The following is a 61,591-nucleotide window of genomic DNA, read 5'->3' as shown; positions in this document are numbered from 1 at the left end:
CAACACCCTCCAGACCAGGTAACTTCCTGGTGAACCTTTTTTGCACTCTCTCCAAAGCTTCCACATCCTTCTGATAATGTGGTGACCAGGGGCGAAATTCTCCGGAAACGGCACAATGTCCGCCGACTAGCACCCAAAACGGCACAAATCAGACGGGCATCGCGCCGCCCCAAAGGTGCGGAATGCTCCGCATCTTTGGGGGCCGAACCCCAACATTGAGGGGCTAGGTTGGCGCCGGACGAATTTCCGCCCCGCCAGCTGGCGGAAAAGGCCTTTGGTGCTCCGCCAGCTGGCGCGGAAATGCCATCTCCGGGCGGCGCATGCGCGGGAGCGTCAGCGGCCGCTGACAGCATTCCCACGCATGCGCAGTGGAGGGAGTCTCTTCCACCTCCGCCATGGTGGAGACCGTGGCGGAGGCGGAAGGGAAAGAGTGCCCCCACGGCAGAGGCTCGCCCGCGGATCGGTGGGCCCCGATCGCGGGCCAGGCCACCGTGGGGGCACCCCCCCGGGGCCAGATCGCCCCGCGCCCCCCCCCCCCCCAGGACCCCGGAGCCCGCCCGCGCCGCCTTGTCCCGCCGGTAAGGTAGGTGGTTTAATCCACGCCGGCGGGACAGGCATTTTAGCGGCGGGACTTCGGCCCATCCGGGCCGGAGAATCGCCGGGGGGGGCCCGCCAACCGGCGCGGCTCGATTCCCGCCCCCCGCCCAATCTCGGGTGCCGGAGACTTCGGCAACCGGCGGGGGCGGGATTCACGCCAGCCCCCAGCGATTCTCCAACCCGGCGGGGGGGTCGGAGAATTTTGCCCCAGAACTGCACGCGATACTCCAAATGCGGCCTAACCAAGGTTTTGTACAGCTGAAGCATGATTTCCCAACTCCTGCACTCAATGCCCCGGCTGATGAAGGCAAGCATACCACATGACTTCTTAATCACCTTGGCCACTTTTAGGGAATAGTGCCCTTGCATGTGCAGATCCCTCTGTAGTTAATGTTCTTCAGGGTTCTATCATTTCCAGTATAATTCATACCTCGATTTGATTCTCCAAAGTGCCCTCGCCTCCCTCAACCGTACAAGTGTTGGGGGAGGGGATGAGGGCTTCATGCTGGCCTCTCTCATGCTCCGCTACGAGGGGAAGCCACCTCAGGGCCCATCACGGAGACCTGGACATGCTCTGCGACGTCACCCCTCAAGGGGATGGGCCCCCCGCCTCGATGGAGGGACGCTGTTGTGTTATGTAATTTGGAACAACACAAGCTGCCACTTGATGCAGTTTTGAGTAAAAGATGCTCCAGACTTTGAAGCGAGTTCAATGTGTTTTATTGAACTATTAGCACAGTTCTCAATCAGTTCGACTCTCTGCTAATCTAAATGTAGTAACTCAGTCTGACTGACCCAGCCTTGCTCTGAGCCGCGTGCTGGGGTGTGATGCTGAGGACACACCCTGTCTCACTCTGTAGATGTTGGTCTGTGGAAAGTGGTGGGGTGTGGGTGCCTCATCCCTTTTATAGTCAGATACCACCCCTCAGTGTCCTGACTGCTCATTGGTCGTGTCCTATTCTATGTGTTCATTAGCTGCATGTTTGCATATCACGACAGCCGCTTCCCGGGTCTCACTCCTCCTGTCTTTCTCTCCCACCACAGGGATAGGCCCGTCGCCGGGGAAGGCCGGGGGGAGCAAGTGCGGGGCCCAGGCCTGTGCCAAGCCGTGGCCTACCCGCCCCACAAGCCCTCACAGCAGGTCCGAGGCCCTCCTGCCGACCAACCACTGGCCCTGATAAAGAAACGGCCGTGTTTGAGCAGAGCAAACCTCAACCCCGCGTGCGCACTGCCTCCCAGCATGCTCCAACAGGTAAGAGGCCAGGCGGATTTACCCCAGGGAGTGTCTCGGGGGTGGGGCGGGGGCGGTATTTTGGGAATATGTCTCTCTCTCTCTCGCTCTCTCGGTCTCTCTCTCTGTCGCTTTCTCTCTCTCTCTCTGATCCTCTCTCGCTCTGTCTGTCTCTCTAGAAGTCTCGTTCTGTCTCCCCCTCTCTTTCTCTCCCTCCCTCTCCCTCTCCGCCTCCGCCTCCGCCTCCCTCTCCCTCTGCCTCCCTCTCCCCCTCTCCCTCTCCCTCTCCCTCCCTCCGTCCGTCTCTCCCTCTCCCCCTCTCCGTCTCTCCCTCTCCGTCTCTCCCTCTCCGTCTCTCCCTCTCCGTCTCTCCCTCTCCGTCTCTCCCTCTCCGTCTCTCCCTCTCCGTCTCTCCCTCTCTGTCTCTCCCTCTCTGTGCCTCGCTCATTCTGTCTCTCTCTGTCTCTCTCTCTCTCTGTCTCTTTCTGTCTCTTTCTCTGTCTCTCTCTGCCTCTCTCGCTCTCTCTCTGTCTCTCCCTCTGTCTGTTTCTCTCTCTCTCTCAGTCTCTCTCTATGTCTGTTTCTCTGTCTCTTTCTCTGTCTCTCTCTGCCTCTCTCGCTCTGTCTCTCTCTCTCTCTGTTTCTCTGTCTCTCTGTCTGTGTTTCTCTCTCTCTCTCCCTGGCTCTCCCTCTCTCTCCCTGGCTCTCCCTGTCTCCCTCTCTGTCTGTCTCTCTCTGTCTCCCTCTGTCTCACTCCCTCTCTCTCTCGGTCTGTTTTTCTCTCTTCTCTGTCTGTGTCTCTCTGTCTGTGTCTGTGTGTGTGTGTCTCTCTGTCTGTGTCTCTCTCTCTCTGTCTCACTCTCTCTGTCTCACTCTCTCACTCTCACTCTCTCTCTCCTTTAGGTCACTCCTTATAATCCGACCTCTCTGATGAGCTTTTGATTGCCTCTGGCCCGTGGTCTAATTCTGTCCGATTTACGTTGCAGTGCAGTGCCTCGAGGACGTTGTCATTCCGTCCTGGCTGTCCTCGCCCTGGGGGCGCTGGCCCTTCCCACAATCCTGTTCTTGCTGTCATGTCCTCCCTGAGTCTGCTCATTCGGTACCTTCCTGCCTTCTGTACTCGACGCCTCGTTCAATGTGGGCAAGCATACAACGTGCATTTTCTTTAACAGTTTGAAACAGTTCTGAATGCTCACCCACACATTTCTCCGTTTCTGCGGCCCAGCCGTATAAATACTGTGGCTACCGGAGCAGGTCAGAGGCTGGGAATCCTGCGGGGAGTAACTCACCTCCTGACCCCCCCCAAAGCCTGTCCACCATCTACAAGGACACAAGTCAGGAGTGTGATGGACTCTCCCACTCGCCTGGATGAGCGCGGCTCCGACAACACTCGAGAAGCTCGACACCATCCAGGACAAAGCAGCCCCTCTCCCCCGCTCGATCGACACGCTAACCCCCACCTTCAACACCCACTCCCCCCACCCCCCGACGCACAGCGGCAGCCGTGTGCACCGTCGACAAGATGCACTGCAGCCACTCGCCAAGGCTCCTTCGACAAGCCCCGCCCAAACCCGCCACCTCTACCCCCGAGAAGGACGAGGGCAGCAGACGCCACGGGGAGCACCCACCGCCTGCACGTCCCCCCTCCGACCCCCCCCACCCCCCCCCCCCCCCCCCACCCCCACATCCCAACACACACGCACCATTCCGACTTGGAAATATATGGGCCGTTCCTTCACTGTCACCGGGTCAGAATCCTGGAACTCCCTCCCTAACAGCACTGTGGGTGTACCTACACCACACGGGGACTGCAGCGGGTTCAAGATGGCGGCTCACCCACCATCTTCGCAATTAGGGACGGGGAATAAATGCTAGGCTGATAGCTCACTGCGAGTGAATAAATAAAGACATCTTTTTTTTAAAAAAAGTACCCAAATCATTTTTTTTCCCGATTTAGGGGCAATTTAGCGTGGCCAATCCACCTCCCCTGCTTTTGGTTGTGGGGGGGGGTGAGACCCACGCAGACAGTGACCCGGGGCCGGGAGTGAACCCGGTCCTCAGTGCTAACCACTACGCCGCCCTGAATAAATAAAACATAAGTGAGATGCTGCCCGGGCCGTTGTGCCAATCAGAGTGTGACATCCGGCTCAATTATCTCAAAATCCTCCTCTCTCTCGAGCACTGGGGAAGAATTGCTTCTGCCTGTTGCCATGGCAACCCGTCACTGAAACTACAGCAGAGAGGAGGCCCTCGGCCCATCGGCATGAAAAACACCTGACCTGCCGACCTAATCCCATTGGCCAGCACTCGGCCCATGGCCTTGAATGTGGTGACGGCCACGTGCTCATCCAGGTCCTTTGTAAAGGATGTGAGGCAACCCGGCCCTCCCACCCTCCCAGGCCGTGCGTTCCAGACCCTCACCACCCTCTGGGTAAAGACGTTTTTCCTCAAATCCCCCCTGAACCTCCCGCCCCTCACCTTGAACTTGTGTCCCCCTCGCAACTGACCCTTCAACTAAGGGGAACAGCTGCTCCCTATCCACCCTGTCCATACCTCGTGATCTTGTTCCCCTCGATCAGGTCACCCCCTCAGTCGTCTCTGCTCCAGCGAAAACAACCCAAGCCTATCCAACCTCTCTTCATAAATGGAATGTTCCATCCCAGGCAACATCCTGGTGAATCTCCTCTGTACCCCCTCCAGCGCAATCACACCCTTCCTATAATGTGGCGACGAGAACTGCACACAGTGCTCCAGCTGTGGCCTCACAAAGTATACAACTCCAACATGGCCTCCCTGCTAATCTATGCCTCGATTGATAAAGACAAGTGTGCCAAATGCCACTTTCACCTCCCTATTAACCTGCCCTTCTGCCTTCAGAGATCTATGGACAACACACCACGGTCCCTCTGTTCCTCGGAACTTCCCAGTGTCAGGCCATTCATTGAATACTTCCTTGTCACATTACTCATTCCAGTGTATCACCTCACACTTTTCAGGGTTAAATTCCATCTGCCACTTTTCTGCTCATTTGACCATCCCGTCTATATCTTCCTGTAACCCAGGACACTCAACGTCACTGTTAACCACCCGGCTAATCTTTGTGTCATCCGCAAGCTTGCTGATCCTATCCCCCACATAGTCATCGATGTTGTTTATATAATTGACAAACGATAGGGGACCCACACAGATCCCTGTGGTACACCACTGGTCACTGACTTCCAGACACTAAAGCAGCCGTCTGTCATCCCCCTCTGCCTCCTACAGCTCAACCAATTTTGAATCCACCTCGTCAAGTTCCCCTGTATCCCATTTGCCTTCTTTATAAGTCTCCCATGTGGAACCTTGTCAAAGGCTTTGCTGGAGTCCACGTAAAGTACATCCACTGCACTACCCTCATCTACACACCTGGTCACATGCTCAAAATATTCCATCAAATTAGTTTGGCAAGACCTCCCTCTGACAAAGCCACGCTGACTTTCCCTGATCAAACCTTGCCTCTCCAAGTGGAGACTCTCTGTCAGGATTTTCTCCAGTAGTTTCCCTCCCATTGTCGTGAGACTGACTGGTCTGTAGTTCCCTGTCTTTCCTCTATAACCGTTGTAAAATAGTGGGACCATGTTAATAATAATAATCTTTATTAGTGTCACAAGTACGCTTATATTAACACTGCAATGATGCTCCTGTGAAAATCCCCTCGTCGCCACATTCCGGCGCCTGTTCGGGTACACTGAGGGAGAATTCAGAATGTCCAATTCACCTAACAGCACGTCTTTCGGGACTTGTGGGAGGAAACCGGAGGACCCGGAGGAAACCCACGCAGACACGGGGAGGCCGTGCAGACTCCGCACAGACAGTGACCCAAGCCGGAATCGAACCTGGGGCCATGGAGCTGTGAGGCAACAGTGCTAACCACTGTGCTACCGTGCAGCCTTAGAACATCAGCTGTTCCCCAGTCCTTTGGCACCTTCCCCATGGCCAAAGAGGAATTAAAAATTTGGGTCAGAGTTCCTGGAATCTCCTCCCTCGCCTCCAACAGCATCCTCGGACACAATTAATCTGGACCTGGATATTTGTCCACTTCTAAGCCAATCAACACCTCCAGTAGCTTGTCACTCCCTGTGACAATTTGCTCAGAAACCTCACAGTCTCTCTCCCCGAGATCCATACCTACCTCCTCGTTCTCTTGGGTGATGACAGATCTGAAGTATTCGTTCAGCAAACTCCGAAAACTCACCTTCTTCCCTTCCTCCAATCCCAAACAGAAGCTTTCAGCCAATGACAGTTCTTCCATGGGAATTCCCAGAGAGCCGGAACTCACTCCAGGTCGAGCCCAGCATTTTAGGCTGCCGCAAGTTCAGGAAGAGGGGCGGGAGCAGGCCATTCAGCCCCTCTAGCTTGTTCACCCATCATGGCTGATCTTCAACATTCAAGGCTAATGACCAAAGTTGCTGGGGTGAAGGAATTTCACCCCCCCCCCCAATCGCCCCCACCCCTCGCACCCCCCTACTCCTTCAACCACCCCACCCCCCTCCCAACCCACTCCCCCCCCACCCACACCTCCCCCACCCCCGGCCAAAGCTGGAGTAAGAATTGTTCATCTCTCCCCCACCAGCGGGACTGGCGCGCTGGGTCGAAACCGCGTCAGATACCATGGCATTTAGTTCAGGGGTCAAAGGGTAACCTAAGCAGGCCCAAGGCAGCCTGGGAATCCATGACACGTGCAGCTGAGCAGTGACATCACCTTGTCTCTCGCCCCTCCGCAGATGCGGCCCTCCGTCATTACCTGTGCTTCATCCAGTTACCGGGAGTGTGGGCACGAACGGGCGCTGGTACTGAACGGGCACAAGAGAGACGTATCGGTCAGTTACAGTGCGGAAACTGAGGGTAAGACCACAGTTTACGGTATATCAGAGTGTTACAGTGAGGGGTGTGGGATATATCAGTGTTACAGTGAGGGGTGTGGGATATATCAGTGTTACAGTGAGGGGTGTGGGGTATATCAGTGTTACAGTGAGGGGTGTGGGGTATATCAGAGTGTTACAGTGAGGGGTGTGGGGTATATCAGTGTTACAGTGAGGGGTGTGGGATATATCAGTGTTACAGTGAAGGGTGTGGAGTATATCAGTGTTACAGTGAGGGGTGTGGGATATATCAGTGTTACAGTGAGGGGTGTGGGGTATATCAGTGTTACAGTGAGGGGTGTGGTGTATATCAGAGCGTTACAGTGAGGGGTGTGGGGTATATCAGTGTTACAGTGAGGGGTGTGGTGTATATCAGAGTGTTACAGTGAGGGATGTGGGGTATATCAGTGTTACAGTGAGGGGTGTGGGGTATATCAGAGTGTTACAGTGAGGGATGTGGGGTATATCAGTGTTACAGTGAGGGGTGTGGGGTATATCAGTGTTACAGTGAGGGGTGTGGGGTATATCAGAGTGTTACAGTGAGGGGTGTGGGGTATATCAGTGTTACAGTGAGGGGTGTGGGGTATATCAGTGTTGCAGTGAGAGGTGTGGGGTATATCAGAGTGTTACAGTGAGGGGTGTGGGGTATATCAGTGTTACAGTGAGGGGTCTGGGGTATATCAGTGTTACAGTGAGGGGTGTGGCGTATATCAGTGTTACAGTGAGGGGTGTGGGGTATATCAGAGAGTTACAGTGAGGGGTGTGGGGTATATCAGTGTTACAGTGAGGGGTGTGGTGTATATCAGAGTGTTACAGTGAGGGATGTGGGGTATATCAGTGTTACAGTGAGGGGTGTGGGGTATATCAGTGTTACAGTGAGGGGTGTGGGGTATATCAGAGTGTTACAGTGAGGGGTCTGGGGTATATAAGTGTTACAGTGAGGGGTGTGGTGTATATCAGAGTGTTACAGTGAGGGGTGTGGGGTATATCAGAGTGTTACAGTGAGGGGTGTGGGTATATCAGTGTTACAGTGAGGGGTGTGGTGTATATCAGAGTGTTACAGTGAGAGGTGTGGGGTATATCAGTGTTACAGTGAGGGGTGTGGGATATATCAGTGTTACAGTGAGGAGTGTGGGGTATATCAGAGTGTTACAGTGAGGGGTGTGGGTATATCAGTGTTACAGTGAGGTGTGTGGTGTATATCAGAGTGTTACAGTGAGGGGTGTGGGGTATATCAGTGTTACAGTGAGGGGTGTGGGATATATCAGTGTTACAGTGAGGAGTGTGGGGTATATCAGAGTGTTACAGTGAGGGGTGTGGGTATATCAGTGTTACAGTGAGGTGTGTGGTGTATATCAGAGTGTTACAGTGAGGGGTGTGGGGTATATCAGTGTTACAGTGAGGGGTGTGGGGTATATCAGAGTGTTACAGTGAGGGGTGTGGGGTATATCAGAGTGTTACAGTGAGGGGTGTGGGATATATCAGAGTGTTACAGTGAGGGGTGTGGGGTATATCAGAGTGTTACAGTGAGGGGTGTGGGGTGTATCAGAGTGTTACAGTGAGGGGTGTGGGTATATCAGTGTTACAGTGTGGGGGTGTGGGGTATATCAGAGTGTTACAGTGAGGGGTGTGGGGTATATCAGAGTGTTACAGTGAGGGGTGTGGGGTGTATCAGAGTGTTACAGTGAGGGGTGTGGGTATATCAGTGTTACAGTGTGGGGGTGTGGGGTATATCAGAGTGTTACAGTGAGGGGTGTGGGGTATATCAGAGTGTTACAGTGAGGGGTGTGGGGTATATCAGAGTGTTACAGTGAGGGGTGTGGGATATATCAGAGTGTTACAGTGTGGGGGTGTGGGGTATATCAGTGTTACAGTGTGGGGGTGTGGGGTATATCAGTGTTACAGTGAGGGGTGTGGGATATATCAGTGTTACAGTGAGGGATGTGGGGAATATCAGAGTGTTACTGTGAGGGGTGTGGGATATATCAGAGTGTTACTGTGAGGGGTGTGGGGTATATCAGTGTTACAGTGAGGGGTGTGGGGTGTATCAGTGTTACAGTGAGGGGTGTGGGGTATATCAGTGTTACTGTGAGGGGTGTGTGGTATATCAGTGTTACAGTGAGGGGTGTGGGATATATCAGAGTGTTACTGTGAGGGGTGTGGGATATATCAGAGTGTTACTGTGAGGGGTGTGGGGTATATCAGTGTTACAGTGAGGGGTGTGGGATATATCAGAGTGTTACAGTGAGGGGTGTGGGGTATATCAATGTTACAGTGAGGGGTGTGGGGTATATCAGTGTTACAGTGAGGGGTGTGGGATATATCAGAGTGTTACTGTGAGGGGTGTGGGATATATCAGAGTGTTACTGTGAGGGGTGTGGGGTATATCAGTGTTACAGTGAGGGGTGTGGGGTATATCAGAGTGTTACAGTGAGGGGTGTGGGATATATCAGTGTTACAGTGAGGGGTGTGGGATATATCAGTGTTACAGTGAGGGGTGTGGGGTATATCAGTGTTACAGTGAGGGGTGTGGGGTATATCAGAGTGTTACAGTGAGGGGTGTGGGGTATATCAGTGTTACAGTGAGGGGTGTGGGATATATCAGTGTTACAGTGAAGGGTGTGGAGTATATCAGTGTTACAGTGAGGGGTGTGGGATATATCAGTGTTACAGTGAGGGGTGTGGGGTATATCAGTGTTACAGTGAGGGGTGTGGTGTATATCAGAGCGTTACAGTGAGGGGTGTGGGGTATATCAGTGTTACAGTGAGGGGTGTGGTGTATATCAGAGTGTTACAGTGAGGGATGTGGGGTATATCAGTGTTACAGTGAGGGGTGTGGGGTATATCAGAGTGTTACAGTGAGGGATGTGGGGTATATCAGTGTTACAGTGAGGGGTGTGGGGTATATCAGTGTTACAGTGAGGGGTGTGGGGTATATCAGAGTGTTACAGTGAGGGGTGTGGGGTATATCAGTGTTACAGTGAGGGGTGTGGGGTATATCAGTGTTGCAGTGAGGGGTGTGGGGTATATCAGAGTGTTACAGTGAGGGGTGTGGGGTATATCAGTGTTACAGTGAGGGGTCTGGGGTATATCAGTGTTACAGTGAGGGGTGTGGCGTATATCAGTGTTACAGTGAGGGGTGTGGGGTATATCAGAGAGTTACAGTGAGGGGTGTGGGGTATATCAGTGTTACAGTGAGGGGTGTGGTGTATATCAGAGTGTTACAGTGAGGGATGTGGGGTATATCAGTGTTACAGTGAGGGGTGTGGGGTACATCAGTGTTACAGTGAGGGGTGTGGGGTATATCAGAGTGTTACAGTGAGGGGTGTGGGGTATATCAGTGTTACAGTGAGGGGTGTGGGGTATATCAGTGTTGCAGTGAGGGGTGTGGGGTATATCAGAGTGTTACAGTGAGGGGTGTGGGGTATATCAGTGTTACAGTGAGGGGTCTGGGGTATATAAGTGTTACAGTGAGGGGTGTGGTGTATATCAGAGTGTTACAGTGAGGGGTGTGGGATATATCAGTGTTACAGTGAGGGGTGTGGGATATATCAGAGAGTTACAGTGAGGGGTGTGGGGTATATCAGAGTGTTACAGTGAGGGGTGTGGGGTATATCAGAGTGTTACAGTGAGGGGTCTGGGGTATATAAGTGTTACAGTGAGGGGTGTGGTGGATATCAGAGTGTTACAGTGAGGGGTGTGGGGTATATTAGAGTGTTACAGTGAGGGGTGTGGGTATATCAGTGTTACAGTGAGGGGTGTGGTGTATATCAGAGTGTTACAGTGAGAGGTGTGGGGTATATCAGTGTTACAGTGAGGGGTGTGGGATATATCAGTGTTACAGTGAGGAGTGTGGGGTATATCAGAGTGTTACAGTGAGGGGTGTGGGTATATCAGTGTTACAGTGAGGTGTGTGGTGTATATCAGAGTGTTACAGTGAGGGGTGTGGGGTATATCAGTGTTACAGTGAGGGGTGTGGGATATATCAGTGTTACAGTGAGGAGTGTGGGGTATATCAGAGTGTTACAGTGAGGGGTGTGGGTATATCAGTGTTACAGTGAGGTGTGTGGTGTATATCAGAGTGTTACAGTGAGGGGTGTGGGGTATATCAGTGTTACAGTGAGGGGTGTGGGGTATATCAGAGTGTTACAGTGAGGGGTGTGGGGTATATCAGAGTGTTACAGTGAGGGGTGTGGGATATATCAGAGTGTTACAGTGAGGGGTGTGGGGTATATCAGAGTGTTACAGTGAGGGGTGTGGGGTGTATCAGAGTGTTACAGTGAGGGGTGTGGGTATATCAGTGTTACAGTGTGGGGGTGTGGGGTATATCAGAGTGTTACAGTGAGGGGTGTGGGGTATATCAGAGTGTTACAGTGAGGGGTGTGGGGTGTATCAGAGTGTTACAGTGAGGGGTGTGGGTATATCAGTGTTACAGTGTGGGGGTGTGGGGTATATCAGAGTGTTACAGTGAGGGGTGTGGGGTATATCAGAGTGTTACAGTGAGGGGTGTGGGGTATATCAGAGTGTTACAGTGAGGGGTGTGGGATATATCAGAGTGTTACAGTGTGGGGGTGTGGGGTATATCAGTGTTACAGTGTGGGGGTGTGGGGTATATCAGTGTTACAGTGAGGGGTGTGGGATATATCAGTGTTACAGTGAGGGATGTGGGGAATATCAGAGTGTTACTGTGAGGGGTGTGGGATATATCAGAGTGTTACTGTGAGGGGTGTGGGGTATATCAGTGTTACAGTGAGGGGTGTGGGGTGTATCAGTGTTACAGTGAGGGGTGTGGGGTATATCAGTGTTACTGTGAGGGGTGTGTGGTATATCAGTGTTACAGTGAGGGGTGTGGGATATATCAGAGTGTTACTGTGAGGGGTGTGGGATATATCAGAGTGTTACTGTGAGGGGTGTGGGGTATATCAGTGTTACAGTGAGGGGTGTGGGATATATCAGAGTGTTACTGTGAGGGGTGTGGGATATATCAGAGTATTACTGTGAGGGGTGTGGGGTATATCAGTGTTACAGTGAGGGGTGTGGGGTATATCAATGTTACAGTGAGGGGTGTGGGGTATATCAGTGTTACAGTGAGGGGTGTGGGATATATCAGAGTGTTACTGTGAGGGGTGTGGGATATATCAGAGTGTTACTGTGAGGGGTGTGGGGTATATCAGTGTTACAGTGAGGGGTGTGGGGTATATCAGTGTTACAGTGAGGGGTGTGGGATATATCAGAGTGTTACTGTGAGGGGTGTGGGATATATCAGAGTGTTACTGTGAGGGGTGTGGGGTATATCAGTGTTACAGTGAGGGGTGTGGGGTATATCAGTGTTACAGTGAGGGGTGTGGGATATATCAGAGTGTTACTGTGAGGGGTGTGGGATATATCAGAGTGTTACTGTGAGGGGTGTGGGATATATCAGTGTTACAGTGAGGGGTGTGGGGTATATCAGTGTTACAGTGAGGGGTGTGGGGTATATCAGAGTGTTACAGTGAGGGGTGTGGGGTATATCAGAGTGTTACAGTGAGGGGTGTGGGGTATATCAGTGTTACAGTGAGGGTGTGGGGTATATCAGAGTGTTACAGTGAGGGGTGTGGGGTATATCAGAGTGTTATAGTGAGGGGTGTGGGGTATATCAGTGTTACAGTGAGGGGTGTGGGCTTTATCAGAGTGTTACAGAGAGGGGTTGTGGGGTATATCAGAGTGTTACAGTGAGGGGTGTGGGGTATATCAGTGTTACAGTAAGGGGTGTGGGGTATATCAGTGTTACAGTGAGTGGTGTGGGGTATATCAGTGTTACAGTGAGGGGTGTGGGATATATCAGTGTTACAGTGAGGGGTGTGGGGTATATCAGTGTTACAGTGAGGGGTGTGGGGTATATCAGTGTTACAGTGAGGGGTGTGGGGTATATCAGTGTTACAGTGAGGGGTGTGGGGTATATCAGTGTTACAGTGAGGGGTGTGGGGTATATCAAAGTGTTACAGTGAGGGGTTGTGGGGTATATCAGAATGTTACAGTGAGGGGTTGTGGGGTATATCAGAGTGTTACAGTGAGTGGTGTGGGGATATATCAGTGTTACAGTGAGGGGTGTGGGGTATATCAGTGTTACAGTGAGTGGTGTGGGGTATATCTGAGTGTTACAGTGAGGGGTGTGGGGATATATCAGTGTTACAGTGAGTGGTGTGGGGATATATCAGTGTTACAGTGAGTGGTGTGGGGTATATCAGAGTGTTACAGTGAGGGGTGTGGGGATATGTCAGTGTTACAGTGAGTGGTGTGGGGTATATCAGAGTGTTACAGTGAGTGGTGTGGGGTATATCAGTGTTACAGTGAGTGGTGTGGGATATATCAGCGTTACAGTGAGGGGTGTGGGGTATATCAGTGTTACAGTGAGGGGGGTGGAGTATATCAGTGTTACAGTGAGGGGTGTGGGATATATCAGTGTTACAGTGAGGGGTGTGGGGTATATCAGTGTTACAGTGAGCGGTGTGGGATATATCAGCGTTACAGTGAGGGGTGTGGGGATATATCAGTGTTACAGTGAGGAGTGTGGGGTATATAAGTGTTACAGTGAGGGGTGTGGGTATATCGGAGTGTTACAGTGAGGGGTGTGGGGTATATCAGAGTGTTACATTGAGGGGTGTGGGGTATATCAGTGTTACAGTGAGGGGTGTGGGATATATCAGTGTTACAGTGAGTGGTGTGGGGTATATCAGAGTGTTACAGTGAGGGGTGTGGGGTACATCAGTGTTACAGTGAGGGGTGTGGGGTATATCAGTCTGTTACAGTGAGGGGTGTGGGGTATATCAGTGTTACAGTGAGGGGTGTGGGGTATATCAGAGTGTTACAGTGAGGGGTGTGGGGTATATCAGAGTGTTACAGTGAGGAGTGTGGGGTATATCAGTGTTACAGTGAGGGGTGTGGGATATATCAGTGTTACAGTGAGGGGTGTGAGGTATATCAGTGTTACAGTGAGGGGTGTGGGGTATATCAGTGTTACAGTGAGGGGTGTGAGCTTTATCAGAGTGTTACAGAGAGGGGTTGTGTGGTATATCAGAGTGTTACAGTGAGGGGTGTGGGGTATATCAGTGTTACAGTGAGTGGTGTGGGGTATATCAGTGTTACAGTGAGGGGTGTGGGGTATATCAGTGTTACAGTGAGGGGTGTGGGGTATATCAGTGTTACAGTGAGGGGTGTGGGATATATCAGTGTTACAGTGAGGGGTGTGGGGTATATCAGTGTTACAGTGAGGGGTATGGGGTATATCAGTGTTACAGTGAGGGGTGTGGGGTATATCAGTGTTACAGTGAGGGGTGTGGGGTATATCAGTGTTACAGTGAGGGGTGTGGGGTATATCAAAGTGTTACAGTGAGGGGTTGTGGGGTATATCAGAATGTTACAGTGAGGGGTTGTGGGGTATATCAGAGTGTTACAGTGAGGGGTGTGGGGTATATCAGTATTACAGTGAGGGGTGTGGGGTATATCAGAGTGTTACACTGAGGGGTGTGGGGTATATCAGAGTGTGACAGTGAGGGGTGTGGGGTATATCAGAGTGTTACCGTGAAGGGTGTTGGGTATATCAGAGTGTTACAGTGAGGGGTGTGGGTATATCGGAGTGTTACAGTGAGGGGTGTGGGATATATCAGTGTTACAGTGAGGGGTGCGAGGTATATCAGAGTGTCACAGTGAGGGGTGTGGGGTATATCAGTGTTACAGTGAGGGTGTGGGGTATATCAGAGTGTTACAGTGAGGGATGTGGGTATATCGGAGTGTTACAGTGAGGGGTGTGGGGTATATCAGAGTGTTACATTGAGGGGTGTGGGGTATATCAGTGTTACAGTGAGGGGTGTGGGATATATCAGTGTTACAAAGAGGGGTGTGGGATATATCCGTGTTACAGTGAGGGGTGTGGGGTATATCAGTGTTACAGTGAGGGGTGCGGGGTATATCAGTGTTACAGTGAGGGGTGTGGGGTATATCAAAGTGTTACAGTGAGAGGTTGTGGGGTATATCAGAGTGTTACAGTGAGGGGTTGTGGGGTATATCAGAGTGTTACAGTGAGGGGTGTGGGGTATATCAGTGTTACAGTGAGGGGTGTGGGGTATATCAGAGTGTGACAGTGAGGGGTGTGGGGTATATCAGAGTGTTACCGTGAAGGGTGTGGGGTATATCAGAGTGTTACAGTGAGGGGTGTGGGTATATCGGAGTGTTACAGTGAGGGGTGTGGGATATATCAGTGTTACAGTGAGGGGTGTGGGGTATATCAGTGTTACTGTGAGGGGTGTGTGGTATATCAGTGTTACAGTGAGGGGTGTGGGATATATCAGAGTGTTACTGTGAGGGGTGTGGGATATATCAGAGTGTTACTGTGAGGGGTGTGGGGTATATCAGTGTTACAGTGAGGGGTGTGGGATATATCAGAGTGTTACTGTGAGGGGTGTGGGATATATCAGAGTATTACTGTGAGGGGTGTGGGGTATATCAGTGTTACAGTGAGGGGTGTGGGGTATATCAATGTTACAGTGAGGGGTGTGGGGTATATCAGTGTTACAGTGAGGGGTGTGGGATATATCAGAGTGTTACTGTGAGGGGTGTGGGATATATCAGAGTGTTACTGTGAGGGGTGTGGGGTATATCAGTGTTACAGTGAGGGGTGTGGGGTATATCAGTGTTACAGTGAGGGGTGTGGGATATATCAGAGTGTTACTGTGAGGGGTGTGGGATATATCAGAGTGTTACTGTGAGGGGTGTGGGGTATATCAGTGTTACAGTGAGGGGTGTGGGGTATATCAGTGTTACAGTGAGGGGTGTGGGATATATCAGAGTGTTACTGTGAGGGGTGTGGGATATATCAGAGTGTTACTGTGAGGGGTGTGGGATATATCAGTGTTACAGTGAGGGGTGTGGGGTATATCAGTGTTACAGTGAGGGGTGTGGGGTATATCAGAGTGTTACAGTGAGGGGTGTGGGGTATATCAGAGTGTTACAGTGAGGGGTGTGGGGTATATCAGTGTTACAGTGAGGGTGTGGGGTATATCAGAGTGTTACAGTGAGGGGTGTGGGGTATATCAGAGTGTTATAGTGAGGGGTGTGGGGTATATCAGTGTTACAGTGAGGGGTGTGGGCTTTATCAGAGTGTTACAGAGAGGGGTTGTGGGGTATATCAGAGTGTTACAGTGAGGGGTGTGGGGTATATCAGTGTTACAGTAAGGGGTGTGGGGTATATCAGTGTTACAGTGAGTGGTGTGGGGTATATCAGTGTTACAGTGAGGGGTGTGGGATATATCAGTGTTACAGTGAGGGGTGTGGGGTATATCAGTGTTACAGTGAGGGGTGTGGGGTATATCAGTGTTACAGTGAGGGGTGTGGGGTATATCAGTGTTACAGTGAGGGGTGTGGGGTATATCAGTGTTACAGTGAGTGGTGTGGGGTATATCAAAGTGTTACAGTGAGGGGTTGTGGGGTATATCAGAATGTTACAGTGAGGGGTTGTGGGGTATATCAGAGTGTTACAGTGAGTGGTGTGGGGATATATCAGTGTTACAGTGAGGGGTGTGGGGATATATCAGTGTTACAGTGAGTGGTGTGGGGTATATCTGAGTGTTACAGTGAGGGGTGTGGGGATATATCAGTGTTACAGTGAGTGGTGTGGGGATATATCAGTGTTACAGTGAGTGGTGTGGGGTATATCAGAGTGTTACAGTGAGGGGTGTGGGGATATGTCAGTGTTACAGTGAGTGGTGTGGGGTATATCAGAGTGTTACAGTGAGTGGTGTGGGGTATATCAGTGTTACAGTGAGTGGTGTGGGATATATCAGCGTTACAGTGAGGGGTGTGGGGTATATCAGCGTTACAGTGAGGGGTGTGGGATATATCAGTGTTACAGTGAGGGGTGTGGGGTATATCAGTGTTACAGTGAGCGGTGTGGGATATATCAGCGTTACAGTGAGGGGTGTGGGGATATATCAGTGTTACAGTGAGGAGTGTGGGGTATATCAGTGTTACAGTGAGGGGTGTGGGGTTTATCAGTGTTACAGTGAGGGGTGTGGGATATATCAGTGTTACAGTGAGGGGTGTGGGATATATCAGCGTTACAGTGAGTGGTGTGGGGATATATCAGTGTTACAGTGAGGGGTGTGGGGATATATCAGTGTTACAGTGAGTGGTGTGGGGTATATCAGAGTGTTACAGTGAGGGGTGTGGGGGTATATCAGTGTTACAGTGAGTGGTGTGGGGATATATCAGTGTTACAGTGAGTGGTGTGGGGTATATCAGAGTGTTACAGTGAGGGGTGTGGGGATATATCAGTGTTACAGTGAGTGGTGTGGGGTATATCAGAGTGTTACAGTGAGGGGTGTGGGGATATATCAGTGTTACAGTGAGTGGTGTGGGGTATATCAGACTGTTACAGTGAGTGGTGTGGGGATATATCAGTGTTCCAGTGGGTGGTGTGGGGTATATCAGAGTGTGACAGTGAGGGGTGTGGGGATATATCAGTGTTACAATGAGTGGTGTGGGGTATATCAGAGTGTTACAGTGAGGGGTGTGGGGTATATCAGTGTTACAGTGAGGGGTGTGGGGTATATCAGTGTGTTACAGTGAGGGGTGTGGGGTATATCAGTGTTACAGTGAGGGGTGTGGGGTACATCAGAGTGTTACAGTGAGGGGTGTGGGGTATATCAGAGTGTTACAGTGAGGAGTGTGGGGTATATCAGTGTTACAGTGAGGGGTGTGGGATATATCAGTGTTACAGAGAGGGGTTGTGTGGTATATCAGAGTGTTACAGTGAAGGGTGTGGGGTATATCAGTGTTACAGTGAGGGGTGTGGGGTATATCAGTGTTACAGTGAGGGGTGTGGGGTGTATCAGTGTTACAGTGAGGGGTGTGGGATATATCAGTGTTACAGTGAGGGGTGTGGGGTATATCAAAGTGTTACAGTGAGGGGTTGTGGGGTATATCAGAATGTTACAGTGAGGGGTTGTGGGGTATATCAGAGTGTTACAGTGAGGGGTGTGGGGTATATCAGTATTACAGTGAGGGGTGTGGGGTATATCAGAGTGTTACACTGAGGGGTGTGGGGTATATCAGAGTGTGACAGTGAGGGGTGTGGGGTATATCAGAGTGTTACCGTGAAGGGTGTGGGGTATATCAGAGTGTTACAGTGAGGGGTGTGGGTATATCGGAGTGTTACAGTGAGGGGTGTGGGATATATCAGTGTTACAGTGAGGGGTGCGGGGTATATCAGAGTGTTACAGTGAGGGGTGTGGGGTATATCAGTGTTACAGTGAGGGTGTGGGGTATATCAGAGTGTTACAGTGAGGGATGTGGGTATATCGGAGTGTTACAGTGAGGGGTGTGGGGTATATCAGAGTGTTACCGTGAAGGGTGTGGGGTATATCAGAGTGTTACAGTGAGGGGTGTGGGTATATCGGAGTGTTACACTGAGGGGTGTGGGATATATCAGTGTTACAGTGAGGGGTGCGGGGTATATCAGAGTGTTACAGTGAGGGGTGTGGGGTATATCAGTGTTACAGCGAGGGTGTGGGGTATATCAGAGTGTTACAGTGAGGGATGTGGGTATATCGGAGTGTTACAGTGAGGGGTGTGGGGTATATCAGAGTGTTACATTGAGGGGTGTGGGGTATATCAGTGTTACAGTGAGGGGTGTGGGATATATCAGTGTTACAGTGAGTGGTGTGGGGTATATCAGAGTGTTACAGTGAGGGGTGTGGGGTACATCAGTGTTACAGTGAGGGGTGTGGGGTATATCAGTCTGTTACAGTGAGGGGTGTGGGGTATATCAGTGTTACAGTGAGGGGTGTGGGGTATATCAGAGTGTTACAGTGAGGGGTGTGGGGTATATCAGAGTGTTACAGTGAGGAGTGTGGGGTATATCAGTGTTACAGTGAGGGGTGTGGGATATATCAGTGTTACAGTGAGGGGTGTGAGGTATATCAGTGTTACAGTGAGGGGTGTGGGGTATATCAGTGTTACAGTGAGGGGTGTGGGCTTTATCAGAGTGTTACAGAGAGGGGTTGTGTGGTATATCAGAGTGTTACAGTGAGGGGTGTGGGGTATATCAGTGTTACAGTGAGGGGTGTGGGGTATATCAGTGTTACAGTGAGGGGTGTGGGGTATATCAGTGTTACAGTGAGGGGTGTGGGATATATCAGTGTTACAGTGAGGGGTGTGGGGTATATCAGTGTTACAGTGAGGGGTATGGGGTATATCAGTGTTACAGTGAGGGGTGTGGGGTATATCAGTGTTACAGTGAGGGGTGTGGGGTATATCAGTGTTACAGTGAGGGGTGTGGGGTATATCAAAGTGTTACAGTGAGGGGTTGTGGGGTATATCAGAATGTTACAGTGAGGGGTTGTGGGGTATATCAGAGTGTTACAGTGAGGGGTGTGGGGTATATCAGTATTACAGTGAGGGGTGTGGGGTATATCAGAGTGTTACACTGAGGGGTGTGGGGTATATCAGAGTGTGACAGTGAGGGGTGTGGGGTATATCAGAGTGTTACCGTGAAGGGTGTTGGGTATATCAGAGTGTTACAGTGAGGGGTGTGGGTATATCGGAGTGTTACAGTGAGGGGTGTGGGATATATCAGTGTTACAGTGAGGGGTGCGAGGTATATCAGAGTGTCACAGTGAGGGGTGTGGGGTATATCAGTGTTACAGTGAGGGTGTGGGGTATATCAGAGTGTTACAGTGAGGGATGTGGGTATATCGGAGTGTTACAGTGAGGGGTGTGGGGTATATCAGAGTGTTACATTGAGGGGTGTGGGGTATATCAGTGTTACAGTGAGGGGTGTGGGATATATCAGTGTTACAAAGAGGGGTGTGGGATATATCCGTGTTACAGTGAGGGGTGTGGGGTATATCAGTGTTACAGTGAGGGGTGCGGGGTATATCAGTGTTACAGTGAGGGGTGTGGGGTATATCAAAGTGTTACAGTGAGGGGTTGTGGGGTATATCAGAGTGTTACAGTGAGGGGTTGTGGGGTATATCAGAGTGTTACAGTGAGGGGTGTGGGGTATATCAGTGTTACAGTGAGGGGTGTGGGGTATATCAGAGTGTGACAGTGAGGGGTGTGGGGTATATCAGAGTGTTACCGTGAAGGGTGTGGGGTATATCAGAGTGTTACAGTGAGGGGTGTGGGTATATCGGAGTGTTACAGTGAGGGGTGTGGGATATATCAGTGTTACAGTGAGGGGTGCGGGGTATATCAGAGTGTTACAGTGAGGGGTGTGGGGTATATCAGTGTTACAGCGAGGGTGTGGGGTATATCAGAGTGTTACAGTGAGGGATGTGGGTATATCGGAGTGTTACAGTGAGGGGTGTGGGGTATATCAGAGTGACATTGAGGGGTGTGGGGTATATCAGTGTTACAGTGAGGGGTGCGGGATATATCAGTGTTACAGAGAGGGGTGTGGGATATATCAGTGTTACAGTGAGGGGTGTGGGGTATATCAGTGTTACAGTGAGGGGTGTGGGGTATATCAGAGTGTTACAGTGAGGGGTGTGGGTATATCAGAGTGTTAAAGTGAGGGGTGTGGGGTATATCAGAGTGTTACAGTGAGGGGTGTGGGATATATCAGAGTGTTACAGTGAGGGGTGTGGGATATATCAGACTGTTACAGTGAGGGGTGTGGGATATATCAGTGTTACAGTGAGGGGTGTGTGACATATAAGAGTGTTAAAGTGAGGGGTGTGGGATATATCAGAGTGTTACAGTGAGGGGTGTGGGGTAAATCAGTGTTACAGTGAGGGTGTGGGGTATATCAGAGTGTTACAGTGAGGGGTGTGGGATATATCAGAGTGTCACAGTGGGGGGTGTGGGATATATCAGTGTTACAGTGAGGGGTGTGGGATATATCAGAGTGTTACAGTGAGGGGGGTGGGGTATATCAGTGTTACAGTGAGGGGTGTGGGATATATCAGTGTTACAGTGAGGGGTGTGGGGTATATCAGTGTTACAGTGAGGGGTGTGGGGTATGTCAGTGTTACAGTGAGGGGTGTGGGATATATCAGTGTTACAGAGAGGGGTGTGGGATATATCAGTGTTACAGTGAGGGGTGTGGGGTATATCAGTGTTACAGTGACGGGTGTGGGGTATATCAGAGTGTTACAGTGAGGGGTGTGGGTATATCAGAGTGTTAAAGTGAGGGGTGTGGGATATATCAGAGTGTTACAGTGAAGGGTGTGGGGTATATCAGAGTGTTACAGCGAGGTGAGTGGGATATATCAGAGGGTTACAGTGAGGGGTGTGGTGTATATCAGTGTTACAGTGAGGGGTGTGGGTATATCAGTGTTACAGTGAGGGGCTGGGTATATCAGAGTGTTACAGTGAGGGGTGTGGGTATATCAGAGTCTCACAGTGAGGGGTGTGGGGTATATCAGAATGTTACAGTGAGGGGTGTGGGGTATATCAGAGTGTTACAGTGAGGGGTGTGGGATATATCAGTGTTACAGTGAGGGATGTGGGGTATATCTGAGTGTTACAGTGAGGGGTGTGGGATATATCAGAGTGTTACAGTGAGGGGTGTGGGGATATATCAGTGTTACAGTGAGTGGTGTGGGGTATATCAGACTGTTACAGTGAGTGGTGTGGGGATATATCAGTGTTCCAGTGGGTGGTGTGGGGTATATCAGAGTGTTACAGTGAGAGGTGTGGGGATAAATCAGTGTTACAATGAGTGGTGTGGGGTATATCAGAGTGTTACAGTGAGGGGTGTGGGGTATATCAGTGTTACAGTGAGGGGTGTGGGGTATATCAGTGTGTTACAGTGAGGGGTGTGGGGTATATCAGTGTTACAGTGAGGGGTGTGGGGTACATCAGAGTGTTACAGTGAGGGGTGTGGGGTATATCAGAGTGTTACAGTGAGGAGTGTGGGGTATATCAGTGTTACAGTGAGGGGTGTGGGATATATCAGTGTTACAGAGAGGGTTTGTGTGGTATATCAGAGTGTTACAGTGAGGGGTGTGGGGTATATCAGTGTTACAGTGAGGGGTGTGGGGTATATCAGTGTTACAGTGAGGGGTGTGGGGTGTATCAGTGTTACAGTGAGGGGTGTGGGATATATCAGTGTTACAGTGAGGGGTGTGGGGTATATCAAAGTGTTACAGTGAGGGGTTGTGGGGTATATCAGAATGTTACAGTGAGGGGTTGTGGGGTATATCAGAGTGTTACAGTGAGGGGTGTGGGGTATATCAGTATTACAGTGAGGGGTGTGGGGTATATCAGAGTGTTACACTGAGGGGTGTGGGGTATATCAGAGTGTGACAGTGAGGGGTGTGGGGTATATCAGAGTGTTACCGTGAAGGGTGTGGGGTATATCAGAGTGTTACAGTGAGGGGTGTGGGTATATCGGAGTGTTACAGTGAGGGGTGTGGGATATATCAGTGTTACAGTGAGGGGTGCGGGGTATATCAGAGTGTTACAGTGAGGGGTGTGGGGTATATCAGTGTTACAGTGAGGGTGTGGGGTATATCAGAGTGTTACAGTGAGGGATGTGGGTATATCGGAGTGTTACAGTGAGGGGTGTGGGGTATATCAGAGTGTTACCGTGAAGGGTGTGGGGTATATCAGAGTGTTACAGTGAGGGGTGTGGGTATATCGGAGTGTTACACTGAGGGGTGTGGGATATATCAGTGTTACAGTGAGGGGTGCGGGGTATATCAGAGTGTTACAGTGAGGGGTGTGGGGTATATCAGTGTTACAGCGAGGGTGTGGGGTATATCAGAGTGTTACAGTGAGGGATGTGGGTATATCGGAGTGTTACAGTGAGGGGTGTGGGGTATATCAGAGTGTTACATTGAGGGGTGTGGGGTATATCAGTGTTACAGTGAGGGGTGTGGGATATATCAGTGTTACAGTGAGTGGTGTGGGGTATATCAGAGTGTTACAGTGAGGGGTGTGGGGTACATCAGTGTTACAGTGAGGGGTGTGGGGTATATCAGTCTGTTACAGTGAGGGGTGTGGGGTATATCAGTGTTACAGTGAGGGGTGTGGGGTATATCAGAGTGTTACAGTGAGGGGTGTGGGGTATATCAGAGTGTTACAGTGAGGAGTGTGGGGTATATCAGTGTTACAGTGAGGGGTGTGGGATATATCAGTGTTACAGTGAGGGGTGTGAGGTATATCAGTGTTACAGTGAGGGGTGTGGGGTATATCAGTGTTACAGTGAGGGGTGTGGGCTTTATCAGAGTGTTACAGAGAGGGGTTGTGTGGTATATCAGAGTGTTACAGTGAGGGGTGTGGGGTATATCAGTGTTACAGTGAGGGGTGTGGGGTATATCAGTGTTACAGTGAGGGGTGTGGGGTATATCAGTGTTACAGTGAGGGGTGTGGGATATATCAGTGTTACAGTGAGGGGTGTGGGGTATATCAGTGTTACAGTGAGGGGTATGGGGTATATCAGTGTTACAGTGAGGGGTGTGGGGTATATTAGTGTTAAAGTGAGGGGTGTGGGGTATATCAGTGTTACAGTGAGGGGTGTGGGGTATATCAAAGTGTTACAGTGAGGGGTTGTGGGGTATATCAGAATGTTACAGTGAGGGGTTGTGGGGTATATCAGAGTGTTACAGTGAGGGGTGTGGGGTATATCAGTATTACAGTGAGGGGTGTGGGGTATATCAGAGTGTTACACTGAGGGGTGTGGGGTATATCAGAGTGTGACAGTGAGGGGTGTGGGGGTTATCAGAGTGTTACCGTGAAGGGTGTTGGGTATATCAGAGTGTTACAGTGAGGGGTGTGGGTATATCGGAGTGTTACAGTGAGGGGTGTGGGATATATCAGTGTTACAGTGAGGGGTGCGAGGTATATCAGAGTGTCACAGTGAGGGGTGTGGGGTATATCAGTGTTACAGTGAGGGTGTGGGGTATATCAGAGTGTTACAGTGAGGGATGTGGGTATATCGGAGTGTTACAGTGAGGGTTGTGGGGTATATCAGAGTGTTACATTGAGGGGTGTGGGGTATATCAGTGTTACAGTGAGGGGTGTGGGATATATCAGTGTTACAAAGAGGGGTGTGGGATATATCCGTGTTACAGTGAGGGGTGTGGGGTATATCAGTGTTACAGTGAGGGGTGTGGGGTATATCAGTGTTACAGTGAGGGGTGTGGGGTATATCAAAGTGTTACAGTGAGGGGTTGTGGGGTATATCAGAGTGTTACAGTGAGGGGTTGTGGGGTATATCAGAGTGTTACAGTGAGGGGTGTGGGGTATATCAGTGTTACAGTGAGGGGTGTGGGGTATATCAGAGTGTGACAGTGAGGGGTGTGGGGTATATCAGAGTGTTACCGTGAAGGGTGTGGGGTATATCAGAGTGTTACAGTGAGGGGTGTGGGTATATCGGAGTGTTACAGTGAGGGGTGTGGGATATATCAGTGTTACAGTGAGGGGTGCGGGGTATATCAGAGTGTTACAGTGAGGGGTGTGGGGTATATCAGTGTTACAGCGAGGGTGTGGGGTATATCAGAGTGTTACAGTGAGGGATGTGGGTATATCGGAGTGTTACAGTGAGGGGTGTGGGGTATATCAGAGTGACATTGAGGGGTGTGGGGTATATCAGTGTTACAGTGAGGGGTGCGGGATATATCAGTGTTACAGAGAGGGGTGTGGGATATATCAGTGTTACAGTGAGGGGTGTGGGGTATATCAGTGTTACAGTGAGGGGTGTGGGGTATATCAGAGTGTTACAGTGAGGGGTGTGGGATATATCAGTGTTACAGAGAGGGGTGTGGGATATATCAGTGTTACAGTGAGGGGTGTGGGGTATATCAGTGTTACAGTGAGGGGTGTGGGGTATATCAGAGTGTTACAGTGAGGGGTGTGGGTATATCAGAGTGTTAAAGTGAGGGGTGTGGGGTATATCAGAGTGTTACAGTGAGGGGTGTGGGATATATCAGAGTGTTACAGTGAGGGGTGTGGGATATATCAGACTGTTACAGTGAGGGGTGTGGGATATATCAGTGTTACAGTGAGGGGTGTGTGACATATAAGAGTGTTAAAGTGAGGGGTGTGGGATATATCAGAGTGTTACAGTGAGGGGTGTGGGGTAAATCAGTGTTACAGTGAGGGTGTGGGGTATATCAGAGTGTTACAGTGAGGGGTGTGGGATATATCAGAGTGTCACAGTGGGGGGTGTGGGATATATCAGTGTTACAGTGAGGGGTGTGGGATATATCAGAGTTTTACAGTGAGGGGGGTGGGGTATATCAGTGTTACAGTGAGGGGTGTGGGATATATCAGTGTTACAGTGAGGGGTGTGGGGTATATCAGTGTTACAGTGAGGGGTGTGGGGTATGTCAGTGTTACAGTGAGGGGTGTGGGATATATCAGTGTTACAGAGAGGGGTGTGGGATATATCAGTGTTACAGTGAGGGGTGTGGGGTATATCAGTGTTACAGTGACGGGTGTGGGGTATATCAGAGTGTTACAGTGAGGGGTGTGGGTATATCAGAGTGTTAAAGTGAGGGGTGTGGGATATATCAGAGTGTTACAGTGAAGGGTGTGGGGTATATCAGAGTGTTACAGCGAGGTGAGTGGGATATATCAGAGGGTTACAGTGAGGGGTGTGGTGTATATCAGTGTTACAGTGAGGGGTGTGGGTATATCAGTGTTACAGTGAGGGGCTGGGTATATCAGAGTGTTACAGTGAGGGGTGTGGGTATATCAGAGTCTCACAGTGAGGGGTGTGGGGTATATCAGAATGTTACAGTGAGGGGTGTGGGGTATATCAGAGTGTTACAGTGAGGGGTGTGGGATATATCAGTGTTACAGTGAGGGATGTGGGGTATATCTGAGTGTTACAGTGAGGGGTGTGGGATATATCAGAGTGTTACAGTGAGGGGTGTGGGCTATATCAGAGTGTTACAGTGAGGGGTGTGGGGTATATCAGTGTGTTACAGTGAGGGGTGTGGGGTATATCAGAGTGTTACAGTGAGGGGTGTGGGGTATATCAGTATTACAGTGAGGGGTGTGGTGTATATCAGAGTGTTACAGTGAGGGGTGTGGGTATATCAGTGTTACAGTGAGGGGTGTGGGATATATCAGAGTGTTACAGTGAGGGGTGTGGTGTATATCATTGTTACAGTGAGGGGTGTGGGATATATCAGAGTGTTACAGTGAGGGGTGTGGGGTATATCAGTGTTACAGTGAGGGGTGTGGGATATATCAGAGTGTTACAGTGAGGGGTGTGGGTATATCAGAGTGTTACAGTGAGGGGTGTGGGTATATCAGAGTGTTACAGTGAGGGGTGTGGGATATATCAGAGCGTTACAGTGAGGGATGTGGGATATATCAGAGTGTTACAGTGAGGGGTGTGGGATATATCAGATTGTTACAGTGAGGGGTGTGGGATATATCAGAGTGTTACAGTGAGGGGTGTGGGACATATAAGTGTTACAGTGAGGGGTGTGGGTATATCAGTATTACAGTGAGGGATGTGGGGTATATCAGTATTACAGTGAGGGGTGTGGGATATATCAGTGTTACTGTGAGGGGTGTGGGGTGTATCAGTGTTACAGTGAGGGGTGTGGGGTATATCAGTATTACAGTGAGGAGTGTGGGGTATATCAGTGTTACAGTGAGGAGTGTGGGGTATATCAGAGTGTTACAGTGAGGGGTGTGGGGTATATCAGTGTTACAGTGAGGGGTGTGGGATATATCAGAGTGTTACAGTGAGGGGTGTGGGGTATATCAGAGTGTTACAGTGAGGGGTGTGGGATATATCAGAGCGTTACAGTGAGGGGTGTGGGATATATCAGAGCGTTACAGTGAGGGGTGTGGGATATATCAGAGCGTTACAGTGAGGGATGTGGGATATATCAGAGTGTTACAGTGAGGGGTGTGGGATATATCAGATTGTTACAGTGAGGGGTGTGGGATATATCAGAGTGTTACAGTGAGGGGTGTGGGACATATAAGTGTTACAGTGAGGGGTGTGGGTATATCAGTATTACAGTGAGGGATGTGGGGTATATCAGTATTACAGTGAGGGGTGTGGGATATATCAGTGTTACAGTGAGGGGTGCGAGGTATATCAGAGTGTCACAGTGAGGGGTGTGGGGTATATCAGTGTTACAGTGAGGGTGTGGGGTATATCAGAGTGTTACAGTGAGGGATGTGGGTATATCGGAGTGTTACAGTGAGGGTTGTGGGGTATATCAGAGTGTTACATTGAGGGGTGTGGGGTATATCAGTGTTACAGTGAGGGGTGTGGGATATATCAGTGTTACAAAGAGGGGTGTGGGATATATCCGTGTTACAGTGAGGGGTGTGGGGTATATCAGTGTTACAGTGAGGGGTGTGGGGTATATCAGTGTTACAGTGAGGGGTGTGGGGTATATCAAAGTGTTACAGTGAGGGGTTGTGGGGTATATCAGAGTGTTACAGTGAGGGGTTGTGGGGTATATCAGAGTGTTACAGTGAGGGGTGTGGGGTATATCAGTGTTACAGTGAGGGGTGTGGGGTATATCAGAGTGTGACAGTGAGGGGTGTGGGGTATATCAGAGTGTTACCGTGAAGGGTGTGGGGTATATCAGAGTGTTACAGTGAGGGGTGTGGGTATATCGGAGTGTTACAGTGAGGGGTGTGGGATATATCAGTGTTACAGTGAGGGGTGCGGGGTATATCAGAGTGTTACAGTGAGGGGTGTGGGGTATATCAGTGTTACAGCGAGGGTGTGGGGTATATCAGAGTGTTACAGTGAGGGATGTGGGTATATCGGAGTGTTACAGTGAGGGGTGTGGGGTATATCAGAGTGACATTGAGGGGTGTGGGGTATATCAGTGTTACAGTGAGGGGTGCGGGATATATCAGTGTTACAGAGAGGGGTGTGGGATATATCAGTGTTACAGTGAGGGGTGTGGGGTATATCAGTGTTACAGTGAGGGGTGTGGGGTATATCAGAGTGTTACAGTGAGGGGTGTGGGATATATCAGTGTTACAGAGAGGGGTGTGGGATATATCAGTGTTACAGTGAGGGGTGTGGGGTATATCAGTGTTACAGTGAGGGGTGTGGGGTATATCAGAGTGTTACAGTGAGGGGTGTGGGTATATCAGAGTGTTAAAGTGAGGGGTGTGGGGTATATCAGAGTGTTACAGTGAGGGGTGTGGGATATATCAGAGTGTTACAGTGAGGGGTGTGGGATATATCAGACTGTTACAGTGAGGGGTGTGGGATATATCAGTGTTACAGTGAGGGGTGTGTGACATATAAGAGTGTTAAAGTGAGGGGTGTGGGATATATCAGAGTGTTACAGTGAGGGGTGTGGGGTAAATCAGTGTTACAGTGAGGGTGTGGGGTATATCAGAGTGTTACAGTGAGGGGTGTGGGATATATCAGAGTGTCACAGTGGGGGGTGTGGGATATATCAGTGTTACAGTGAGGGGTGTGGGATATATCAGAGTTTTACAGTGAGGGGGGTGGGGTATATCAGTGTTACAGTGAGGGGTGTGGGATATATCAGTGTTACAGTGAGGGGTGTGGGGTATATCAGTGTTACAGTGAGGGGTGTGGGGTATGTCAGTGTTACAGTGAGGGGTGTGGGATATATCAGTGTTACAGAGAGGGGTGTGGGATATATCAGTGTTACAGTGAGGGGTGTGGGGTATATCAGTGTTACAGTGACGGGTGTGGGGTATATCAGAGTGTTACAGTGAGGGGTGTGGGTATATCAGAGTGTTAAAGTGAGGGGTGTGGGATATATCAGAGTGTTACAGTGAAGGGTGTGGGGTATATCAGAGTGTTACAGCGAGGTGAGTGGGATATATCAGAGGGTTACAGTGAGGGGTGTGGTGTATATCAGTGTTACAGTGAGGGGTGTGGGTATATCAGTGTTACAGTGAGGGGCTGGGTATATCAGAGTGTTACAGTGAGGGGTGTGGGTATATCAGAGTCTCACAGTGAGGGGTGTGGGGTATATCAGAATGTTACAGTGAGGGGTGTGGGGTATATCAGAGTGTTACAGTGAGGGGTGTGGGATATATCAGTGTTACAGTGAGGGATGTGGGGTATATCTGAGTGTTACAGTGAGGGGTGTGGGATATATCAGAGTGTTACAGTGAGGGGTGTGGGCTATATCAGAGTGTTACAGTGAGGGGTGTGGGGTATATCAGTGTGTTACAGTGAGGGGTGTGGGGTATATCAGAGTGTTACAGTGAGGGGTGTGGGGTATATCAGTATTACAGTGAGGGGTGTGGTGTATATCAGAGTGTTACAGTGAGGGGTGTGGGTATATCAGTGTTACAGTGAGGGGTGTGGGATATATCAGAGTGTTACAGTGAGGGGTGTGGTGTATATCATTGTTACAGTGAGGGGTGTGGGATATATCAGAGTGTTACAGTGAGGGGTGTGGGGTATATCAGTGTTACAGTGAGGGGTGTGGGATATATCAGAGTGTTACAGTGAGGGGTGTGGGTATATCAGAGTGTTACAGTGAGGGGTGTGGGTATATCAGAGTGTTACAGTGAGGGGTGTGGGATATATCAGAGCGTTACAGTGAGGGATGTGGGATATATCAGAGTGTTACAGTGAGGGGTGTGGGATATATCAGATTGTTACAGTGAGGGGTGTGGGATATATCAGAGTGTTACAGTGAGGGGTGTGGGACATATAAGTGTTACAGTGAGGGGTGTGGGTATATCAGTATTACAGTGAGGGATGTGGGGTATATCAGTATTACAGTGAGGGGTGTGGGATATATCAGTGTTACTGTGAGGGGTGTGGGGTGTATCAGTGTTACAGTGAGGGGTGTGGGGTATATCAGTATTACAGTGAGGAGTGTGGGGTATATCAGTGTTACAGTGAGGAGTGTGGGGTATATCAGAGTGTTACAGTGAGGGGTGTGGGGTATATCAGTGTTACAGTGAGGGGTGTGGGATATATCAGAGTGTTACAGTGAGGGGTGTGGGGTATATCAGAGTGTTACAGTGAGGGGTGTGGGATATATCAGAGCGTTACAGTGAGGGGTGTGGGATATATCAGAGCGTTACAGTGAGGGGTGTGGGATATATCAGAGCGTTACAGTGAGGGATGTGGGATATATCAGAGTGTTACAGTGAGGGGTGTGGGATATATCAGATTGTTACAGTGAGGGGTGTGGGATATATCAGAGTGTTACAGTGAGGGGTGTGGGACATATAAGTGTTACAGTGAGGGGTGTGGGTATATCAGTATTACAGTGAGGGATGTGGGGTATATCAGTATTACAGTGAGGGGTGTGGGATATATCAGTGTTACTGTGAGGGGTGTGGGGTGTATCAGTGTTACAGTGAGGGGTGTGGGGTATATCAGTATTACAGTGAGGAGTGTGGGGTATATCAGTGTTACAGTGAGGAGTGTGGGGTATATCAGAGTGTTACAGTGAGGGGTGTGGGGTATATCAGTGTTACAGTGAGGGGTGTGGGATATATCAGAGTGTTACAGTGAGGGGTGTGGGGTATATCAGAGTGTTACAGTGAGGGGTGTGGGATATATCAGAGCGTTACAGTGAGGGGTGTGGGATATATCAGAGCGTTACAGTGAGGGGTGTGGGGTATATCAATGTCACTGTGAGGTGTGTGGCGTATATCAGTGTTACAGTGAGGGGTGCGGGATATATCAGAGTGTTACAGTGAGGGGTGTGGGATATATCAGAGTGTTACAGTGAGGGGTGTGGGGTATATCAGTGTTACAGTGAGGGGTGTGGGTATATCAGTGTTACAGTGAGGGGTGTGGGATATATCAGAGAGTTACAGTGAGGGGTGTGGGGTAAATCAGTGTTACAGTGAGGGTGTGGGGTATATCAGAGTGTTACAGTGAGGGGTGTGGGATATATCAGAGTGTCACAGTGGGGGGTGTGGGATATATCAGTGTTACAGTGAGGGGTGTGGGATATATCAGAGTGTTACAGTGAGGGGGGTGGGGTATATCAGTGTTACAGTGAGGGGTGTGGGATATATCAGTGTTACAGTGAGGGGTGTGCGGTATATCAGTGTTACAGTGAGGGGTGTGGGGTATGTCAGTGTTACAGTGAGGGGTGTGGGATATATCAGTGTTACAGAGAGGGGTGTGGGATATATCAGTGTTACAGTGAGGGGTGTGGGGTATATCAGTGTTACAGTGACGGGTGTGGGGTATATCAGAGTGTTACAGTGAGGGGTGTGGGTATATCAGAGTGTTAAAGTGAGGGGTGTGGGATATATCAGAGTGTTACAGTGAAGGGTGTGGGGTATATCAGAGTGTTACAGCGAGGTGAGTGGGATATATCAGAGGGTTACAGTGAGGGGTGTGGTGTATATCAGTGTTACAGTGAGGGGTGTGGGTATATCAGTGTTACAGTGAGGGGCTGGGTATATCAGAGTGTTACAGTGAGGGGTGTGGGTATATCAGAGTCTCACAGTGAGGGGTGTGGGGTATATCAGAATGTTACAGTGAGGGGTGTGGGGTATATCAGAGTGTTACAGTGAGGGGTGTGGGATATATCAGTGTTACAGTGAGGGATGTGGGGTATATCTGAGTGTTACAGTGAGGGGTGTGGGATATATCAGAGTGTTACAGTGAGGGGTGTGGGCTATATCAGAGTGTTACAGTGAGGGGTGTGGGGTATATCAGTGTGTTACAGTGAGGGGTGTGGGGTATATCAGAGTGTTACAGTGAGGGATGTGGGGTATATCTGAGTGTTACAGTGAGGGGTGTGGGATATATCAGAGTGTTACAGTGAGGGGTGTGGGCTATATCAGAGTGTTACAGTGAGGGGTGTGGGGTATATCAGTGTGTTACAGTGAGGGGTGTGGGGTATATCAGAGTGTTACAGTGAGGGGTGTGGGATATATCAGAGCGTTACAGTGAGGGATGTGGGATATATCAGAGTGTTACAGTGAGGGGTGTGGGATATATCAGATTGTTACAGTGAGGGGTGTGGGATATATCAGAGTGTTACAGTGAGGGGTGTGGGACATATAAGTGTTACAGTGAGGGGTGTGGGTATATCAGTATTACAGTGAGGGGTGTGGGGTATATCAGTATTACAGTGAGGGGTGTGGGATATATCAGTGTTACTGTGAGGGGTGTGGGGTGTATCAGTGTTACAGTGAGGGGTGTGGGGTATATCAGTATTACAGTGAGGAGTGTGGGGTATATCAGTGTTACAGTGAGGAGTGTGGGGTATATCAGAGTGTTACAGTGAGGGGTGTGGGGTATATCAGTGTTACAGTGAGGGGTGTGGGATATATCAGAGTGTTACAGTGAGGGGTGTGGGGTATATCAGAGTGTTACAGTGAGGGGTGTGGGATATATCAGAGCGTTACAGTGAGGGGTGTGGGATATATCAGAGCGTTACAGTGAGGGGTGTGGGGTATATCAATGTGACTGTGAGGTGTGTGGCGTATATCAGTGTTACAGTGAGGGGTGCGGGATATATCAGAGTGTTACAGTGAGGGGTGTGGGATATATCAGAGTGTTACAGTGAGGGGTGTGGGGTATATCAGTGTTACAGTGAGGGGTGTGGGTATATCAGTGTTACAGTGAGGGGTGTGGGATATATCAGAGTGTTACAGTGAGGGGTGTGGGATATATCAGAGTGTTACAGTGAGGGGTGTGGGGTATATCAGTGTTACAGTGAGGGGTGTGGGTATATCAGTATTACAGTGAGGGGTGTGGAGTATATCAGTGTTACAGTGAGGGGTGTGGGGTATATCAGTGTTACAGTGAGGGGTGTGGGTATATCAGTGTTACAGTGAGGGGTGTGGGATATATCAGAGTGTTACAGTGAGGGGTGTGGGATATATCAGAGTATTACAGTGAGGGGTGTGGGGTATATCAGTGTTACAGTGAGGGGTGTGGGGTATATCAGTGTTACAGTGAGGGGTGTGGGGTATATCAGTGTTACAGTGAGGGGTGTGGGGTATATCAGTGTTACAGGGAGGGGTGTGGGGTATATCAGTGTTACAGTGAGGGGTGTGGGATATATCAGTGTTACAGAGAGGGGTGTGGGGATCTATCAGAGTGTTATAGTCAGGGGTGTGGGGTATATCAGTGTTACAGTGAGGGGTGTGAGGTATATCAGAGTGTTACAGTGAGGGGTGTGGAGTACATCAGAGTGTTACAGTGAGGGGTGTGGAGTATATCAGAGTGTTACAGTGAGGGGTGTGGGGTATATCAGTGTTACAGTGAGGGGTGTGGGTATATCAGAGTGTTACAGTGAGGGGTGTGGAGTATATCAGAGTGTTACAGTGAGGGTTGTGGGATATGTAAGAGTGTTACAGTGAGGGGTGTGGACTTTATCAGTGTTACAGTGAGGGGTTGTGGGGTATATCAGAATGTTACAGTGAGGGGTTGTGGGGTATATCAGAGTGTTACAGTGAGTGGTGTGGGGATATATCAGTGTTACAGTGAGGGGTGTGGGGATATATCAGTGTTACAGTGAGTGGTGTGGGGTATATCTGAGTGTTACAGTGAGGGGTGTGGGGATATATCAGTGTTACAGTGAGTGGTGTGGGGATATATCAGTGTTACAGTGAGTGGTGTGGGGTATATCAGAGTGTTACAGTGAGGGGTGTGGGGATATGTCAGTGTTACAGTGAGTGGTGTGGGGTATATCAGAGTGTTACAGTGAGTGGTGTGGGGTATATCAGTGTTACAGTGAGTGGTGTGGGATATATCAGCGTTACAGTGAGGGGTGTGGGGTATATCAGCGTTACAGTGAGGGGTGTGGGATATATCAGTGTTACAGTGAGGGGTGTGGGGTATATCAGTGTTACAGTGAGCGGTGTGGGATATATCAGCGTTACAGTGAGGGGTGTGGGGATATATCAGTGTTACAGTGAGGAGTGTGGGGTATATCAGTGTTACAGTGAGGGGTGTGGGGTTTATCAGTGTTACAGTGAGGGGTGTGGGATATATCAGTGTTACAGTGAGGGGTGTGGGATATATCAGCGTTACAGTGAGTGGTGTGGGGATATATCAGTGTTACAGTGAGGGGTGTGGGGATATATCAGTGTTACAGTGAGTGGTGTGGGGTATATCAGAGTGTTACAGTGAGGGGTGTGGGGGTATATCAGTGTTACAGTGAGTGGTGTGGGGATATATCAGTGTTACAGTGAGTGGTGTGGGGTATATCAGAGTGTTACAGTGAGGGGTGTGGGGATATATCAGTGTTACAGTGAGTGGTGTGGGGTATATCAGAGTGTTACAGTGAGGGGTGTGGGGATATATCAGTGTTACAGTGAGTGGTGTGGGGTATATCAGACTGTTACAGTGAGTGGTGTGGGGATATATCAGTGTTCCAGTGGGTGGTGTGGGGTATATCAGAGTGTGACAGTGAGGGGTGTGGGGATATATCAGTGTTACAATGAGTGGTGTGGGGTATATCAGAGTGTTACAGTGAGGGGTGTGGGGTATATCAGTGTTACAGTGAGGGGTGTGGGGTATATCAGTGTGTTACAGTGAGGGGTGTGGGGTATATCAGTGTTACAGTGAGGGGTGTGGGGTACATCAGAGTGTTACAGTGAGGGGTGTGGGGTATATCAGAGTGTTACAGTGAGGAGTGTGGGGTATATCAGTGTTACAGTGAGGGGTGTGGGATATATCAGTGTTACAGAGAGGGGTTGTGTGGTATATCAGAGTGTTACAGTGAAGGGTGTGGGGTATATCAGTGTTACAGTGAGGGGTGTGGGGTATATCAGTGTTACAGTGAGGGGTGTGGGGTGTATCAGTGTTACAGTGAGGGGTGTGGGATATATCAGTGTTACAGTGAGGGGTGTGGGGTATATCAAAGTGTTACAGTGAGGGGTTGTGGGGTATATCAGAATGTTACAGTGAGGGGTTGTGGGGTATATCAGAGTGTTACAGTGAGGGGTGTGGGGTATATCAGTATTACAGTGAGGGGTGTGGGGTATATCAGAGTGTTACACTGAGGGGTGTGGGGTATATCAGAGTGTGACAGTGAGGGGTGTGGGGTATATCAGAGTGTTACCGTGAAGGGTGTGGGGTATATCAGAGTGTTACAGTGAGGGGTGTGGGTATATCGGAGTGTTACAGTGAGGGGTGTGGGATATATCAGTGTTACAGTGAGGGGTGCGGGGTATATCAGAGTGTTACAGTGAGGGGTGTGGGGTATATCAGTGTTACAGTGAGGGTGTGGGGTATATCAGAGTGTTACAGTGAGGGATGTGGGTATATCGGAGTGTTACAGTGAGGGGTGTGGGGTATATCAGAGTGTTACCGTGAAGGGTGTGGGGTATATCAGAGTGTTACAGTGAGGTGTGTGGGTATATCGGAGTGTTACACTGAGGGGTGTGGGATATATCAGTGTTACAGTGAGGGGTGCGGGGTATATCAGAGTGTTACAGTGAGGGGTGTGGGGTATATCAGTGTTACAGCGAGGGTGTGGGGTATATCAGAGTGTTACAGTGAGGGATGTGGGTATATCGGAGTGTTACAGTGAGGGGTGTGGGGTATATCAGAGTGTTACATTGAGGGGTGTGGGGTATATCAGTGTTACAGTGAGGGGTGTGGGATATATCAGTGTTACAGTGAGTGGTGTGGGGTATATCAGAGTGTTACAGTGAGGGGTGTGGGGTACATCAGTGTTACAGTGAGGGGTGTGGGGTATATCAGTCTGTTACAGTGAGGGGTGTGGGGTATATCAGTGTTACAGTGAGGGGTGTGGGGTATATCAGAGTGTTACAGTGAGGGGTGTGGGGTATATCAGAGTGTTACAGTGAGGAGTGTGGGGTATATCAGTGTTACAGTGAGGGGTGTGGGATATATCAGTGTTACAGTGAGGGGTGTGAGGTATATCAGTGTTACAGTGAGGGGTGTGGGGTATATCAGTGTTACAGTGAGGGGTGTGGGCTTTATCAGAGTGTTACAGAGAGGGGTTGTGTGGTATATCAGAGTGTTACAGTGAGGGGTGTGGGGTATATCAGTGTTACAGTGAGGGGTGTGGGGTATATCAGTGTTACAGTGAGGGGTGTGGGGTATATCAGTGTTACAGTGAGGGGTGTGGGATATATCAGTGTTACAGTGAGGGGTGTGGGGTATATCAGTGTTACAGTGAGGGGTATGGGGTATATCAGTGTTACAGTGAGGGGTGTGGGGTATATCAGTGTTACAGTGAGGGGTGTGGGGTATATCAGTGTTACAGTGAGGGGTGTGGGGTATATCAAAGTGTTACAGTGAGGGGTTGTGGGGTATATCAGAATGTTACAGTGAGGGGTTGTGGGGTATATCAGAGTGTTACAGTGAGGGGTGTGGGGTATATCAGTATTACAGTGAGGGGTGTGGGGTATATCAGAGTGTTACACTGAGGGGTGTGGGGTATATCAGAGTGTGACAGTGAGGGGTGTGGGGTATATCAGAGTGTTACCGTGAAGGGTGTTGGGTATATCAGAGTGTTACAGTGAGGGGTGTGGGTATATCGGAGTGTTACAGTGAGGGGTGTGGGATATATCAGTGTTACAGTGAGGGGTGCGAGGTATATCAGAGTGTCACAGTGAGGGGTGTGGGGTATATCAGTGTTACAGTGAGGGTGTGGGGTATATCAGAGTGTTACAGTGAGGGATGTGGGTATATCGGAGTGTTACAGTGAGGGGTGTGGGGTATATCAGAGTGTTACATTGAGGGGTGTGGGGTATATCAGTGTTACAGTGAGGGGTGTGGGATATATCAGTGTTACAAAGAGGGGTGTGGGATATATCCGTGTTACAGTGAGGGGTGTGGGGTATATCAGTGTTACAGTGAGGGGTGCGGGGTATATCAGTGTTACAGTGAGGGGTGTGGGGTATATCAAAGTGTTACAGTGAGGGGTTGTGGGGTATATCAGAGTGTTACAGTGAGGGGTTGTGGGGTATATCAGAGTGTTACAGTGAGGGGTGTGGGGTATATCAGTGTTACAGTGAGGGGTGTGGGGTATATCAGAGTGTGACAGTGAGGGGTGTGGGGTATATCAGAGTGTTACCGTGAAGGGTGTGGGGTATATCAGAGTGTTACAGTGAGGGGTGTGGGTATATCGGAGTGTTACAGTGAGGGGTGTGGGATATATCAGTGTTACAGTGAGGGGTGCGGGGTATATCAGAGTGTTACAGTGAGGGGTGTGGGGTATATCAGTGTTACAGCGAGGGTGTGGGGTATATCAGAGTGTTACAGTGAGGGATGTGGGTATATCGGAGTGTTACAGTGAGGGGTGTGGGGTATATCAGAGTGACATTGAGGGGTGTGGGGTATATCAGTGTTACAGTGAGGGGTGCGGGATATATCAGTGTTACAGAGAGGGGTGTGGGATATATCAGTGTTACAGTGAGGGGTGTGGGGTATATCAGTGTTACAGTGAGGGGTGTGGGGTATATCAGAGTGTTACAGTGAGGGGTGTGGGATATATCAGTGTTACAGAGAGGGGTGTGGGATATATCAGTGTTACAGTGAGGGGTGTGGGGTATATCAGTGTTACAGTGAGGGGTGTGGGGTATATCAGAGTGTTACAGTGAGGGGTGTGGGTATATCAGAGTGTTAAAGTGAGGGGTGTGGGGTATATCAGAGTGTTACAGTGAGGGGTGTGGGATATATCAGAGTGTTACAGTGAGGGGTGTGGGATATATCAGACTGTTACAGTGAGGGGTGTGGGATATATCAGTGTTACAGTGAGGGGTGTGTGACATATAAGAGTGTTAAAGTGAGGGGTGTGGGATATATCAGAGTGTTACAGTGAGGGGTGTGGGGTAAATCAGTGTTACAGTGAGGGTGTGGGGTATATCAGAGTGTTACAGTGAGGGGTGTGGGATATATCAGAGTGTCACAGTGGGGGGTGTGGGATATATCAGTGTTACAGTGAGGGGTGTGGGATATATCAGAGTGTTACAGTGAGGGGGGTGGGGTATATCAGTGTTACAGTGAGGGGTGTGGGATATATCAGTGTTACAGTGAGGGGTGTGGGGTATATCAGTGTTACAGTGAGGGGTGTGGGGTATGTCAGTGTTACAGTGAGGGGTGTGGGATATATCAGTGTTACAGAGAGGGGTGTGGGATATATCAGTGTTACAGTGAGGGGTGTGGGGTATATCAGTGTTACAGTGACGGGTGTGGGGTATATCAGAGTGTTACAGTGAGGGGTGTGGGTATATCAGAGTGTTAAAGTGAGGGGTGTGGGATATATCAGAGTGTTACAGTGAAGGGTGTGGGGTATATCAGAGTGTTACAGCGAGGTGAGTGGGATATATCAGAGGGTTACAGTGAGGGGTGTGGTGTATATCAGTGTTACAGTGAGGGGTGTGGGTATATCAGTGTTACAGTGAGGGGCTGGGTATATCAGAGTGTTACAGTGAGGGGTGTGGGTATATCAGAGTCTCACAGTGAGGGGTGTGGGGTATATCAGAATGTTACAGTGAGGGGTGTGGGGTATATCAGAGTGTTACAGTGAGGGGTGTGGGATATATCAGTGTTACAGTGAGGGATGTGGGGTATATCTGAGTGTTACAGTGAGGGGTGTGGGATATATCAGAGTGTTACAGTGAGGGGTGTGGGGATATATCAGTGTTACAGTGAGTGGTGTGGGGTATATCAGACTGTTACAGTGAGTGGTGTGGGGATATATCAGTGTTCCAGTGGGTGGTGTGGGGTATATCAGAGTGTTACAGTGAGAGGTGTGGGGATATATCAGTGTTACAATGAGTGGTGTGGGGTATATCAGAGTGTTACAGTGAGGGGTGTGGGGTATATCAGTGTTACAGTGAGGGGTGTGGGGTATATCAGTGTGTTACAGTGAGGGGTGTGGGGTATATCAGTGTTACAGTGAGGGGTGTGGGGTACATCAGAGTGTTACAGTGAGGGGTGTGGGGTATATCAGAGTGTTACAGTGAGGAGTGTGGGGTATATCAGTGTTACAGTGAGGGGTGTGGGATATATCAGTGTTACAGAGAGGGTTTGTGTGGTATATCAGAGTGTTACAGTGAGGGGTGTGGGGTATATCAGTGTTACAGTGAGGGGTGTGGGGTATATCAGTGTTACAGTGAGGGGTGTGGGGTGTATCAGTGTTACAGTGAGGGGTGTGGGATATATCAGTGTTACAGTGAGGGGTGTGGGGTATATCAAAGTGTTACAGTGAGGGGTTGTGGGGTATATCAGAATGTTACAGTGAGGGGTTGTGGGGTATATCAGAGTGTTACAGTGAGGGGTGTGGGGTATATCAGTATTACAGTGAGGGGTGTGGGGTATATCAGAGTGTTACACTGAGGGGTGTGGGGTATATCAGAGTGTGACAGTGAGGGGTGTGGGGTATATCAGAGTGTTACCGTGAAGGGTGTGGGGTATATCAGAGTGTTACAGTGAGGGGTGTGGGTATATCGGAGTGTTACAGTGAGGGGTGTGGGATATATCAGTGTTACAGTGAGGGGTGTGGGGTATATCAGTGTTACAGTGAGGGTGTGGGGTATATCAGAGTGTTACAGTGAGGGATGTGGGTATATCGGAGTGTTACAGTGAGGGGTGTGGGGTATATCAGAGTGTTACCGTGAAGGGTGTGGGGTATATCAGAGTGTTACAGTGAGGGGTGTGGGTATATCGGAGTGTTACACTGAGGGGTGTGGGATATATCAGTGTTACAGTGAGGGGTGCGGGGTATATCAGAGTGTTACAGTGAGGGGTGTGGGGTATATCAGTGTTACAGCGAGGGTGTGGGGTATATCAGAGTGTTACAGTGAGGGATGTGGGTATATCGGAGTGTTACAGTGAGGGGTGTGGGGTATATCAGAGTGTTACATTGAGGGGTGTGGGGTATATCAGTGTTACAGTGAGGGGTGTGGGATATATCAGTGTTACAGTGAGTGGTGTGGGGTATATCAGAGTGTTACAGTGAGGGGTGTGGGGTACATCAGTGTTACAGTGAGGGGTGTGGGGTATATCAGTCTGTTACAGTGAGGGGTGTGGGGTATATCAGTGTTACAGTGAGGGGTGTGGGGTATATCAGAGTGTTACAGTGAGGGGTGTGGGGTATATCAGAGTGTTACAGTGAGGAGTGTGGGGTATATCAGTGTTACAGTGAGGGGTGTGGGATATATCAGTGTTACAGTGAGGGGTGTGAGGTATATCAGTGTTACAGTGAGGGGTGTGGGGTATATCAGTGTTACAGTGAGGGGTCTGGGCTTTATCAGAGTGTTACAGAGAGGGGTTGTGTGGTATATCAGAGTGTTACAGTGAGGGGTGTGGGGTATATCAGTGTTACAGTGAGGGGTGTGGGGTATATCAGTGTTACAGTGAGGGGTGTGGGGTATATCAGTGTTACAGTGAGGGGTGTGGGATATATCAGTGTTACAGTGAGGGGTGTGGGGTATATCAGTGTTACAGTGAGGGGTATGGGGTATATCAGTGTTACAGTGAGGGGTGTGGGGTATATTAGTGTTAAAGTGAGGGGTGTGGGGTATATCAGTGTTACAGTGAGGGGTGTGGGGTATATCAAAGTGTTACAGTGAGGGGTTGTGGGGTATATCAGAATGTTACAGTGAGGGGTTGTGGGGTATATCAGAGTGTTACAGTGAGGGGTGTGGGGTATATCAGTATTACAGTGAGGGGTGTGGGGTATATCAGAGTGTTACACTGAGGGGTGTGGGGTATATCAGAGTGTGACAGTGAGGGGTGTGGGGGTTATCAGAGTGTTACCGTGAAGGGTGTTGGGTATATCAGAGTGTTACAGTGAGGGGTGTGGGTATATCGGAGTGTTACAGTGAGGGGTGTGGGATATATCAGTGTTACAGTGAGGGGTGCGAGGTATATCAGAGTGTCACAGTGAGGGGTGTGGGGTATATCAGTGTTACAGTGAGGGTGTGGGGTATATCAGAGTGTTACAGTGAGGGATGTGGGTATATCGGAGTGTTACAGTGAGGGTTGTGGGGTATATCAGAGTGTTACATTGAGGGGTGTGGGGTATATCAGTGTTACAGTGAGGGGTGTGGGATATATCAGTGTTACAAAGAGGGGTGTGGGATATATCCGTGTTACAGTGAGGGGTGTGGGGTATATCAGTGTTACAGTGAGGGGTGTGGGGTATATCAGTGTTACAGTGAGGGGTGTGGGGTATATCAAAGTGTTACAGTGAGGGGTTGTGGGGTATATCAGAGTGTTACAGTGAGGGGTTGTGGGGTATATCAGAGTGTTACAGTGAGGGGTGTGGGGTATATCAGTGTTACAGTGAGGGGTGTGGGGTATATCAGAGTGTGACAGTGAGGGGTGTGGGGTATATCAGAGTGTTACCGTGAAGGGTGTGGGGTATATCAGAGTGTTACAGTGAGGGGTGTGGGTATATCGGAGTGTTACAGTGAGGGGTGTGGGATATATCAGTGTTACAGTGAGGGGTGCGGGGTATATCAGAGTGTTACAGTGAGGGGTGTGGGGTATATCAGTGTTACAGCGAGGGTGTGGGGTATATCAGAGTGTTACAGTGAGGGATGTGGGTATATCGGAGTGTTACAGTGAGGGGTGTGGGGTATATCAGAGTGACATTGAGGGGTGTGGGGTATATCAGTGTTACAGTGAGGGGTGCGGGATATATCAGTGTTACAGAGAGGGGTGTGGGATATATCAGTGTTACAGTGAGGGGTGTGGGGTATATCAGTGTTACAGTGAGGGGTGTGGGGTATATCAGAGTGTTACAGTGAGGGGTGTGGGATATATCAGTGTTACAGAGAGGGGTGTGGGATATATCAGTGTTACAGTGAGGGGTGTGGGGTATATCAGTGTTACAGTGAGGGGTGTGGGGTATATCAGAGTGTTACAGTGAGGGGTGTGGGTATATCAGAGTGTTAAAGTGAGGGGTGTGGGGTATATCAGAGTGTTACAGTGAGGGGTGTGGGATATATCAGAGTGTTACAGTGAGGGGTGTGGGATATATCAGACTGTTACAGTGAGGGGTGTGGGATATATCAGTGTTACAGTGAGGGGTGTGTGACATATAAGAGTGTTAAAGTGAGGGGTGTGGGATATATCAGAGTGTTACAGTGAGGGGTGTGGGGTAAATCAGTGTTACAGTGAGGGTGTGGGGTATATCAGAGTGTTACAGTGAGGGGTGTGGGATATATCAGAGTGTCACAGTGGGGGGTGTGGGATATATCAGTGTTACAGTGAGGGGTGTGGGATATATCAGAGTTTTACAGTGAGGGGGGTGGGGTATATCAGTGTTACAGTGAGGGGTGTGGGATATATCAGTGTTACAGTGAGGGGTGTGGGGTATATCAGTGTTACAGTGAGGGGTGTGGGGTATGTCAGTGTTACAGTGAGGGGTGTGGGATATATCAGTGTTACAGAGAGGGGTGTGGGATATATCAGTGTTACAGTGAGGGGTGTGGGGTATATCAGTGTTACAGTGACGGGTGTGGGGTATATCAGAGTGTTACAGTGAGGGGTGTGGGTATATCAGAGTGTTAAAGTGAGGGGTGTGGGATATATCAGAGTGTTACAGTGAAGGGTGTGGGGTATATCAGAGTGTTACAGCGAGGTGAGTGGGATATATCAGAGGGTTACAGTGAGGGGTGTGGTGTATATCAGTGTTACAGTGAGGGGTGTGGGTATATCAGTGTTACAGTGAGGGGCTGGGTATATCAGAGTGTTACAGTGAGGGGTGTGGGTATATCAGAGTCTCACAGTGAGGGGTGTGGGGTATATCAGAATGTTACAGTGAGGGGTGTGGGGTATATCAGAGTGTTACAGTGAGGGGTGTGGGATATATCAGTGTTACAGTGAGGGATGTGGGGTATATCTGAGTGTTACAGTGAGGGGTGTGGGATATATCAGAGTGTTACAGTGAGGGGTGTGGGCTATATCAGAGTGTTACAGTGAGGGGTGTGGGGTATATCAGTGTGTTACAGTGAGGGGTGTGGGGTATATCAGAGTGTTACAGTGAGGGGTGTGGGGTATATCAGTATTACAGTGAGGGGTGTGGTGTATATCAGAGTGTTACAGTGAGGGGTGTGGGTATATCAGTGTTACAGTGAGGGGTGTGGGATATATCAGAGTGTTACAGTGAGGGGTGTGGTGTATATCATTGTTACAGTGAGGGGTGTGGGATATATCAGAGTGTTACAGTGAGGGGTGTGGGGTATATCAGTGTTACAGTGAGGGGTGTGGGATATATCAGAGTGTTACAGTGAGGGGTGTGGGTATATCAGAGTGTTACAGTGAGGGGTGTGGGTATATCAGAGTGTTACAGTGAGGGGTGTGGGATATATCAGAGCGTTACAGTGAGGGATGTGGGATATATCAGAGTGTTACAGTGAGGGGTGTGGGATATATCAGATTGTTACAGTGAGGGGTGTGGGATATATCAGAGTGTTACAGTGAGGGGTGTGGGACATATAAGTGTTACAGTGAGGGGTGTGGGTATATCAGTATTACAGTGAGGGATGTGGGGTATATCAGTATTACAGTGAGGGGTGTGGGATATATCAGTGTTACTGTGAGGGGTGTGGGGTGTATCAGTGTTACAGTGAGGGGTGTGGGGTATATCAGTATTACAGTGAGGAGTGTGGGGTATATCAGTGTTACAGTGAGGAGTGTGGGGTATATCAGAGTGTTACAGTGAGGGGTGTGGGGTATATCAGTGTTACAGTGAGGGGTGTGGGATATATCAGAGTGTTACAGTGAGGGGTGTGGGGTATATCAGAGTGTTACAGTGAGGGGTGTGGGATATATCAGAGCGTTACAGTGAGGGGTGTGGGATATATCAGAGCGTTACAGTGAGGGGTGTGGGATATATCAGAGCGTTACAGTGAGGGATGTGGGATATATCAGAGTGTTACAGTGAGGGGTGTGGGATATATCAGATTGTTACAGTGAGGGGTGTGGGATATATCAGAGTGTTACAGTGAGGGGTGTGGGACATATAAGTGTTACAGTGAGGGGTGTGGGTATATCAGTATTACAGTGAGGGATGTGGGGTATATCAGTATTACAGTGAGGGGTGTGGGATATATCAGTGTTACTGTGAGGGGTGTGGGGTGTATCAGTGTTACAGTGAGGGGTGTGGGGTATATCAGTATTACAGTGAGGAGTGTGGGGTATATCAGTGTTACAGTGAGGAGTGTGGGGTATATCAGAGTGTTACAGTGAGGGGTGTGGGGTATATCAGTGTTACAGTGAGGGGTGTGGGATATATCAGAGTGTTACAGTGAGGGGTGTGGGGTATATCAGAGTGTTACAGTGAGGGGTGTGGGATATATCAGAGCGTTACAGTGAGGGGTGTGGGATATATCAGAGCGTTACAGTGAGGGGTGTGGGGTATATCAATGTCACTGTGAGGTGTGTGGCGTATATCAGTGTTACAGTGAGGGGTGCGGGATATATCAGAGTGTTACAGTGAGGGGTGTGGGATATATCAGAGTGTTACAGTGAGGGGTGTGGGGTATATCAGTGTTACAGTGAGGGGTGTGGGTATATCAGTGTTACAGTGAGGGGTGTGGGATATATCAGAGAGTTACAGTGAGGGGTGTGGGATATATCAGAGTGTTACAGTGAGGGGTGTGGGGTATATCAGTGTTACAGTGAGGGGTGTGGGTATATCAGTGTTACAGTGAGGGGTGTGTGACATATAAGAGTGTTAAAGTGAGGGGTGTGGGATATATCAGAGTGTTACAGTGAGGGGTGTGGGGTAAATCAGTGTTACAGTGAGGGTGTGGGGTATATCAGAGTGTTACAGTGAGGGGTGTGGGATATATCAGAGTGTCACAGTGGGGGGTGTGGGATATATCAGTGTTACAGTGAGGGGTGTGGGATATATCAGAGTGTTACAGTGAGGGGGGTGGGGTATATCAGTGTTACAGTGAGGGGTGTGGGATATATCAGTGTTACAGTGAGGGGTGTGGGGTATATCAGTGTTACAGTGAGGGGTGTGGGGTATGTCAGTGTTACAGTGAGGGGTGTGGGATATATCAGTGTTACAGAGAGGGGTGTGGGATATATCAGTGTTACAGTGAGGGGTGTGGGGTATATCAGTGTTACAGTGACGGGTGTGGGGTATATCAGAGTGTTACAGTGAGGGGTGTGGGTATATCAGAGTGTTAAAGTGAGGGGTGTGGGATATATCAGAGTGTTACAGTGAAGGGTGTGGGGTATATCAGAGTGTTACAGCGAGGTGAGTGGGATATATCAGAGGGTTACAGTGAGGGGTGTGGTGTATATCAGTGTTACAGTGAGGGGTGTGGGTATATCAGTGTTACAGTGAGGGGCTGGGTATATCAGAGTGTTACAGTGAGGGGTGTGGGTATATCAGAGTCTCACAGTGAGGGGTGTGGGGTATATCAGAATGTTACAGTGAGGGGTGTGGGGTATATCAGAGTGTTACAGTGAGGGGTGTGGGATATATCAGTGTTACAGTGAGGGATGTGGGGTATATCTGAGTGTTACAGTGAGGGGTGTGGGATATATCAGAGTGTTACAGTGAGGGGTGTGGGCTATATCAGAGTGTTACAGTGAGGGGTGTGGGGTATATCAGTGTGTTACAGTGAGGGGTGTGGGGTATATCAGAGTGTTACAGTGAGGGGTGTGGGGTATATCAGTATTACAGTGAGGGGTGTGGTGTATATCAGAGTGTTACAGTGAGGGGTGTGGGTATATCAGTGTTACAGTGAGGGGTGTGGGATATATCAGAGTGTTACAGTGAGGGGTGTGGTGTATATCATTGTTACAGTGAGGGGTGTGGGATATATCAGAGTGTTACAGTGAGGGGTGTGGGGTATATCAGTGTTACAGTGAGGGGTGTGGGATATATCAGAGTGTTACAGTGAGGGGTTTGGGTATATCAGAGTGTTACAGTGAGGGGTGTGGGATATATCAGAGCGTTACAGTGAGGGATGTGGGATATATCAGAGTGTTACAGTGAGGGGTGTGGGGTATATCAGTGTTACAGTGAGGGGTGTGGGTATATCAGTGTTACAGTGAGGGGTGTGGGATATATCAGAGTGTTACAGTGAGGGGTGTGGGATATATCAGAGTGTTACAGTGAGGGGTGTGGGGTATATCAGTGTTACAGTGAGGGGTGTGGGTATATCAGTATTACAGTGAGGGGTGTGGAGTATATCAGTGTTACAGTGAGGGGTGTGGGGTATATCAGTGTTACAGTGAGGGGTGTGGGTATATCAGTGTTACAGTGAGGGGTGTGGGATATATCAGAGTGTTACAGTGAGGGGTGTGGGATATATCAGAGTATTACAGTGAGGGGTGTGGGGTATATCAGTGTTACAGTGAGGGGTGTGGGGTATATCAGTGTTACAGTGAGGGGTGTGGGGTATATCAGTGTTACAGTGAGGGGTGTGGGGTATATCAGTGTTACAGGGAGGGGTGTGGGGTATATCAGTGTTACAGTGAGGGGTGTGGGATATATCAGTGTTACAGAGAGGGGTGTGGGGATCTATCAGAGTGTTATAGTCAGGGGTGTGGGGTATATCAGTGTTACAGTGAGGGGTGTGGGGTATATCAGAGTGTTACAGTGAGGGGTGTGGAGTACATCAGAGTGTTACAGTGAGGGGTGTGGAGTATATCAGAGTGTTACAGTGAGGGGTGTGGGGTATATCAGTGTTACAGTGAGGGGTGTGGGTATATCAGAGTGTTACAGTGAGGGGTGTGGAGTATATCAGAGTGTTACAGTGAGGGTTGTGGGATATGTAAGAGTGTTACAGTGAGGGGTGTGGACTTTATCAGTGTTACAGTGAGGGGTGTGGGATATATCAGAGTGTTATAGTGAGGAGTGTGGGATATATCAGAGTGTTACAGTGACGGGTGTGGGGTCTATCAGAGTGTTACAGTGAGGGGTGTGGGATATATCGGTGTTACAGTGAGGGGGTGGGGTATATCAGTGTTACAGTGAGAGGTGTGGGGTATATCAGTGTTACAGTGAGGGGTGTGGAGTATATCAGTGTTACAGTGAGGGGGGTGGGGTATATCAGAGTGTCACAGTGAGGGGTGTGGGATATATCAGAGTGTTACAGTGAGGGTTGTGGGGTATATCAGTGTTACAGTGAGGGGTGTGGAGTATATCAGTGTTACAGTGAGGGGTGTGGGGTATATCAGAGTGTTACAGTGAGGGGTGTGGGATATATCAGAGTGTTACAGTGAGGGGTGTGGGGTATATCAGTGTTACAGTGAGGGGTGTGGGGTATATCAGAGTGTTACAGTGAGGGGTGTGGGGTATGTCAGAGTGTTACAGTGAGGGGTGTGGTGTATATCAGAGTGTTACAGTGAGGGGTGTGGGATATATCAGAGTGTTACAGTGAAGGGCGTGGGGTATATCAGTGTTACAGCGAGCGGTGTGCGGTATATCAGTGTTAAAGCGAGAGGTTTGGGGTATATCAGTGTTACAGTGAGGGGGTGGGGTATATCAGTGTTACAGTGAAGGGTGTGGGGTATATCAGAGTGTTACAGTGAGGGGTGTGGGGTATATCAGAGTGTTACAGTGAGGGGTGTGGGATATATATGATTGTTACAGTGAGGAGTGTGGGATATATCAGTGTTACAGTGAGGGGGCGGGGTATATCAGTGTTACAGTGAAGGGTGTGGGGTATATCAGAGTGTTACAGTGAGGGGTGTGGGCTTTATCAGAGTGTTACAGAGAGGGGTTGTGTGGTATATCAGAGTGTTACAGTGAGGGGTGTGGGGTATATCAGTGTTACAGTGAGGGGTGTGGGGTATATCAGTGTTACAGTGAGGGGTGTGGGGTATATCAGTGTTACAGTGAGGGGTGTGGGATATATCAGTGTTACAGTGAGGGGTGTGGGGTATATCAGTGTTACAGTGAGGGGTATGGGGTATATCAGTGTTACAGTGAGGGGTGTGGGGTATATCAGTGTTACAGTGAGGGGTGTGGGGTATATCAGTGTTACAGTGAGGGGTGTGGGGTATATCAAAGTGTTACAGTGAGGGGTTGTGGGGTATATCAGAATGTTACAGTGAGGGGTTGTGGGGTATATCAGAGTGTTACAGTGAGGGGTATGGGGTATATCAGTATTACAGTGAGGGGTGTGGGGTATATCAGAGTGTTACACTGAGGGGTGTGGGGTATATCAGAGTGTGACAGTGAGGGGTGTGGGGTATATCAGAGTGTTACCGTGAAGGGTGTGGGGTATATCAGAGTGTTACAGTGAGGGGTGTGGGTATATCGGAGTGTTACAGTGAGGGGTGTGGGATATATCAGTGTTACAGTGAGGGGTGCGAGGTATATCAGAGTGTCACAGTGAGGGGTGTGGGGTATATCAGTGTTACAGTGAGGATGTGGGGTATATCAGAGTGTTACAGTGAGGGATGTGGGTATATCGGAGTGTTACAGTGAGGGGTGTGGGGTATATCAGAGTGTTACATTGAGGGGTGTGGGGTATATCAGTGTTACAGTGAGAGGTGTGGGATATATCAGTGTTACAAAGAGGGGTGTGGGATATATCCGTGTTACAGTGAGGGGTGTGGGGTATATCAGTGTTACAGTGAGGGGTGCGGGGTATATCAGTGTTACAGTGAGGGGTGTGGGGTATATCAAAGTGTTACAGTGAGGGGTTGTGGGGTATATCAGAGTGTTACAGTGAGGGGTTGTGGGGTATATCAGAGTGTTACAGTGAGGGGTGTGGGGTATATCAGTGTTACAGTGAGGGGTGTGGGGTATATCAGAGTGTGACAGTGAGGGGTGTGGGGTATATCAGAGTGTTACCGTGAAGGGTGTGGGGTATATCAGAGTGTTACAGTGAGGGGTGTGGGTATATCGGAGTGTTACAGTGAGGGGTGTGGGATATATCAGTGTTACAGTGAGGGGTGCGGGGTATATCAGAGTGTTACAGTGAGGGGTGTGGGGTATATCAGTGTTACAGCGAGGGTGTGGGGTATATCAGAGTGTTACAGTGAGGGATGTGGGTATATCGGAGTGTTACAGTGAGGGGTGTGGGGTATATCAGAGTGTTACATTGAGGGGTGTGGGGTATATCAGTGTTACAGTGAGGGGTGCGGGATATATCAGTGTTACAGAGAGGGGTGTGGGATATATCAGTGTTACAGTGAGGGGTGTGGGGTATATCAGTGTTACAGTGAGGGGTGTGGGGTATATCAGAGTGTTACAGTGAGGGGTGTGGGATATATCAGTGTTACAGAGAGGGGTGTGGGACATATCAGTGTTACAGTGAGGGGTGTGGGGTATATCAGTGTTACAGTGAGGGGTGTGGGGTATATCAGAGTGTTACAGTGAGGGGTGTGGGTATATCAGAGTGTTAAAGTGAGGGGTGTGGGGTATATCAGAGTGTTACAGTGAGGGGTGTGGGATATATCAGAGTGTTACAGTGAGGGGTGTGGGATATATCAGACTGTTACAGTGAGGGGTGTGGGATATATCAGTGTTACAGTGAGGGGTGTGTGACATATAAGAGTGTTAAAGTGAGGGGTGTGGGATATATCAGAATGTTATAATGAGGGGAGTGGGGTATATCAGTGTTACAGTGAGGGGTGTGTGGTATATCAGAGTGTTACAGTGAGGGGTGTGGGATATATCAGAGTGTTACAGTGAGGGGTGTGGGGTAAATCAGTGTTACAGTGAGGGTGTGGGGTATATCAGAGTGTTACAGTGAGGGGTGTGGGATATATCAGAGTGTCACAGTGGGGGGTGTGGGATATATCAGTGTTACAGTGAGGGGTGTAGGATATATCAGAGTGTTACAGTGAGGGGGTGGGGTATATCAGTGTTACAGTGAGGGGTGTGGGATATATCAGTGTTACAGTGAGGGGTGTGGGGTATATCAGTGTTACAGTGAGGGGTGTGGCATATATCAGTGTTACAGAGAGGGGTGTGGGATATATCAGTGTTACAGTGAGGGGTGTGGGGTATATCAGTGTTACTGTGACGGGTGTGGGGTATATCAGAGTGTTACAGTGAGGGGTGTGGGCTATATCAGAGTGTTACAGTGAGGGGTGTGGGATATATCAGTGTGTTACAGTGAGGGGTGTGGGGTATATCAGAGTGTTACAGTGAGGGGTGTGGGGTATATCAGTAATACAGTGAGGGGTGTGGGGTATATCAGAGTGTTACAGTGAGGGGTGTGGGTATATCAGTGTTACAGTGAGGGGTGTGGGATATATCAGAGTGTTACAGTGAGGGGTGTGGTGTATATCATTGTTACAGTGAGGGGTGTGGGATATATCAGAGCGTTACAGTGAGGGATGTGGGATATATCAGAGTGTTACAGTGAGGGGTGTGGGATATATCAGATTGTTACAGTGAGGGGTGTGGGATATATCAGAGTGTTACAGTGAGGGTTGTGGGATATATCAGTGTTACAGTGAGGGGTGTGGGTATATCAGTATTACAGTGAGGGGTGTGGGGTATATCAGTATTACAGTGAGGGGTGTGGGATATATCAGTGTTACTGTGAGGGGTGTGGGGTATATCAGTGTTACAGTGAGGGGTGTGGGGTATATCAGTATTACAGTGAGGAGTGTGGGGTATATCAGTGTTACAGTGAGGGGTGTGGGGTATATCAGAGTGTTACAGTGAGGGGTGTGGGGTATATCAGTGTTACAGTGAGGGGTGTGGGATATATCAGAGTGTTACAGTGAGGGGTGTGGGGTATATCAGAGTGTTACAGTGAGGGGTGTGGGATATATCAGAGCGTTACAGTGAGGGGTGTGGGATATATCAGAGCGTTACAGTGAGGGGTGTGGGGTATATCAATGTGACTGTGAGGTGTGTGGGGTATATCAGTGTTACAGTGAGGGGTGCGGGATATATCAGAGTGTTACAGTGAGGGGTGTGGGATATATCAGAGTGTTACAGTGAGGGGTGTGGGGTATATCAGTGTTACAGTGAGGGGTGTGGGTATATCAGTGTTACAGTGAGGGGTGTGGGATATATCAGAGTGTTACAGTGACGGGTGTGGGATATATCAGAGTGTTACAGTGAGGGGTGTGGGGTATATCAGTGTTACAGTGAGGGGTGTGGGTATATCAGTATTACAGTGAGGGGTGTGGAGTATATCAGTGTTACAGTGAGGGGTGTGGGGTATATCAGTGTTACAGTGAGGGGTGTGGGTATATCAGTGTTACAGTGAGGGGTGTGGGATATATCAGAGTGTTACAGTGAGGGGTGTGGGATATATCAGAGTGTTACAGTGAGGGGTGTGGGGTATATCAGTGTTACAGTGAGGGGTGTGGGGTATATCAGAGTGTTACAGTGAGGGGTATGGGGTATATCAGTGTTACAGTGAGGGGTGTGGGGTATATCAGTGTTACAGTGAGGGGTGTGGGGTATATCAGTGTTACAGGGAGGGGTGTGGGGTATATCAGTGTTACAGTGAGGGGTGTGGGATATATCAGTGTAACAGAGAGGGGTTTGGGGATCTATCAGAGTGTTATAGTCAGGGGTGTGGAGTACATCAGAGTGTTACAGTGAGGGGTGTGGAGTATATCAGAGTGTTACAGCACGGGGTTAGATAAAGAGTAAAGCTCCCTCTACACTGTCCCCATCAAACACTCCCAGGACAGTTACAGCACGGGGTTAGATACAGAGTAAAGCTCCCTCTACACTGTCCCCATCAAACACTCCCAGCACAGGGACAGCACGGGGTTAGATACAGAGTAAGCTCCCTCTACACAGTCCCCATCAAACACTCCCAGGACAGGTACAGCACAGGGTTAGATACAGAGTAAAGCTCCCTCTACACTGTCCCCATCAAACACTCCCAGCACAGGGACAGCACGGGGTTAGATACAGAGTAAAGCTCCCTCTACACTGTCCCCATCAAACACTCCCAGCACAGGGACAGCACGGGGTTAGATACAGAGTAAAGCTCCCTCTGCACTGTCCCCATCAAACACTCCCAGGACAGGTACAGCACGGGGTTAGATACAAAGTAAAGCTCCCTCTACACTGTCCCCATCAAACACTCCCAGCACAGGGACAGCACGGCGTTAGATACAGAGTAAAGCTCCCTCTACACAGTCCCCATCAAACACTCCCAGCACAGGGACAGCACGGGGTTAGATACAGAGTAAAACTCCCTCTATACTGTCCCCATCAAACACACCCAGGACAGGTACAGCACGGGGTTAGATACAGAGTAAAGCTCCCACTACACTGTCCCCATCAAACACTCCCAGGACAGGTACAGCACGGGGTTAGATACAGAGTAAAGCTCCCTCTATACTGTCCCCATCAAACACTCCCAGGACAGGTACAGCACGGGGTTAGATACAGAGTAAAGCTCCCTCTATACTGTCCCCATCAAACACTCCCAGGACAGGTACAGCACGGGTTTAGATACAGAGTAAAGCTCCCTCTACCCTGTCCCCATCAAACACTCCCAGGACAGGTACAGCACGGGGTTAGATAAAGAGTAAAGCTCCCTCTGCACTGTCCCCATCAAACACTCCCAGGACAGGTACAGCACGGGGTTAGATACAGAGTAAAGCTCCCTCTACACTGTCCACATCAAACACTCCCAGGACAGGTACAGCACAGGGTTAGATACAGAGTAACGCTCCCTCTGCACTGTCCCCATCAAACACTCCCAGGACAGGTACAGCTCGGGGTTCGATACAGAGTAAAGCTCCCTCTGCACTGTCCCCATCAAACACTCCCAGGACAGGTACAGCACGGGGTTAGATACAGAGTAAAGCTCCCTCTACACTGTCCCCATCAAACTCTCCCAGGACAGGTACAGCTCGGGGTTCGATACAGAGTAAAGCTCCCTCTGCACTGTCCCCATCAAACACTCCCCGGACAGGTACAGCACGGGGTTAGATACAGAGTAAAGCTCCCTCTACACTGTCCCCATCAAACACTCCTGGGACAGGTACAGCACGGGGTTAGATACAGAGTAAAACTCCCTCTACACTGTTGCCAAAACATTTCTCTTGACTCCCCTTCATGCCTGGCTGTCTCTCTGCTCTCCAGGTGCTGACCGGACTGTTACCTGCGACTCGGTGGTGGACGAGCACTTCCGGAGGAGCCTCGGCCGGGCCTACCAGCTGCCAGTTGGCGCCGCCAACTCCGTCTCCACCTCGGGCTCCGTGGACGACCATTTCGCCAAGGCCCTGGGCGAGAAGTGGCTCGAGATCAGAGGGGCCGGAGGCTCCAGCCCTGAGGCCTCCCCGTTGCCCGGCGACGAGACGCTTTCCGCCGAGCTGGCACTCACCCTCCTTTCCTAGGCCGCAGGCTCCGCGGGCCACAGGACTTTCCTCCCCCTCCCTCCTCGGCATAAAGCCCATCGGCCTCCCCCGATTGAGAATTGACAGCCCAGCAAACGCTGCAAGTGAAGGGGGCAAAGATACTTTGATAGCCGGGTCTCTGCTGAAGGTACGCTCACCTTCGAACATGGGCTATATTGACAGTGAGCAGTGCAGCTAGTATCATAGACATCTGACGCTGCCCTACGCTGCGTCAACACTGCCCCAAACACAAAAAGCCAAATCTTAAACCGAACATTCGCTTCTTTGAGACCAAGAGGTGTTACAACACCAATCACACTCTCCATTTCCTCTCCCTCTGCCCCGACGCACAGTGGCAGCCGTGTGCACCGTCTACAAGATGCACTGCGGCCACTCGCCAAGGCTCCTTCAACAAGCACCGCCCAAACCCACCATCTCTACCCCCGAGAAGGACGAGGGCAGCAGACGCCACGGGGAACACCCACCGCTGGCAAGTCCCCCCCCCCCCACCTTGGGTAAGGTGGGTTCGTTTGGAGGTGCCCATGCCTCCTCCGACGTCGCCTACGCCAGTCACCCGACAGGCGTACGGTGCTCCAGCGGTGGGCGGAGAGGTTCGATCTCCCCCACCGATTTTCTCCCCCACCGAGCGTTTCCGTGGTGTGCCACGCACTGAGTTCTGGGACGGAGCACTGGCCAGGTATGACCGTGCGGATCCGATTCCCGGGAGGATGTGCTGGTTGAGTTGTTTTTTTCAATGGCGGATCTCAGAGTCATTCTCTCGTCAAAGCAAATCCCTCTATTCACCCCCGGCAGGAACGGGTCGCCCGGGGAACCGGGATGCTGAGGTTCCGACATCAGCTTGACACATGGGTACGGCCAAGAAGCAACCTCCACCCCAGGAGGCCAGGTCGAAGGTCCACCTCTACACCTTTCCTGGAGTAATTATTCCAGGTAACACTTCCCCCCTTCACGGCGAATCTGCCTCAATCTCCCCTCGGGAAGGGCGTGGGTGAGCCGCCATCTTGAACCCGCTGCCGTCCCCGTGTGATGTAGGTGCACCCACAGTGCTGTTAGGGAGGGAGTTCCAGGATTCTGACCCGGCGACAGTGAAGGAACGGCCGATGTATTTCCAAGTTGGGATGGTGTGTGTGTGTGTGGTGGGAGGGGGAGGCGGGGCGGGGGGGGGGGGGGGGGGGGGGGGGGGGGGGAAAGAGAGCTTGGAGGGGAAGGCTAACGGTAAACAGTGTTCCCCATGGCGTCTGCTGCCCTCGTCCTTCTCGGGGGTAGAGGTGGCGGGTTTGAGCGGTGCTTGTCGAAGGAGCCTTGGCAAGTGGCTGCCGTGCATCTTGTAGACGGTGCACACGGCTGCCGCTGTGCGTCGGGGGGTGGGGGGAGTGGGTGTTGATGGTGGGGGTTAGCGTGTCGATCGAGCGGGGGGGAAGGGCCGCTTTGTCCTGGGTGGTGTCGAGCTTCTCGAGTGTTGTTGGAGCCGCGCTCATCCAGGCGAGTGGGAGAGTCCATCACACTCCTGACTTGTGTCCTTGTAGATGGTGGACAGGCTTTGGGGGGAGTCAGGAGGTGAGTTACTCTCCGCAGGATTCCCAGCCTCTGGCCTGCTCTGGTAGCCACAGTATTTATACGGCTGGGTCCAGTTCAGTTTCTGATCAATGGTAACCCCCAGGATGTTGAGTGTGAGGGATTCAGCGATGGTAATGCCAGTGAATGTCATGGGGCAATGGTTAGATCTTCTCTTGTCGGAGACGGTCATTGCCGGGCACTCGTGTGGTGTGAATGTAACTTGCCCCTTGTCAGCCCCGAGCCCGGATATTGCCCCGGTCTTGCTGCATTTGGACGACAGCTTCAGTGTCTGAGGAGTCGCGAATGGTGCTGAACATTGTGCAGTCGCCCGCAAACATCCCCACGTCTGACCCTATGATGGAAGGGAGGACATTGATGAAGCAGCTGAAGATGGTTAGGGCCGAGGACACCACCCTGAGGACCTCCTGCAGTGATGTCCTGGAGCGGAGATGATTGACCTCCAACCACCACAACCATCTTCCTTTGTGCCGGGAATGACTCCAACCAGCGAAAAATTTACCCTGATTCCCATTGACTCCAGTTTAACTCGGGCTCCTTGATGTCACACTCGGTTAAATGCTGCCTTGATGTCGAGGGCAGTCACTCTCACCTCATCAGGGGGATTATGCTGTCGCAAAATGGCTACCGTCGCGGCGGACTGTGTGCAGCGCTCTGGGGATTGCCTGAGGGGCATCCGGAGGTACAGAAACGCCAGTTCCACCTTCGCTACAAAGCCGCGAGGAAACGACTGTTTCTTTTTCAGCTGGAAGAATCCGGCTGCTCCGCTGAATGCATCAGTGATCGCTGAGGGAAAAGTCCTGTCAACGTAGCGATGGAAGAGAAAGCTAAGGAACGGTACGGCTCCCCACCTGTCCAAAAACCCGAGAGCCGGGACAGGGAGCGTGCTCTGTCATCGCAGAGGTACATCCAAGCCCCAGTCCGGCGAACACGCCAAAGTGGTCTTTCAATATCCCACAATATTCACGACTGGCTTGTGCTGGGGATTTGTAAGATAGGCATCATGGCACTTTTGACAATTAAAGCTGTTTCTATTTCAAGTGATTTCAACAGTTATTTCTGTGAAATGTTTGGAACACAAATGGATTGCAATCTGGGACCCCTTCCCATTCACTCATCCTGCACACAATCCCAATCCCAAACATCTTCCCATTCACTCCCACTGTGCACAATCCCAATGGTCCCAAACCCCTTCCCGTTCACTCCCACTGTACACAATCCCAATGGTCCCAAACCCCTTCGCATTCACTCACACTGTCCACAATACCAATGGACCCATACCCCTTCCCATTCACCCCCACTGTACACAATCCCAATGGTCCCAAACCCCTTCCCATTCACTCCCACTGTGCACAATACCAATGGACCCATACCCCTTCCCATTCACCCCCACTGTACACAATCCCAATGGACCCAAACCTCTTCCCATTCACTCCCACTGTACACACCCCAATGAACCCAAACCCCTTCCCATTCACTCCAACTGTGCACAATCCCAATGGACCCAAACCCCTTCCCACTCACTCCCACTGTACACAATCCCAATGGACCCAAACCCCTTCCCATTCACTCCCACTGTACACAATCCCAATGGTCCCAAACCCCTTCCCATTCACTCCTACTGTGCACAATCCCAATGGACCCAAACCCCTTCCCATTCACTCCCACTGTACACAATCCCAATGGTCCCAAACCCCTTCCCATTCACTCCTACTGTGCACAATCCCAATGAACCCAAACCCCTTCCCATTCACTCCCACTGTACACAATCCCAATGAACCCAAACCCCTTCCCATTCACTCCTACTGTGCACAATCCCAATGAACCCAAACCCCTTCCCATTCACTCCCACTGTGCACAATCCCAATGGACCCAAACCCCTTCCCACTCACTCCCACTGTACACAATCCCAATGGACCCAAACCCCTTCCCATTCACTCCCACTGTACACAATCCCAATGGTCCCAAACCCCTTCCCATTCACTCCTACTGTGCACAATCCCAATGGACCCAAACCCCTTCCCGTTCACTCCCACTGTCCACAATCCCAATGGACCCAAACCCCTTCCCGTTCACTCCCACTGTACACAATCCCAATGGACCCACACCCCTTCCCATTCACTCCCACTGTACACAACCCCAATGGACCCAAACCCCTTCCCATTCACTCCCACTGTACACAACCCCAATGGACCCAAACCCCTTCCCATTCACGCCCACTGTACACAATCCCAAAGGAGCCAACCCCTTCCAATCACTCCCACTGTACAGAATTCCAAATTGACCCAAACCCCTTCCCATTCACTCCCACTGTGCACAATCCCAATGGACCCAAACCACTTCCCATTCACTCGCACTGTACACAATCCCATTCCACCCAAACCGCTTCCCATTCACTCCCACTGTACACAATCCAAATGGACCCAAACCCCTTCCCATTCACTCCCACTGTGCACAATCCCAATGGACAGAAACCGCTTCCTCTTCACTCCCATTGTGCACAATCCCAATGGACCCAAACCCCTTCCCATTCACTCCCACTGTACACAATCCAAATGGACCCAAACCCCTTCCCATTCACTCCCACTGTGCACAATCCCAATGGACAGAAACCGCTTCCTCTTCACTCCCATTGTGCACAATCCCAATGGACCCAAACCCCTTCCCATTCACTCCCACTGTACACAATCCAAATGGACCCAAACCCCTTCCCATTCACTCCCACTGTGCACAATCCCAATGGACAGAAACCGCTTCCTCTTCACTCCCATTGTACACAATCCCAATGGACCCAAAACCCTTCCCATTCACTCCCACTGTACACAATCCAAATGGACCCCATACCCTTCCCATTCACTCCCACTGTACACAATCCCAATGGACAGAAACCGCTTCCTCTTCACTCCCATTGTACACAATCCCAATGGACCCAAACCCCTTCCCGTTCACTCCCACTGTGCACAATCCCAATGGACCCAAACCCCTTCCCGTTCACTCCCACTGTACACAATCTCAATGGACCCAAACCCCTTCCCGTTCACTCGCCCTATACACAATCCCAAAGGACCTAAACCCCTTCCCATTCACTCCCACTGTACACAATCCCAATGGACCCAAACCCCTTCCCATTCACTCCCACTGTACACAATCCCAATGGACCCAAACCCCTTCCCATTCACTCCCACTGTACACAATCTCAATGGACCCAAACCCCTTCCCGTTCACTCGCCCTATACACAATCCCAAAGGACCTAAACCCCTTCCCATTCACTCCCACTGTACACAATCCCAATGGTCCCAAACCCCTTCCCGTTCACTCCCACTGTACACAATCCCAATGGACCCAAACCCCTTCCCATTCACTCCCACTGTACATAATCTCAATGGACACAAACCGCCTCCAATTCACTCCCACTGTACACAATCCCAATGGACCCAAACCCCTTCCCGTTCACTCCCACTGTACACAATCCCAATGGACCCAAACCCTTTCCCATTCACTCCCACTGTACACAATCCCAATGGACCCAAACCCCATTCCCATTCACTCCCACTGTGCACAATCCCAATGGACCCAAACCCCTTCCCATTCACTCGCACTGTACACAATCCCATTCCACCCAAACCGCTTCCCATTCACTCCCACTGTGCACAATCCCAATGGACCCAAACCCCTTCCCATTCACTCCCACTGTACACAATCCCATTGGACCCAAACCTCTTCCCATTCACTCCCACTGTACACAATCCCAATGGACCCAAATCCCTTACCATTCACTCCCACTGTACACATTCCCAATGGACCCAAATCCCTTCCCATTCACTCCCACTGTACACAATCCCAATGGACCCAAACCCCATTCCCATTCACTCCCACTGTACACAATCCCAAAGGACCCAAACCCCTTCCCAATCACTCCCACTGTACACAATCCCAATGGACCCAAACCCTTTCCCATTCACTCCCACTGTACACAATCCCAATGGACCCAAACCCCATTCCCATTCACGCCCACTGTACACAATCCCAAAGGAGCCAACCCCTACCAATCACTCCCACTGTACAGAATTCCAAATTGACCCAAACCCCTTCCCATTCACTCCCACTGTGCACAATCCCAATGGACCCAAACCCCTTCCCATTCACTCGCACTGTACACAATCCCATTCCACCCAAACCGCTTCCCATTCACTCCCACTGTACACAATCCCAATGGACCCAAACCCCTTCACATTCACTCCCACTGTACACAATCCCAATGGACCCAAACCCCTTCCCGTTCACTCCCACTGTCCACAATCCCAATGGACCCGAACCCCTTCCCATTCACTCCCACTGTACACAATCCCATTGGACCCAAACCTCTTCCCATTCACTCCCACTGTACACAATCCCAATGGACCCAAATCCCTTACCATTCACTCCCACTGTACACATTCCCAATGGACCCAAATCCCTTCCCATTCACTCCCACTGTACACAATCCAAATGGACCCCATACCCTTCCCATTCACTCCCACTGTACACAATCCCAATGGACAGAAACCGCTTCCCCTTCACTCCCACTGTACACAATCCCAATGGACCCAAAACCCTTCCGATTCACTCTCACTGTACACAATCCCAATGGACCCAAACCCCTTCCCATTCACTCCCACTGTACACAATCTCAATGGACCCAAACCCCTTCCCGTTCACTCGCCCTATACATAATCCCAAAGGACCTAAACCCCTTCCCATTCACTCCCACTGTACACAATCCCAATGGTCCCAAACCCCTTCCCGTTCACTCCCACTGTGCACAATCCCAATGGACCCAAACCCCTTCCCATTCACTCCCACTGTACATAATCTCAATGGACGCAAACCGCCTCCAATTCACTCCCACTGTACACAATCCCAATGGACCCAAACCCCTTCCCGTTCACTCCCACTGTACACAATCCCAATGGACCCAAACCCCTTCCCGTTCACTCCCACTGTACACAATCCCAATGGGCCCAAACCCCTTCCCATTCACTCCCACTGTGCACAATCCCAATGGACCCAAACCCCTTCCCGTTCACTCCCACTGTGCACAATCCCAATGGACCCAAACCGCTTCCCATTCACTCCCACTGTACACAATCCCAATGACCCAAACCCCTTCCCATTCACTCCCACTGTACACAATCCCAATGGACCCAAACCCCTTCCCATTCACTCCCACTGTACACAACCCCAATGGACCCAAACCCCTTCCCGTTCACTCCCACTGTACACAATCCCAAAGGACCCAAACCCCTTCCCATTCACTCGTACTGCACACAATCCCAATCCCAAACATCTTCCCATTCACTTCCACTGTACACAATCCCAATGGACCCTAACCCTTTCCCGTTCACTCCCACTGTACACAATCCCAATGGACCCAAACCGCTTCCCATTCACTCCCACTGTACACAATCCCAATAGACCTAAACCCCTTCCCATTCACTCCCACTGTGCACAATCCCAATGGACCCAAACCCCTTCCCATTCACTTCCACTGTACACAATCCCAATGGAACCAAATCCCTTCCCGTTCACTCCCACTGTACACAATCCCAAAGGACCCAAACCCCTTCCCATTCACTCCCACTGTGCACAACCCCAATGGACCCAAACCCCTTCCCATTCACTCCCACTGTACACAATCCCAATGGACCCAAACCCCTTCCCGTTCACTCACGCTGTACACAATCCCAATGGACCCAAACCCCTTCCCATTCACTCCCACTGTGCACAATCCCAATGGACCCAAACCCCTTCCCATGCACTCCCACTGTACACAATCCCAATGGACAGAAATCGCTTCCCCTTCACTCCCACTGTACACAATCGCAATGGACCCAAAACCCTTCCCATTCACTCCCACTGTACACAATCCCAATGGACCCAAACCCCTTCCCATTCACTCCCACTGTACACAATCACAATGGACCCAAACCCCTTCCCGTTCACTCGCCCTACACACAATACCAAAGGAACTAAACCCCTTCCCATTCACTCCCACTGGACACAATCCCAATGGATCCAAACCCCTTCCCATTCACTCCCACTGTACATAATCTCAATGGACGCAAACCGCCTCCAATTCACTCCCACTGTACACAATCCCAATGGACCCAAACCCCTTCCCGTTCACTCCACTGTGAACAATCCCAATGGACCCAAACCCCTTCCTGTTCACTCCCACTGTACACAATCCCAATGGACCCTAACCCCTTCCCGTTCACTCGCCCAGTACACAATACCAATGGACCCAAATCCCTTCCCGTTCACTCCCACTGTACACAATCCCAATGGGCCCAAACCCCTTCCCATTCACTCCCACTGTGAACAATCCCAATGGACCCAAACCCCTTCCTGTTCACTCCCACTGTGCACAATCCCAATGGACCCAAACCCCTTCCCATTCACTCCCACTGTACACAATCCCAATGGATCCAAACCCCTTCCCATTCACTCCCACTGTACACAATCCCAATGGATCCAAACCCCTTCCCATTCACTCCCACTGTGCACAATCCCAATGGATCCAAACCCCTTCCCATTCACTCCCACTGTACACAATCACAATGGACCCAAACCCCTTCCCATTCATTCCCACTGTACACAATCCCAATGGACCCAAACCCCTTCCCATTCACTCCCACTGTGCAGTATCCCAATGGACCCAAACCCCTTCCCGTTCACTCCCACTGTACACAATCCCAATGGACACAAACCCCTTCCCATTCATTCCCACTGTGCACAATCCCAATGGACCCAAACCCATTCCCATTCATTCCCACGGTACACAATCCCAATGATAGAATCATAGAATGTACAGTGCAGAAGGAGGCCATTCGGCCCATCAAGTCTGCATTGGACCCTGGAAGGAGCACCGCACCTAAGGCCACACCTCCACACCATCCCTGTAACCCAGCAACCCCAACAAAGCTTTTCGGACATTAAGGGCAATTCAGCATGGCCAATCCACCTGACCTGCACGTCTTTGGACTGTGGGAGGAAACCGGAGCACCCGGAGGAAACCCACGCACACACGGGGAGAACGTGCAGACTCCGCACAGACAGTGACCCAGTGGGGACTCGAACCTGGGACCCTG

General features: G+C 50.2%; 1 protein-coding gene across 1 annotated transcript; it reads left to right on the top strand.

Annotated features, from left to right (window-relative positions):
- Positions 1 to 1,686: 1,686 nt before the first annotated feature.
- Positions 1,687 to 54,019, top strand: LOC140406895 (transcription cofactor vestigial-like protein 4). Its single transcript, XM_072494763.1, has 3 exons — positions 1,687 to 1,849; positions 6,592 to 6,712; positions 52,611 to 54,019. The coding sequence occupies exons 1-3, from the start codon at positions 1,838 to 1,840 to the stop codon at positions 52,862 to 52,864; spliced, it is 387 nt and encodes a 128-aa protein (XP_072350864.1). The 5' UTR covers positions 1,687 to 1,837; the 3' UTR covers positions 52,865 to 54,019.
- Positions 54,020 to 61,591: the final 7,572 nt, after the last annotated feature.

This window comes from Scyliorhinus torazame, unplaced genomic scaffold (assembly GCF_047496885.1).
Source record: "Scyliorhinus torazame isolate Kashiwa2021f unplaced genomic scaffold, sScyTor2.1 scaffold_988, whole genome shotgun sequence".
NCBI classification, from domain to species: domain Eukaryota; kingdom Metazoa; phylum Chordata; class Chondrichthyes; order Carcharhiniformes; family Scyliorhinidae; genus Scyliorhinus; species Scyliorhinus torazame.
This window is presented reverse-complemented; position numbering and strand designations above follow the sequence as displayed.

Bases quoted from the DNA above. Each gene is read 5' to 3' on its own strand.
- LOC140406895 (XM_072494763.1), top strand. The intron at 6,713-52,610 runs GTAAGACCACAG...TCTGCTCTCCAG, and splicing joins TTACAGTGCGGAAACTGAGG to GTGCTGACCGGACTGTTACC.